Genomic DNA, 69,820 nt, shown 5'->3' with positions numbered 1-69,820 from the left:
TAGTAATAGTAGTAGTAGTATATGTAGTAGGAGTAATAGTAGTAGTAGTAGTAGTAGTAGTAATAGATGTTGTAGTTGAAGCATTATTATTATTAGAAGTAATATTAGGAGTTGGTGTAGTAGCAGCAGCAGTAGTAGGAGTAGTATTAGTAGCTTTATTATTAGTAGTAGTAGTCGTAGAAGTCGTAGTAGTAGTAATAGTAGGTGGTAGTAGTAGTTATTGTTGTTGTTGTAGAAGCATTGCAGCAGCAGTGGTATGCAGGTAAATAGTAGTAGTAGTTGTAGTAGTAGTAGTTTTTTGTAGAAGTAGTGATAATATTTTTTTTTATCAGTACATGTAGTAAATACGCTAGTAAATGTTAAAGAAGTAATAGCTGCATTAGCAGGAGTAGTAGTAGTAGTTAAATGAGTGAAACATTTTTTTTAAAGAAATAGACTTTTAATGTGATTATATGAAGTATCTAGCACGTTACGTAAACTATCGATCTAAAGACTTTGCATCTCCATGTATTTGGCAAAGGAGTAGTAACAGAAGCAGGAGCAGCCAAGTATAAGATTTATACGGCAAAATAAAATACATTTCTCTTTGGAATATAATACAAGTATTGCTTAAGTGTAAATAAGGTACAACCTTATGTCTTTATATGAATTACAAAGAAAACATGATTGCAAACGTAATAAACTTTTAATGGTTGTCACACTCATACTGATAACATCAATAATAAGAGTATGATAATAATAATAACATTGATAATAATAACAACAATGATGATGATGATAATAATACTAATACTAATGATAATCATAATCGTAATCATAATGCTGATGATAATGATAATGAACTTCTACCACTACATCTGATATGAGTAAAATGAGTATCCATTATATGTTAATGGATAAAATGTATTTTAACTTTACTTCTTCTTGTTCTTCTTTTTCCTTTCTTCTCCTTCTTCTTCTGTTTCTTCTTATCATTATCATTGCAATTATTATAAATATTCTTAATATTATCATTACTACTAATGTTCTAAATTTTATCATCATTATAATCATCATTGTTATTTTATTATCATAAGTATTGGTATTATTATTTCAATCATCATCATTATTATTATCATTATTATGATCATTATTATTATTACTATTATTATTACTATTAGTAGTAGTAGTAGTAGTAGTAGTACTTGTAGTAGTCTTAATAGAAAAACCCCATAAGAATAGGGAGGAGAAGGATACGTACAAGAAGATAAACATGATAAAGGTCACAGCAAGCGAAGAATAATCTTCTACTGCGTTTCGTCTGTCTTTGCTTATATTTTTTTTTTATTCATCTATTTTATTCATTCTTTTTTTTTTTGGGGGGGGGTATTAAATCAGAAAAGGTTATTATTCATCAAATTCTTAATTATTACAACATCATGACATTTCCGTCATGCGCATTATGTTTGGATCATTTTTACAGAATAATAGACAGGAATACGCGACAGACAATATCAAACATGAAATGATTGCCCCAATAAAAATAAAAGAAAATGGAAAGGAAGGGGATTTTACTTTAATTTGTATGATAACGTCGGCCTTATGCCAAAAGGGCCTTAACCCGATTTTAGGGGTTCTGAATATTTTACAATAAATTTAACACATTTCATGTAAAACTTAATAACTTAACACGTTTATCGAAATTGGCTTCAAAAGCAAAAAACGACCACAAACTTTTGATTATTAGAGAGGCAAAACCTTTATAAACGCCATTATCTCGGAATGGCCAAAAGCAGTTAAGGCCCTTTTGGCATAAGGCCGACGATAATGTTATCAGTCGTAATAATCCTTCGCTGGCATCATCAGCTTTCATTCGTGGTTATATCAGGCCAGACAGACAGAAATAGGATCAATAAAATCTGGGCCATAAGTAACACTCTCCAGTATACTATTATAGAATTATCTATTTGTTATTATCATTTCTTTTTGTTTATCATGAAGTCGGAAAAAATACAAACAAAGAATCATATATACCCAGTCACCTTTAGTAAAAATATTGATTTATGGGATGTGGAAAATTCATTTGAGTGCCTATATTTTGTTTTAAATCGTGTTTTGTCACGTTCAAATAAGCAACATCCAAGTTTACCTATGCAGTGCGTATATAAAAGAGTTTACACTTTGAAAAAGCCCTCGGAATTAAGAACTATACAACATGTGGGTAATTTTTTTCACACATAATCTTGGGTTTGGGTCTCATCTATCCAATGAAAATTAAAGTTTTGACAAAATGTTACTCTTGAGTAAGCACTGTCAATATTTGTAAAGGTCACAGAAATCTGTTTGCGCAGAAATGCTCCTTTTTACACAAGGGGAAATCAAACTTACCCTGCGAAACATTTCTCATACATTTCCCTTGCACTTTTAGTCAATTGAAATGTATAATTTTACAGGAGTTTTCCAAGTGAATTATTTTGATACGCACTGTATGGTTAATCTACTTATATTATCCCTAAAAACGCCGGGGAGGGGGATCAAGCCCCTCGATATTGCTCCCTACCATACCTCAACGCGATTTTTATTCGACCGCGCATTTTAATCAATTGAAATGTACAATTTTACAGGAGTTTTCCAAGGGAACTTTTTTTGATACGCACTGTATGGTTAACCTACTTAAATTACCCCTAAAAACGCCGGAGGGGGGGGGGGGGATCAAGCCCCTCGATATTGCTCCAACCATACCTCAACGCGATTTTCTTTCGACCGCGCTTCTCGTCGACTCTTTACACAAATTTGACGAAAAGGGGTAACAAAATTTACATAATATAACTCATAAAAAATAAGATTCATAAGAAAATGATTTTTACACTTTTTTCCCAAACGCAGTAATACTTAGAAATGCTACAAAGAATATTTTCAAGCAAAATGAGCACTCTTGGAGCTTTACTAAGCGAATATTAGCGAACAGTATGACCTATGCTTTAATTCGTATTATCAATTCATATCAGATGAAATGTAACTATTTCGGGTAAAAATAGCATTACAACCTTATAATAGATCACATCGCACTCTCATGCAAATTTTCGCAGCGCTTGTGCGGTCGAGATCTCAAGGGGTGGGGCGGAGGAACTTGCTTCAACCCCCACTCCCGTTGAACAACAGCCAAAATGCCTGCTTAGAATTAATTATATCGTGCAGGAGGATTTGGGAGACATTTTAAAAGTTGTGTATACAATGCAAGATAATACTTATGAAAAGTAAGATATATGGGGGGGGGGGGCGCAATAAATATATAAGCCCATCATTTTATTTTTTTCTCCAAAATTGAATGAAATCCGTAAAAGAGATTCGAATCTACTTGATTTTAATTTCTATATACGTTCTTACAATTTTCAATCAAGAGCAAGAAGAAAGAGATTTTCGAAGCTAATATCAAGATTTGGTAAATCCCCCATAGGGCATGCAAGTAATTCGATCCATTACTGGATTTTATAAATGTGCATGTCTTGTTGTTGTATGCAGATGATACAATGATTTACTGCTCAGGCAAAAGCCCAACTGAAATATGTTGTAAGATTAATGAAGACCTAGAAAACATAAGAAAATGGCTGATTAAAAGTAAACTACATTTAAACATCGATAAAACCGAGTACATCGTACTAGGTACCAAACAAAGGCTTTGCAAAATTGAAAATGCTATGTTTCAGATACATATTGATAATACTCCATTACGTAAGGTAGATGAATGTAAATATTTAGGTGTTATTCTTGATTCTAATTTAACATGGCAAAACCATATTAATTATATTCAGAAGAAAGTAAATGGTGGTTTATTCATGTTAAAGTCTATAAAGAACTTCGTCGACGAAAATGAACTGATTATTGTTTATAATTCCCTGATAATGTCACATTTTAACTATTGTGATGGTGTATGGGGTAACTGCGGGTTGATTAATCAGAAAGTTCTTCAAAAGCTTCAAAATAGGGCTGCCCGAATAATAAATCGATCTCCATGGTATTCATCTTCCAAAGAAAATTTAAACAAATTAAAATGGGTAACGCTACAAGAAAACAGAAGTGACAACATTGCTGTAATGATGTTTAAGATAATGACAGGACATGCACCGACATATTTAATTGACAAATTTTCATTTTATACACATACATATAATACACGGTCAGGTCCACTAACTTTAAATATCCCCCAAGCAAAAACCGAATCTGGTAAGAAAACATTTACGTTCAGGGGGGCTCAATGCTGGAACTCACTACCAATTCAAATGCAACAATCTAATACCATTTCCAGTTTCAAAAAGGCTTTAGCTAGTTCAAGGAAATGAATCAGAATGGGTTGGGTGGGGGGGGGGGGGGGGTATGTCGTCTTTTTTATGTTTTGCATGATGTTTACCCACTTTGCCTGTATGCATTATATCATAGGGATGAAACTTAATGATGACTGGTGTTTGGAAGGGTGTATGGGTGTGTATCTGTTTGTGTGTATGTGTGAGTGTGTAGTGTTGTTAGAGTTTTTTCTCAATAATTCAAATTAACCAATTTATAATTATGTATCTGAGTAATATTTCACCCTATGATATATTTTTTTTTCTGTATTATGTATTCATATTGAAGATATTTCTGTATATAACCAACTTATCATTTGATTACAATTCGTTGTTATTTTCATAAACTAAACTTTTTTGTATTATCAGCTGCCGGGTAATAATTAGGATTATCATGTTTTATGTATTTATTCATGTAAGTTTGAGTGCCTTTTATTTTGTACATTTTCTTAATGGCACGGCCCCAATGTAAATCAGACTTTGTATCTGTTTGGGTTTTTTACCGTGTGAAAATAAAATTTATCTATCTATCTATCTATCTGTAAATATATGTGTGTGTTTGAGTGTGTGTTCTTTAATAAATTTTGCGATTCTAAAAAGGAAAAATATTACTTGTAATTGAAAAATATGATAATATGTTTAGAGACAGTATCACTCTTATTAGTATATGAAAGGAAAGATCCAGGAGTAGTAACAACAATATCAGGAGCAATAGAATTGTGAGGATAGTAAATAAAGGAAAAAGAATAGTAGGCAGAGTCGAAGAAAAAGAAGTGGGAATGGAAGCAGTAATAGTAGAAGTAGTACTAGTAATAGTAGTATAGTGGTGGCAGTAGTAGTATTGGTAGTAGAAGTGGAAATAATGGTGGTGGCAGTAGTAGTAGTGGTAGTAGAAGAAGTAGTAGTAGTAGTAGTAGTAGTAGTAGTAGTAGTAGTAGTAATAGTAGTATTGGTGGGAGTAGTAGTGGAAATAATGGTGGTGGTAGTAGTAGTAGTAGCAATAGTAGTAGTAGTAGTAGTAGTAGCAGCAGTAGCAGTAGTAGTAGTAGTAGTATAGTGGTAGTATTAGTAGTATTGGTAGTAGTAATAGTAGTAGTAGTAGTAGTAGTAGTAGTAGTAGTAGTAGTAGTAGTAGTAGTAGTAGTAGTAGTAGCAGTAGCAGTAGCAGTATTAGTAGTATAGTGGTAGTATTAGTAGTATTGGTAGTAGTAATAGTAGTAGTAGTAGTAGTAGTAGTGGAAATAATGGTGGTTGCAGTAGAAGTATTGGTGGTCAGTGGCGGACCGTGACCCGGAGGAGACGAATCATTGGAGGGGCATAACATTGTTCACAAACAATACAGTGCCCCTGCAATGCTTGTCAGTCTCCTCCGGGTCACGTTCTGCCCCTTGTGGTGGTGGCCGTATTAGTAGAAGTGGCGGTAGTAGTAGCAGTAGTATTGGTAGAAGTAGTAGTACTAATAGTAGTAGTGGTAGTGAAAATAATGGTGGTGGTAGTAGTACTAGTAGTGGAGGTGGTGGTAGCAGTAGTAGTAGTAGTAGTAGTAGTAGTTGTTGTAGTAGTAGTAATAGTAGTAGTAGTGGAACTAATGTTGTTGTTGGTGGTGGTAGTAGTAGTAGTACAGTGGTTGTAGCAGTATTAGTATTCAGAATCATTATTAGGAGAAAAAGAAACACAAAGGTATATGTTATCCGTTCACTGGTGCCAAATATAGTCAAGACATCATTATAAAGTAGATAGCCATCATGGCGTAATTCCATTTAATGTTAAAAAAGAAAGAAAATAACACGTTTGTGCCTACAATTTCTTTTATCTCATACCTTCTGTCAATGTAAAAAAGCGCCATCGAAATAGTACATCGAGGAGGGGGGGGGGGGTATATTTATATATAAAGCCCTTTCTTTTCTCCCTTATTATAGAAAATGAATGCATCTTCAGATACGTTCGACTTCACACGTACATGTATCTGATCGTTGTTCATTGACCTTGACTTCTTTCCGGCCGCGGTTTTTAAAGTGGACAGTGGAACTTTACACTGTGGCTGATTTGGCTCTTTTTTGCTTTGTGCTTGATATCTTTTTTTTTTTTTACACACTTGCCAAGTTTGTTTTACCCGGTGTGTTTAACCATTGACCTATTCGGGTGGCTGAAGATTATAAACCTTTTACAAAGTCCTACCTACTGTCAACCTTGCAATGATTATGTTGATGCAAACCTATTTTGAACTAGAGGACATTGATCTTCATTGTTTCTGTCCGTCCATTGATTGAACGAAAAAGACATCACATTCAAAGATGCCTTTAATGCACGATCTTTAAAATCTGTATACTATTTTACGAGTCATCATGCCATCACCGTTTCAATGTCAATGTCCTCAAGTAAATGGCAACATAAGGTAAACCCCTGACATTCCTGGGTTTATCAACCTCAGTTGATTTATTCTTCTAGATCATGGTCCTGTGACCGATGTTCCTGACGAAGATAATTTATACCCCGATCACATGATTAGAGACATTATATTGGGCGAAACGTACGCGGTCGCTAAAACAGTAGAATGAGACACATTGGCATTTGAACGAGCCTCAGAGGGTTTGTGCATCTTGTGGAAACTTATCGGCTGTCGATGCCCAAAATTACATAGATGAATTACATAACAACAGATGGATGGTTAAATAAATATGGCGATGTTACTTATGTTTATTTAAGCTGTTCGGAAACTCCCCTCCACAGTACACGTGGTACATTCAAATGCAGATCATTGCAGAATCCTGACGTGGAAAAACCCCAATAATTTGGTTCCCAATTTATTGATGCTCTGTAACTTGGATAATACATGATATTCATGGATTTCGCATTAATAACTGATTAATATCATGGTTCATCGCATGATTATCTTGGTTAGTAGAGCCGATACTGCTAGAATTGACCTACAATGGCTTCCTATTGAGGATGGGGGGAGGGGGTGGCTTTCTGTTTTGCTAGAGCCAAACCTGTTGTTCTAATACTGGGGATGACTTCATATTTCTTTGATGAACATTTGTTAGCAATTTGTTAACATGGTTAATATAGGTACTTTGTTCCAAATATCGATGGAATCAGTATTTGACTTTTTAAAAATAATGTATTAAACCATGCTGTTTCTCCAAATAACTGTATACAACCTTCGCCGAACGCCAGTCGGAAAGTGCACTAAACTTTAACCTGGTACTGCATGGTTATCGGGGTTGTAGTGACAAAGTGCAATCAGCAGATCTGGTAACGAGCAGTTCGTTTCAGAAACAAATCACTGAAATTCGAAAAGAGTATGTATCTGTGGAAAGAATATGTACAGTGTTTGTGAAAGATCACAAAATAAAAATGTAAGGAGAGAAAAAGAGAAAGGTTTGTATTAATGATCTGCATTTGTATAACGTTTTGTGGCCAACGGGTAATTTGATCCCACCGGAAGATATTTCGAAGTGTCTGAACAGATCTCGTATTCCTTCATCAAAACGAAATCCTAACCAGATGCAATGAGCCGACATAAAGAAGCATTTGGATCATAACAACACACGGTTGATATTAAGTAACATAGGTTGAAGTCATAAGCACAGATTGCCTTGGACGGAATCCCTTTCATACTATATTGACTTTTGCGTCTACCCTTTCCGTGTATGACTTGAAGGGGCAGATGCTGAAGTTTAACGCGACATGCCCAACCTATCGAATGTCCAGGTCTAGACTGTCATCTTGTAGAAATCTTAGAATGGTTTTGTTAATGGTATCAATCGTGGCAATGAGACTTTCTCCATGGTTTTCCTAGTCTGGCTGGTGGCTACGAAAAAGATTACTTGCAGGGGTCTTAGAAGATTTTTTTGTAGTCGGTGAGAGCCATGTACAGGATCGGGGGTTCTTCTTTGCTGTATGGAAACTGCTATTGTTTGTGGTTTCCACAAAATCTGATTTCAGTTTGTAAAATAAAGGTGTATGTATGAAATGGGGGGGGGGGCGTTCCCATGAAGTATTATATTTTCACTGCTTCATAGCCTACACGCATTCATTAAGAATGGTAAGGGATAATTCATATTTTCGGTTTTCAAACTTTAATCAAGAAAATGTATATGGAAAGAGAAAAGATAAAACAAGTTAAATTTACTTAATGTTGATATTAGAACTGTGGCTAAAAGTGAGAGAATACCTTAAATGATGTGTTCAAAGTCACCAAAAAAGCCGAAACTTGGTTTAATATACAATTCTTCATGTCAGTTCTTTGTTCAAATCTTCAGGGAGAATAAAACATTTAGAACAAGATAGCTTGTGTGGGAACAGAATAATAAAAAAAACAGATCAACAAAAGTTTGAGAAAAATCAGACAAATAATGAGAAAGTTATGGGCATTTGAATATTGAGATCACTAATGCTATGGAGATCCTCTTAATGGCAATGTGACAAAGATGTGTGATGTCACTTGTGAACAACTCTCCCAATTACTCTAGTATATATTTCACTAAAATTGCCTTTTGTATCACATCTATCAGTAGATCATGTGTTCTTTCTATGGGAGGGCATGTAATACAGATTTCTAAAGAATACATCATGGATAAAGAGTTTGTATCACCATCGGAAAAAGCAAAAAGAGACATTTAGGGGGCATTATAGTCCATCAAAGGGAGAGTTTCTCACATATGACATCACACATCATTTTTGCCTTGCCAAAAGGAGGATCTCCATAGCATTTGTGATTGCAATATTCACATGCTCATAACTTTTTCATTGTTTGTCAGATTGTTTTCTCAAACTTTCGTTGGCTTTTTTGTTTCTTTGATTTTTCTGTTTCGACACAATATCACCCATTCCAAAGGTTTCATTCCCCTTTAATAAACCTTACTTGCCTACATTTTGTTATTTCTCACAAAACGGTTGAGTTGGATCCGAGCAATACTATTCAACCAAAGTTACCACGCAGGAAAAAAAAAATCTCGACATAACCTCCTGGCGATTTGTCTTACCGGCAAATTAAAACGTACAAAAGAACATAGAAATATCACCTAACATTGCAGCATATGAAAATGAATCCAATATAATTTTGTTACAAAAATAGGAATAATTCATATTGAAATTATGATAAATTATTTCAGGCCTGGATGATAGACTAATCTTTTTTTGTCTTTAAGTTTAACATCATACCCTACTTTCGACTACAGTCCCATTCCCAACATCGTTCAGGATATCATCAGTTCTATCATGCACCCACTCTGAGGTGTTGAAGACCTGCTGCACCCTGGCAGCCTTCTTGAACAACACCTTGAGGGCGTGCCGAAACTCTGGGTTCCTGGCTGTATATATGAAGGGATTGGCACAAGAATTAACATAGGCCAGGAGGATAAACGCCATGTAGAGACGACTGTGGAGGAAGTCCTCGTCAAGTATACCGATACTGTAAAATAGATAGCACAGCTGGTCCGGAGTCCAGCAGATTATGAACGTCATTACCACGACAAAGAGCATTTGAAGGACCCTTTCCCGCGCTTGAAGCAGATTGAGGGTTATCCTGGAGGAATCCATGCGATTGTCTTTTAGGGCACGTGCCTCGGTGTGTAACTCCCGTATTGTCCTGACGTGCGCGAAGAGCATGATGCCAATAGGTATGACGTATTCGGTGATGAACAGGAGAACACCTTGCATCATCTTACCAATATGGGTTGGAAAATGGACGACACACACGCAAGATTCTGGATGCACCATGTTGACAACGAAGCTACCTATGTTCACGATAAATGCTAGCACCCATATAGGAATGAAGACATACTTGATCCGGGAAGGGGTTATCTTTGCACGATATATGAACGGGTAGACGATGGCGAAAAATCGTTCGAGCGATATCATGCATAGAGTGTACATGGACGCTATGAATGGAATCCAAACGAGAACATTGGAGAAGACAAACTTACAATAGATGTTACCCAACCAATTGTTCGACAACCTGGATGCACTGGGGATTGGCGTGAAGAAGACGGAACATAGAAGATCAGCCACTGCCAGTCCTGCTATCAATCGGTCTGTCCCGCGCACACTCTGCGACTTACTGTGTATTATAATCACCAAAGAGTTTCCCAGGATTCCAGCAAGGGTCAGACTCAATCGCAGAATGTTGAACCAATTCCAAACAACCGGCGCCCACTTCCAAGCTTCACCAAACTCTGGACAGGAAGCATTAACCCCTCGGTTGATCACAACGGACGGACTTGTCCCACCTACATCATACACCAACACTCCTAAACCTTGATTGTCTTGGGTAGAAGTGCTTCCACCCATTAGTCTATACGTTGCATTCATGTCGAACGAGTGGACACCTGGCTCGTATTGATTGAGCGGCATTGTGCTGATATGGGATGTGTTTACCTTCAATCCAGATAACACTTCCCGTCTTACAAAGCACTGAGCTGACGATTGGAGCAGATTTCCTGCGAACGTTGGATGTTGTCGTGCACCTCCTCTTTTAAAATATATTTCCAATTGATCCGTTTTGTTAAATAAACGACTTCGAAAGCACTTCTCAACAAAAGTTATATCTTAGCTGGTAATAAGCATTCGTAATCCTTGTCACTGAACGTTAAGCATCAAAATTGCACTTGTGTCTGACAAGACGATCTAAGATGTAATTATCAAAAGCATCGCCACATGCTTCCAAAACGCGAAGATAGCTCATTGACATTCATTGAGTTTTCATTGCAAATTTGTCAAAAGACATATTTCAAAAGTAATCTTTTACAAATCTTCGAAACTCCGGAGTGATTATAGCAGCTATATTTTGCCCTTTATCATGAATACAAAATGATAAACTGATGCGTATTCCGATTTTAAGCTTAATTTGTCTCGATGAAGAAAACTGCGGCGATCAACTCAATAGAAACAAATGTAACACACCAACGCTAAGTCGAAGAAAGTAATTTGAAGCGCTATCGTAAGCTTTGGTTTTCTTTTTACTGGGAATAAACGGCAAGACATGCTGAACATCAGTCAATAGCTTTCCATATACAAATACAAGTCCGTCTGAAAGTCTTTTGGTAAATCCACAAAGTTATCACAGCCTCCAAAATGCGTCTTAGGCGTTGCCGCCGCTTGTTCGCTATCTTGCTTTTGCAGTCATTTATTAGTTGTTAAGATTTCGCTAAGTCACATTTCGCCCTTCTGCAAAATAAATACCGCGTCGTAGCGAATCGAATTAACTCCACATTTAATTGTGATCAAAGCGGAGAGAATCATTCAATTAGAGGAGACGGAGAATGAGATCAGCCTTCGCTGTTGTCATCGCAGCCGATATTTGAAGACAGACGGTACTTCTCTCATTAAAAAATCGCGCGAAAGAGCTCTGCCAATGTGGAGCCTGCAGGCATCAGAATGAATTGTGAGAGGCGAAAGATCTCTGCGATGATACGCAGTCGCGTATAGTCTTCCGGCGCGGCTACTTTTGGAAAGAGAATACTCAGACGATTACGATATCTTAGGTTCATGATCACGCCTCGATCGCATTTTCTGGGCTTTTTCAACCCCCCGATTTGTCATTTAACGTAAACAAATGTCACTCGATGGAATAATTTCGCCTGCCCCCTGCTTTCTCGACGTATACTTCTGCCCTCACATTCCTGAATGCTTGTACACCGAATCTGCAGTTTTCAAGATACACCAGCCAATCCTCTTGTCATCGATGAATCTCAAATACAAAATGATTTGTGTCCATGATATATAGAATTATATCGTCCAATTAGTGAAGGCGATCACTCGTTAATTCGTCCTTCCAGGAATAGGAATCCGGATACACTGTTAGATATTGCAAAATATTTACTGTAACTGTCCAGTTGAATTCCTCGCCATGCTTGAATGCTGTCGTTGACAAATATCTGTATCGGGTATTTAGTATTGGAAAAGAGAGAGATAAAGAAAGAAGGAAGAGAGACAGAAAGAAAGAGGGAGAGAAGGGAGAAGGGGAAAACAAAAATATGATATATAAGTTAACGTTTTTGGAAAAGACTTGGCCATTATCCAATGCTAACATCCTGCAGTCCAATGTCAATAGTACAGTCGGCATAACATTTCACTACACTTTAAATAGTTAACCATTTTGTCATTCTTCCACGAAGTATGGATTTATTTTCTTGTTGTTCGTATCCATGTGGTGAAGTATTTATTAAATGCAAACATCTATTTCTTTTCATTCCCGGGAATATATATTTAGATTTCCTCATCGTAAATTACTTTACTTGCAGACGCTCGTAAAGAAATAAGTCTGTATAAGACCCACCGCACACCTTACGACTGCTTGCGATCCGATTTTGGAACAAATCGCATTTTGCTCATTTTTCTGAAAATGTGAATGGAACATATCATTTTATTTGAGGCTTGAATTAATTGAAAGAATACTAATATAACAATTGTGAAAGATTGCAAGCCTTTATTTCGGAGTAAAGGCCAAATTAGTTTCAAATCGTAGCCAATCGTACGACTGCTATGACGTCATTACGACTAGATATTAAATTCGCTTTTATTCTAAGAAGGATAAAAGCATAGTCACAGATTTTTTACATTGGTATTCGTACGATGATTTAGAACATTACACAGTAAGATATTCCAAGTCGCAGTGTTAGCATCAAATCCTACTATATTTTATTCTAAAATCGGGTCGCAGACCAATCGTAAGGTGTGCGGTCGCCTTAAGTAGTCTTATAGTAGAAGGCTGAATTTATGAACATTGTAAGAAAATCAACTTCATAAACAATATATTTTTAGAAAGATTTTCATTCTTATAGAATTCAAAACAGTAATATTAGAAGAAAACAATTCAGCAAAGATGATTTAACGTGATGTTATCCTCAATATACATCAGTCCCATTTTGGAAAATAAAGATCGATCTGCTTTGCAAATAAATTCCTAGGACTGTTAACATTTCATCAAGAATGCACGTGAACACTTTAAAGATAACAAAACACAGATTATACATTCACATTTTTTAAAACTTTCTTTTTCATATTTCGAAAAAAAATGACTTCGTGTTGCCCAGTTACTTCCAACTTCAATCAGACAATATATCAATATGCGTGACTGGACGAGAAATTTCAAAGGAACGCTAAATACGTCAATAACATGGAACAAAACTGATCAACCATATCAATTCCTCTTCCGCGTATGCGTCAGTGATACCGTTCTCTGTATTCTGCATTTTCAGGTCGTTATTCAGGAAAATAGGGTAAGGAACAACCAGGCAACGCAACTCTCGTCTTAATCTAATGCGTCACAAACATGAAAAAAAATGTGTATTCTCGATTGAATTCTATAGTAGTATTGACGTTCTCGCGTTTCCCACGTTGTAGTTCTCCAATAAGAATTGTTTGCTCTCCGATGTACGGGAAATGCAAAGGTATTGTCAGTTGCCAGTGGTGTAGCGGTTCTGACTCTCACCTTGTAATCAGAGGGTCGTGTGTTCGAATTCCACCATGGCCCAGCGTCCTTTGGCAAGGCGTCAATCCACCATTTGCCACTCTCCATCCAGGTGTTAGATAGGCACCCGGTAGTATGCTTAGCAATTGAGTCTTGAAACCCTTTTTGGATGGCTCCCCAGGGAGTGGAGAAGAGGCATGCATTGTATGCGGGTATGCAAGGATCTGATGACCGGGGTAATATATCTGTGAAGCGCTTAGAGACGTCGTCGTTACGATGCATCGCGATGTGTTAAGCGCTATATAAATGCGGAATATCAATAATAATAATAATAATAATAATAATAATAATAATAATAATAATGATAATGATAATCATAATAATAATAATAATAATAATAATAATAATGATAATCATAATAATAATAATAATAATAATAATGATAATAATAATAATAATAATAATAATAATAATAATAATAATAATAATAATAATAATAATAATAATAATAATAATAATAATAATAGGCATTTATTTAGCGCCATCTATCTAGAAATATTCTATTCCGAGGCGCGTTGTTATTATCATTATTACCCCGGCTTCAGCTCGAGCTGCCTTTCAGCGCTCATGCATTCAAGGAATTAATCTTACCGGGTACCCATTCACCTCACCTGGGTTGAGTGCAGCACAGTATGGATAAATTTCTTGCTGAAGGAAATTTCGCAATGGCTTGGTTTCAAACCCACAACCCTCTGTTTCGAAGTCAGAAGACTTATCCAATGGGCCACAACGCTCGACGTTATTATTATTATTATTACAATAATGACAAATTAGAATTAAGCAGTTTATGTCTAAGTTGGTGAACCGGAACAGCAGTTTTGTCCTGGGCTCCGTAACACAAAGATTAGCGATCAATCGCTAAATGAACTGACCAATCAATATAAACGTTACACGCGCATTTGGTTTAAACTTCTGACCAGGAACCAATCAGTGCGCTTCTTTCATATTTGCGATTCATCGCAAACTTTTGTGTTACGGAGCCCTGGTTTCAGGGCTGATGAAGAAATTGATCGTGCGACCAGAATCAAGGACTAACTTGCTGCTTTGATTCAACAATTTTCGACAAAGTCTCTCTGAAGTCTTTGTCATTGCGGGCATTTGACAAACACTGTTCTCGAATCCCCCTTACATCGCTGAGCTAAAACCATCTTTTTACCTGACACAGACGGTGTTGCTGTCTCGCCTTTTTAAATACAGACATCAATCCACCTCTATCATGCCCACGGACGCCATTAAGACTGCTTCGATGGCCAGCAGTGAGTGCAACAGATCCTCAATGAGCCTTCACACTGAACGACGGAAAGAATACGATATCAATTCATGAGCTCGTTTTCTGGCAGATGCGTATCCTCTTATACGAGAGAATTCGTCACATTCGACAATCGATCGATTTTGTTATAGAGGTATTAGAGTTAGAATAGGATAACGAACGAATTAAAAGAGTTTTAAGAAAGAGAGAGAGAGAGAGAGAGAGCGGGATGGGGCAGCGAGGAAGAGAGAAGATGATGAGGGAGGCACAGAATGATGAAGAGCTCGAGATCATGAATATAGCGAGGTAAAAAGAGAAACGGAGAGATACAAAGGAAGAGAGAGAGAGAGAGATACAGGAGTGGGAAATAGAGAAATAGAAAACAGAAAAATGCAGTGAGGGAGGGAGGATAGAAAGTGGGAACCAAGGAAAGAAAAATCACTGAGTAATTCCTGAAATGTGGATCCCTGGAGAAATGATCGAAATCAGACAGGATTTGTCAAAGGACTCAAATTCAGGGGGAAAAACGCCTGGGCTGTCAAGATTCTGCCTGCCCTAGGTTTCATTTTAGTCACGAATTTTCGCTCATCCTGTCTTACAATTTTCATTCTGTTTCTCTGTTTCACGCGATGAATATGAGCCTCAAATCGAGTGGCTCCAGGGGCGATTCCTGATCTTTTACTTTCGTCTATTAGTTGAACTAGATCTCGCGGGAGAGAGGGGAAGGGGTAGGTGGGTGAGAACAAATAAGAAATGAAACGAGAGACAGAACTAGGCAGCATGAGAAACATGGACAAGGGGAGAGGATATGAGAGAGGGAGGGGTGGAGAAAACGAGGAATGGCAGATACTAGAGCGCACGATATCGATTTTAGAACATATCCGCAATTTTGTAATTACAACTTTATACTAATTTCTCGACCACTGTCAAGCAGTCAAAAAGTTACATTGATTATGATAGTAAAGCATCAAGAAATACATCGTTTGGATACCAATGGAAGCCAAGCGACAAATTGTACTAACGCTTTGCAAACTTTATTATAAAAAACGCTTTGGCGTTTTTTTTTTAATTTCAAATCATTCAGAACCAAAATAGACGTTCGTTGTAATTTGTGAGAGTGAGATATGACGGACGTTCCAAACATTATAAATAGAGATTTGATAGAACTTAGATGAGGGGTGATATTGATTTCAATTAACCTAAAGTAAAATTACGTAACTCTGTAGAGGCAGGGATGGAAAAAATGGCCATCCATCTTTCTGATATTGCCAACAAATCGTACGATCGCGAATGCAATGTCTTATTGTTCTTTTTTATTTCGATTCTCCTAAATCCCTGTCCCTTCAAAATCCAGTTTGGTTGTCAAAGAGAAAGTTGTTTAAGAGTTGAGACCGACCACTTCCGAGGGCCAACCGACCAGTTATTTTTGGCATAGGTTGTACCATTTTGGCCTACCAAAACCATGGTAATCACTATAATGTGCGCGTATTCGGGTGCTAAAGGTGTCAAGAACGATAAAATTCCTAGCAGTGTGACAGACATGCGTCGGGCAGAATTGCTCTCTGAAATAATAATGGAATAAATATATAAAAACAACAACATCGGAAGGGGGTATCTTTATGATATTGAGTGGTTGATGAAATCAATGTGGGATTGTATCTGATGTATAAATTGTTTCATGGATCAATTCAAATTGAAGGTGAAAGGCTATCTTTGTCCTAAATGTATCCTTTCCTACCGCGCTTAGGCTGATCGAGGCATTGGCGTGATCAAACTTCTGATAAATTGTTGAACAGTCGCCGCACGGCTCTGAGACCTTTAAAAATTGAACCCGCAATCTAAGAGGGCATCCCGACTATAGGGTATCATGACATCACTCTCTTCACTCCGTCCCCCAGAGGATTCGGCTGAAAACACAATGACCCAGCTAAATCAAAAGGGTAAAGCAAACATTTGCGATCAAATTTAAGACGTCAACGGCTCTATGAGATCACAGACACGGTATGCCCTCAAGCCATGGGCGAATCCAGGACGGCCGAATCAAGCCGGACGAGGCGTTTAGAGATACGAGATTATTGGGGGAAATAAATGAATTCCCCAATCATCTCGTTCTGCATTTAGAACTATTTCCTTTTACCCGATAATTTTCCTTACTGCACGGTTTTTATTACAACTATTTATGGAAAGCACTTTACTAGTATTGGCATTATTGAAATATCGGCCATTCGCAGTGGGATAATGAATCCAAATGGTTTCAGAGAATAGGCTATGGTCGAGAAGTGTTTCGAAGCGGAATCAAAGTGTTTTGGGCATTCTTTGGTCATCGGGTGCGACTACACTGCGAGAGTGTAAGGACGTGGGTGTATAATGCGGGTGCGGGAGGGTAAGTGTTCATGTGGGAATATATTATCTAGGAAAAAGATGATAAATACATAATAAGAAAGTATAGACTAGATCCGATGCTTAATCACTTGTAAGACGAGACACCTGCGCTCCAAAGAGCTGGCATTTAGAACTCACCAACCGTGATTGTTCGAATGCCACTACCCAGTGGTCCTTGCATTTTTTTTCCATTTTTGTTACTACACAATAGAAACGAAATGGACAGAAGAAGGAAATTCGGAAGAAATGGATTGTATTCAGGCCATGTCGATAATACTTAATATGTAGTTTTCGCACCGGGACGCAGACCGAATTGAATAATAGAGTAAAATGCATTGAAAACGTTCGTCAAATGGCAATGAACAGTTTCTTCGTCTTTGTCGAGATGTGGTGAACGGGGAACAGCAGTTCCATTCCAAATAATTATGTCGTTTGTCCAGAGTCCAGGATGATCAGCTGTTTATAAGGAACCAATTTTCGACAAAGCCTTCTTGGTTGCTCTTTGTCATAAGGGTATTTGGCAAATTCGATTTCTATGTTCTTGAAAGCATTCTGCGTTGCGGTGCAATGGCTTCCGTCAGGTTTTGCTGAGCCTTGGTCATTCATCCGTCCAAAATATTTCGATCTAATCTAAAGTAGATATGGACGTTGTTAGATGTCTCCCCCCATTCATTGATTCAAGATGAACAAGAAATCTTTGCAAATCTGGATGATTCATACACACTAAAAACAGAGAGTAAAAATGTTCCTAGTATTATGAATAAAGGTAAATGTTTGCTGGGTAAGTTTTTCACTCAATATTGGACTAAATGCATGTGTGAACGGTAAGTTTCAAAGCGATTCTTGCGTAAAATTTACAAAATATCTTTTTACCCAACAAACATGCATGTTCAAATGTTACCCAATATTGGCTAACATTTTTTAGAGTGTAACAAACAAGATACATCTAAATTCGATGATACAAATATGCTGCTTAAATCTGTATTCCTTTCCCTGCGTATGGATATGTGGGGGATGGAAGACGACTTTATCTTCGCCTAATCGCCCGAGCAGGATGACCGATGTCATCGATTAGACACGGTAAGATTAGCCGTAGCTTGGGGAGATGGGCACTCGCCATTGGGTGTTCGTTTCTTCCCTAATGCCCCACCTCTCGAGTCAAGGTGGTTGGGTTACCGGAGAGAAACGGGCATCGGGAGATCAGGGAAAGTGTCATGACGCAATCCTTTGAAGATGATGCTAGAGGGTTAGAAAGGATGCATTGACTGAAGAGAAAGGGGAAAGAAATGGAAGTGAGATTAGTAAGCGGGTGCGTGTATGGGTATGAGAGTTATTTAAGAGAACAGAGAGAGAGAGGGAGAGAGAGGGGGGGGGGGGATAGGAAGGAGCAACTGATTTGAAATACAGAAAGCGATAGGGATAGACGGTGTGTGTGTGAGAGAGAGATCGAGAGAGGTGTGCGGGATGGGTTACACTTCGTAATTCCGAAGGTTCGTAATTCCGAAACACGTAAATTGCCTATACCTCGATGTTCGTTAATCCGAAAACGTAAAAGGGTTTGTTAATCATATCGTTTTCGGACTAACGAACCTTCGGAATTACGAACCTCATTTCGTTTTCGGATTAACGAACCTTCTGAATTACGAACCTCATTTCGTTTTCGGACAAACGAACCTTCGGAATTACGAACCTCATTTCGTTTTCGGATTAACGAATCTTCGGAATTTCGAACCTTCGGATATACGAACCTTCGGAATAACGAACCTTCAAAATATCCGAACCTTCGGAATAACGAAGCTTCGGAATTACGAAGTGTAACCGCGTGCGGGATGGATCTAACGAGAGCAGAAGAAACCTAGTGGGTGTGTGTCTAGAGTGTAATTTTGTCTTCATATATAAGGGTATAAGTCCCAGTGTGAACATGGATCTATCAGTAGGTTTATGGTGTGGGTAACGTTGATTAGGATGTCTATGATTGTGCGTGGTGAGTAGTGTGTGTGTGTTTAGAGGGTGAGCGTTTAAAGGCATGTGCGCGTGGGTGGATGCTTATGTATTGGTAAGAAGCACACAGCCACACAAGCAAAAAAAACAAAAACCCCAAAACAGATGGGTGGAAGGGAGGGCTGAAATAGGCTACTTTGCAAAGATGAAAACAACGTTTCTTTAAAAAAAACATACCCCAAAATATATTTACAAATTTCGAATGATGTCCCATCTGGCTGACACTTGGAATATTACATGTAAATAAGTTGGTATACTGAATGTTTCAGCACGACACACACACACACACACACACATCAACACACAACCTAATCCACAAAAGTTGGGTAAAGTCAATAATCTACACGCTTACTATTGAGTTAATTTACTAGCTATTCAGCATTGAAACAATGGGCAAATTCTAATGAAAATGATCCCTGCGTCAACTCCCCGTCAACACCTTCACAATACATGATATCTCAATGTTCTCGTGGCGAATTGCTATATCCGTTTTTTTCAAAAGGTTATATCCCTTCGCCCACAGAAAAAAGAAGCGACGAATGTAGGACATCAAGAGTGCCGAATGGCGTCTCTTGTTGACTCACTTAAAACAAACTTGAACCATTAATCGCTTCCTCGTGGGAGAACATGCATATCTGAAGGGGGTTCGGTGTTAATATCAGTAGGTTAACTCCTCTTAGAACACGAGGTATTCCGAAAGAAAAAGGAGTTCACCCAAAGCTTACATCACGGTTTACATTCTATGTATGCGGCCGAATGTGCACAAGATGATAATTATGCAGTGGCGAATCCTGTGGGCGCGTATGGGACAGAAACCTCCTCCATATTTTTTGCCAGTTGAATTACATGCATAATCTAGATATTATATATCATGTTTAAAAATCTAAGAAAACTGTCTCCTGTGCCATATCTGTTTAAAAATTTGCTCCCCCTCCCCCTCTGTGTGAGATTCAAGGATCTGCCACTGAGATGAGCTTGTAAATTATGTGAAGTTGTTTTAATTAAAACAGATCCTCTTATCAAAATGCATGGTCTTAATAAGAGGGGTTAAGACAAGGAAACCACATTCAGTTCATGTTATGGGCGCTTTCAGAACAGCTTATTCAATCAGCTCCCCCGACAGTCAAAGCAGACCAAAACTTTAAAATCAAATAAGCAGCTAGTTTGAAAATGAGATGTAATTATCATTCTCGAAATTCCCCCGTGTTTATAGACGATGAATACGACAGCGATTCGATTCTCCATTATCATATACAGCGTCAAGCGGTATGCAAACATAACTGAAAACATTTGTTTTTAATCGATAAATTTGATTAGTCTTTCATCATCGGTTTGCCATAATTTGCCGTTACAGACGTACGCGATTGTGATTTCTTTCTAAACATCAAAACACCTCATTTTTTTAATAATGCACTGTGTCCATGGGCGGTGTGTGTGTGTGTGTGTGTGGGGGGGGGGGGGTGCATTACCCAAATTGATTGGGACTCATGGGGGTAATGTGCACAATCATCATAATCATTTCCAAGATTTCAGGGAGGAAAGAATCAAACAAAACAGTAATGATATTATCTGACTGTGTCACAACGGAGTCCATATCCATAGGGTTACTTAGGATTTTTCAGATGAACAAAAAAAATGGAATTTCGCGTCGTGCTCTAAGAAAAAAAAGTGGAAACGTCGTTGAATGTGTGCGTGGGCCTCCGTGCAAGTGTTTGATTTTGGAGGGTTGGATCGGAATGGGGCTGCTCAAGTATCGGGTGGGCGGGATAATGATGGAGGGGGTTTCATGGTCAGATCTTTGCCATTGTTTGCTGATCATCTATACCGCAGTATAAGTGAAACGATAAGAAACCGAATGTCAATGGAAATGGGCTCTCGAATATACATGTACATGTAGGTATAACCAACATATCAACATAAGACCCTGATTCTTAAGGCCCTATCTCACCAACGGAGACGTCGCCGCGACAGTCTCCAACTTATCAGTCGCTGCAGTCGCGGAGACGTCTCGGAGACAAAAATGGCTTGCGCTCTCACCAAGGAGACGTCTCAATGGAACGTTTGAAAGATCATACACCTGACTTGGAGCAGGAGGAGGGATATCAGCACGCGTTCAGTCACGTGGTTTCTGAAGTGGGTCAAACAGTGTGAAGAAGTGTCGCGGAGACGTCTCCGCAATGTATTATAATTTTTTTTTTGGTCTCCAGCAGGTCTTCGCGATGTCTCTGAGACGTCTCTGAGACATCGCGGAGACATCGCGGCGACGTCTCAGCAGTCGCGGATATCATTAGTCTCCGAGACGTCGCAGCAACTGATGGAGACTTCTCGCAGACGTCGCGGAGACTAGAAACAGTCTCCAAAAATATTAAACATGTTTAATCTTCTTGCGACTCCTCGGAGACTCTGTAATTTTCATGAGACGTCTCAGAGATGTCGCGGAGACGTCTCTGCAACTAGCAAAATTTGTAGTCGCGAACTAGTCGCGAACTAGTTTCAAGCCCAGTGAGATACCCCCTTTAAATACGCCAGTTCGTAGTTCCTTTCTGCGCATGATCAAAAGATTCTACGCATGATCAGAGAAAGGTCATTTGTACTAAAGTGACACGGTGGTTTAAAATCAAATGAGATAAGCACCAACTTGGTGTCTTGATTATTCATATATTCTCTTGAATTGTGGTTTTCATTTACATCCACAAAAAACAACAATGCGTCCACGAACGACTGGTATTTCACAGTTTGCCAAATACATTGTGCAACATGCTATGATTTGCATTCAAAGTAGGAATGCAAAAAATACCTTCATAAAGTGTTCACTGAAGTGTTATTCTAGTTACCTGGTCTGTTCAATTTCTTCAACCTGCTATGTAAGGCAAACGTACGTAATATCTTGCTTTGAAATCTGACTATCATAATGAAAGAAATTGGTCATTTGACCAAGGTTGTCCATGAAGTAACTACGTACTGGTCTATGCTAGGCCAGTCATGCGATTGGGCAAAGCACCCACTTAATCACAGCCACGACTAGGTATCCTGAGCTTACTACAGTTTTAACGATTTTTGTCTTAATACCTCTTAACGCGCAAAGCGAGTTAATGAGAGGACTGTTATCTCAGGTCAGACTAGCTGGACAACAACATATCTCGCCAGCGGTACGTAACAGGTGTTTACAAGGAAGGGGCCTGGTCAGGCGAATTCCTTTGCCCTGGTGGAGATATGTTGCGATGCCAAACATGGTATTTTTTTGGACTTCACGAGGAGGCGTGGCCCAAAAAATGTTGCATTGCGAATTTTGGTAGTTCGGACATCACAAGGAGGCGTGGCTAAAGATGCTACGTCGCGTTAGCTGACGTGGTAATTTCGGGAGGGGGCAAAATCCAATTTCTAACAAGTTAGCATTCTTCTTCGTGGAGTCGAGTGGAAAGCATCTTTTATGTCAATTCACCTGTTTTGTGCCACATACTTCCTGTATTTTTCCCTCCTCCACCCCCTTGTTACCCCCCACTAATTTTTCAACATCAAGATGTTTTGTTTCATGTTATTCATTCTAACCTGCATTCTTGCATTATATTATTTTGGCTTTATTTGATGCCACATCATTTTAGATTTCGGTATACATTATTTGGAAGATGATTTTCAGAAACAATTTATTAAACTCCACGGAAACTGCATTTACTCGCCTCTCGTGTATTTTGTCTGGGTTGAGATAAATGATATTTATTGATATCTGGTAGATGTAGCCGTGGAGAGGATTCTGTCTAAAGAGCAAACTTAGAAAAACCCTACTGGGAGAAAAATTAGGTTCATCATACATGTCGTATGGAGATTCCTTTGTAAAAGCTAGTCAAAATACGGGTAATTGCCAATGTCAGTGTGGTTTTTCTCTTTGTTGATTTGTTTCAAAGCTAAATTATTTAAAAAAAAAAATCCAACTCAAATAACGCTCAGGAAAAAATGCCAAGGAAAACATTGATATACGGCATCAAAATTGATCTCGATGGCAAAGCGCTTTAACTCATCTAAAATTCCTTCCTTTCAGCCCCATCTTCTTCTCTTTTCAGCTTCCATTACTTTTAATTTTCCTATTCCTTTATTATTGTCTTGACGCTGTGATGAAATGCTCTTGGAGCGTTTTTTCGCTCTATTAATTATCTTTATTGAATCATCATCATCACGGGGTGCCATCCCACGAGCCCTCTGTCTCTTCTTTTCGACAACCCTGTGGGTAGAAACGGTATCATCATGCTTCTTAGTACCAATACAAACTAGACAAGTCTCTATAGATCACGTCAAAATAAAGCTTGGGGAGGGAATGTAACAGCTTTCGAAATAGGAAATCAAGCTATGAATAATTTTCAGTTGAGCTTTTGTATAGATGGTTTGCAGTACCGGTGATGTGTTTTGTGATGTATGGGCACAAGAAAAATGATTGTGTTGAGGAACAATATTTAAGATTTAATTTTTGAATATGATTTTGTTACCTTTAGCATGTTTAGCGTTAAGTATCTAGATGATGCATCAAAATTCACTTTATCTGACCAATATTTTATGATACATATAACTGTGTCAATGACGTGAAAGGTTGTGTATCAGGCCTTTAATTTCAATTTCTAACTTTTTGTTGTCTTTGTCATCGTCGCTATCATCATCAAATTCATCTTCATCCCGATTATCATAATTTGTCATTCATCTCCTTTATGTGCCGGGGTCCAAGATTGAATAACAGAAAATACTTCCTTTTGCCCCCCCCCCCGACACTGAGAAAAGATATTTGCGAGAAAAGCCGGAGGAGGGGGGGGTGGATGGTTGGGGAGGTTCCTCCACCACCTGAATTCGTGCCTGTAATGGTGTGGCATGGGGCCTTCATTTCTTGTATCGGTACCCATAAGGATCTTAGAAGAATAGTTTCTCGGATTATAATGTAAAGTCTGTAATAACATTGATTTTACAAGGCTGTAAAACATACATATTTTTACCTCTCACACTTATAGATAACATAATGCTTTTATTTGGACTTGACATGGTCAATATCACATAGGTAATTGCAAACAAAAAGTATGATAAAGTAGATTTCTTTGGTATATGATTCAGTGTTTTAACTATCTAATGAAGATATGAAGTGACATCTTGTGCTGTTTCTTAGAAGTCTTCAATAGCGTATTTTAGCATCCACTCCGCATACGCCCTTTTTAACGTTGTGAATCTATCAAAATTGCCACAATCGATTCACAATGTACAGATTAGAGGTCATTGTCGACAGTTGGTTGACCGATATAGCACATGGTCTTGAAATTCGGACCTGACGAAAAATTGCAAAAAAAGTCCTTGTCCAGAGTCCAAAACGACACTGCGGTTTTGATTCACCAATATTCGACAAAAACTACCATGTTATCAAGGGCTTTTGATAAAAAGATTATCAGCGTTATAGAAAACGAATGCGAAGTGACAGCTAAAATGCCCTATTAATAACTCTACCAAAGACGAAGAAGCTGTGTACTTTATTTGTTTTATTTAGACCTACCATGTAATTTCATTTCAGACTAAAACGATAAGAAAATAGATTTACATGCACGTAAGCACGTTCATATTAATACATTCATAAATCTCTTTTTTTTCAACGAAGTGCCACCACGACTCGGCCTGGTTTTTCAGACTCGGATCATCTGTCTCTCCCGTCGACGTCCCAACAGTTGTTGCCCCGGGGAACACTCACTCCCGGTCCATCATCTTCACAATATCGGAAATCCCAATAATGGATTGGTGAGGAGTAGTTCTCTTCATTACCAACAATGCCCATTGAAATAAATTCTAAAATAGAGCACTAGATTTGGAATATCGCATTCATAGATTCACCCAGAGGATGCGCGTACTTTCCGTTTGATAGCGGACAGTGGCCTTTGGGAGCCACGGGACTTTCCCATCTTCGGATTGAGACGCAAAGTGGTGAAATAATAGGTATGGAACATGACGGAAGGGGCAGACGCCGCATACATAAGTGGGGATACAAAGGAAAAAAAAACCCCGAAGAAGTATTGGGTGGGAAGGGGGAAAGGGAGACTCTGTGATCTTGCCTCTGTTAGTGGAATAATTAAATACACAAATGGACTCTAGATAAAACTTTAAAACTTTCAATGTGTTTAGCAAAACAACTGGGGACCGTTTCATGAAAGTTGTCAAGCACTGACAAGATGTCCTTCTTCTACCGTTACCATAGTAACAATCAGAGGGCAGAGCTTCTCAGCCTATAAAAAGCAAGGATTTCACTGAAATAGTCATAGCACTGACAACTAAGATAGTGATGACAATTTTCATGAAACACCCCCTGGAGTGGCAGCATTTGTTATAAACAGATTTGCTATTGTGCGCCTTATGGGCAAGAATGTGGAAATATGAATATCTTAACCTTTAAAATGTGCTCCCCGTTGCTCACATCTACTTAAATACTTTCAATACTTTTGGGGAATGCCTTAGAAAAACTGCATTTAGCCTGTGTAAATAATTATACTCAACTATGATCTAATAGTCCAATCTTTTAAACTTGTATTAGCCGTTTTTCAACCGCCGATTCTCCTTGAAATCTGAAATATTCAAATTATAGCTTCCACTCCCGGGTATATTATGTTTTATCGTTTCCATTAAACAGCTCTGACATTCATCTCACCTATCAAACAAAATCATGGATTAGATACCATGAAGCTACTGTCATCTATATATATATATAACCCGAAGCGGGCCGGAGCTCCCTGGACTCGTCCGTGTAATACGAGGCAGACTTGGGTATTCTCCAAAAGGTAGTCCAGGGTGCGCAATAACACTTCAAATAAATTGGGCAAAAACAAACTATGCACTTACCTCGATTATATGAAGGTCTATCGTCACACAGAATCATGACATCGAGGCTCAAAAAAAAAGAGGAAATGTTAGACCTCCATTTCGCGTTCGTTCTCGGTATCGGTCGGCCATTTTGTTTACAATTTGAAAGGAGAACAAACGTGACAGAACTTTTCCTTCTTTTTGAGGGTTTGTGCCTCGATGTCAGGATTCTTCGTTACGATAGACCTTCATCCATATAATCAGGGTAAGTGCATAATTTATTTCCCCCTTTTATTTGGGGTGCTATTGCGACCCCATTCTACCCCATTTTGGATAGTACCCGCTGCCTATTACACGGACGGACCGTGGGCTCCCTGGGTTACTATACAGTGCGTATAAAAAAACGGGACAGATTTGAAAAGTCTATAAAATTTTTGTTTCAAATTATGATCTTTATATTTTGGTGTCAATACGTGCTCTGGAGTCTTAACCTTCAAATGCCACTAAAATAATTTAGCTTCGTTCATGCTTGGGCGAACACGGAATGTTTTTGTCTGGGGTAAAAAAGGAGGCTTGCACCCAAATGGCATAAAATGATAAATATGATGGTCAGACTTCTTGCTTATCAGCAGACTTCCTCTGATCCTTTTCATTATCTTTGCCATAATTTCCGAATTATGCGGTCAAATCTCCCATTTCTGCCATTTTGGCGCAAGCCTCTTTTTGAATCCCCGACAAACACGTCCCGTGTTCGCTCAAGCATGAACAATTTTTTTTTCAATGGTATTTCAAAGATAAGATCTTAGAGCATCTATTAACATCAAAATATAGATATAATATGCAGTTTGGTTGCAAAAAGGATAAGGTCCACTTTGGAAAATTCCGATAAAAATCACGTTTTTTATTCTCACTTATTGCATTATTATTATGAGAAAAAAAATTGTCATGATGCACTACCCTATCATGTGAACATAAAATCGGGTACAAAAGAAATTTAGCTGTCTTCATTTTTTTCTATTTTTTCAAAAATTTTCATTGTGGACCTAAGCCCTTGTGCAAGTAAACTGAAATGAATCCAATCTCATTTGAATAAAAAGTGATTTTTCTTTGCCACTTTTATTTACATGTTTTAATGTTAATTTTGAATTTTCTTTGGTATCATCAGAGCGACTAAAAAAACTATAGGTTTTGAGACAGGAAACAGTAAAATTTATGAAAAATGGGCCTAACCCCTTTTGACAAATGAGCTCTTCAGAAGAGTTTGATTGCAAAAGGGGTTACATGTAGGTCCACTCCCATAAAATCGTGTTTTATTCTCCCCTATTGCAATATTCTTATGCGAAACGAAATTTTCAAATTGGCAATAAAAGAAATCTACCTGTCATCATATATTTTGAAATATTATTTTCCAAAAAGCTTTTTTGTGGACCTAACACCTCTTGAAAAAAGGTGATTTTTCTTTGCCATTTTTTTCACTTTAAATGGAAATGCCAATATTCTTTTGGTATCATCTTAAAGAGCTACTAAAAATCCATACATTGAGACAAAAAAGATGATAAAAATAGACCTAACACCCTTTGCAAATGAGGTCTTCATATTATATCCTGACATTTTTAGCCCAGTCCTTGTTCTGGAATGGGTTTTATATCAAATTAGTTTTTTTATGTAAGACTGCAACATTTTTCATTCCATGTATCATGTATATCCGTCAGATCATAAATGTTTATGACATATACAAATTTGTAAAATCTAGCAATAAACTGAAATAGTGATATCCACATATTAAGGGATTTACCAAAGATGTGGATTATAATAATACGGTAATTAATTCACGTAATAATCCAATAGTTTTAATTTTAGATCGCTCACCTATGACCATTCCTTCAAGTATCAAAATGTGTTTTTCACTCCAATCCTGAATTGTACGAGGCTATTAGTTTGCAAGCAGGAAAAAGGGTATAAAAATTAGGCAATTTTTCATACTTCAGCGTATCGATCAAATTAATAAATGGAGCAATCAATCTAAATCAGAACACAGGTGGGTAAGTTTTATCTGTCATTTGGCAAATTGCATCCTTGTTGGCAACCAAAGCGATATGTTGGTTACATCGCCTAAAGAATTTTACACCCCCTCTCCCGTTTTTCCCACCTCTTTCTCTCCCCCTCTCACTCCGCCCCCTCTCTTTATTTGTTTTTTCGCATTCTATTCTGTTCTCTCGCGTCTTCTCTCTTTTTCTGTCTGTCTCTCTATTTTTTCCCGGATACTAATCAATATTGACGTGTCATGTCAAGCTGAGAGCTTTTAATTTTTAATAGTCTTCCATTCTTAATATCTCAAATTAATGATATTTTGGCTATGTTCGAGTCAATACAGTCATGAGCGAGGTCATCAATTTCAAAATCTGAATGAGCAAATTAAACCTTTTTATTCATTCAGTATTTTGTGATTAGGTTTAGAAATATCCTCTTGTATTACTTGACATTTATTATAATGAATTCGATTCGATACTAAGTCGCCTAATGGAGTCGGAGAATGGCGTTACGGTAGGACATGACAAAACTGCCCCAAGCAGTATTTTTTTTTGGTCGAGAATTGCATTTGCTATAAAAATATCCACGCTTAAAGGCATAGGCTAATATTGCTATGATATTATTTGGAAAATACTGAATTTTGATTCACGTTTCATTTTTTTGTTCATTTGGATAAAAAATACCCAGGAAGAGAAAAACAAAAACAAAATGAATTCGTGCAGACATTGAAAATATCGGTTACTGAAAAATAATCTTACTAAATCTCCTTGGGAGATTAATATAACACATGCCTGTGTATGGGACGAAATTAAGATGGTATTTCCAGTCATATTCCACTTGTATGAAGCAATGATAATGTTCTTTTCGGGCGCAATTTATTTCTGGCATCCATTTTTCACAACATATCACAAAAACAGGTCAGGTGGCATCTTGCAGTTAAAAAAAAAATCATATGACTACTAAATTTTGATCAAAGAAGAATTAGTAACCATGGTAATAGAGTGTCCTAACAGATGAAGAGAGTGAAATTATGTCCATGGTTCATAAATAAATTAAGATGCATATTTCATTCTAATATAGTAGGGTTAAATTATGATAAAAATATCGCAAAAAATAAATTAATAGTAATCCTTTCCAGCTAAGGCTTGATTGTCTATTCATTCAGCGTATTAAACACAATATTCAATGGCAAAATACGCTGCCTCAGCCACGCCAGTAAGTCTCAATGCATTCTTCTACAAAGTCCTCCTAACGTGCTTAATTCACCAAGAACACACCGCTTTCCATTATCCGTCATAGAAAATATCATATGCTTATCATTTTCTGCGCATCATAAAATGCTTTTACGAGCCTCTTTCTCATTTAGGTGATACGCGAATTTACTTTCTCCTATATGATCAATTTTCTACATTAGTGTCGGCACTACAGCATTCCCCCGAGTACGGACATATTACAAACAACAGAGAGTAGAAAAGTGATTTTGATTTATAGCCCCCCCCCCCGAAAAAAATAATAATAATGATAAGAAAAAAAATGGATATTCATGATGATGGTTTATATAAGATTGAAATAATTAGATAAGTACGTTAATCATTATGCATGCTAGGGGAAAAAGATGTAAGACAATATTGCAACCAGGGGCGACGGCATGATCTTTTCTTTTTTTTGGGGGGGGGGTCTGGGTGGGCTTGAGCCCCCCCCCCCCAATTTTTCCAAGACTTTGTAGAAAAAACTTTAAAAACATACCATCTGATAATTTCATTGTGCATGGTCATCCCCTTAGTTGGACATGGGGGGGGGGGGCTTAATGATGGCGTTATTCATATTTTCTCAATAGCATGATAGTGATATTATCCAGTTGCATGGCTTAAGCCTCTCTTTGTATGTCCTTATGTTTGAACCGAACTAACGATAAACACTTTTGTCTGGACAGTGTGGGGAAAAGAGGATGGCTTCATTGGGGGGGGGGGGAGTTTTTTACTAAAAGTTTAATATCGCAAACAACTAAGGATGCCCTGACCTCAACATGCTAAATGTCCAATACTTGCCGCGAGAGCTGTGTTTTTTCAAAGATTATGATTGCAGGGCAAGGAGTTCAAGTGAGAAAATTCATGTATGTTCTCAATTGTGTTGGAAGTAGCGATCGATCTCATAATAATGCCTTTCATTTTTATAAGGATGTAGCCGAGTAAAGCCCTTCTGAAGCATAGACTGACCACCATTAGCGTGATTTGATTCACCCTGCCTGCAACCCTCTCGACGACATTCCCTCTTGCGTTCTTAATTTTGCCTTTTAAGTACCTGTTAGACCGTTCGATATTTTGGACACATTTAGCGTTGCCGAGAATACGTGTACAATCTCGTTAACTTAAACCAACCTACATTGACTAGAAGACTTACGAACAAGGGAAAAGCTGGAGCTGTTTTTACTATGTTTACTCTTTATAAGGATCGGTTGATTGCTGGAGGGAGGGAAACGTCGAGAGCGGTCATTACTGGCCAACTTGGACACTCGATAGGCGACGTCTGTTTTTCCATTATGGTAATTAATCAATGGCATCGGTGTCTTGTATGGATAAAAGCCCGCGAGAAACACCAAACAAAGCGAGACCGTTAAAATCGTCAATATGTGCATCCCCAAAATACATAATTTCGAGCTGTATTGTCTATAAATATATATATTGGACTTCAGTAGGATTATTGAATTGTCCCTTTCTCTTTCTCGTACATTGACTCGCTATGTTTCCACTTTTTGGAATAGCCTCCTTGACATATCCGTCAGCCCACCTCTCTGGAATCCTCCCAACCTCTCCCCAAAACACATTTCGTCCTGTCCTAACTCATAAAATATCGTTAAGACTTAATTATAATCATTTGTGATCCTGATCAATTTCTATTATTGCCTTTACATGACTTATGATATTGGATTGGATTGGTATGGTTTATTGAAACAAATATCAAACAGGCAGCTCGCAGGCTAAAAATGTTCAATTTAAAGCAAAAAAAAAATCAACAGAGATACTAAAATTATAAAATGGGGAGAGATAAAACATAAATTAAATTAACATTTATAAAACGCCAAATGCAAATTATGGAAATAGCAATAAATCAACTTTCTAGTATTATGTTTGAATCAAAATACAGAAACCAACAAATAGGGCTAAACGAACAACAATGAACAAAAGCAGAAAATGAGTTGTGTAGTTGACGCAAAAGTCAAGTGATTGAAATTTAAATAAAGCAAATCTGTTGCGTTCACAAAACAGAATCAATATTTGTTCAAGCCAAAATATGAAAAGAAACAGTAAACCTCATATGAAATGCACATATTCTCAAATAGATAATGATTTTATGTTATTTATTTGTAAAACGCTTGGAAACATAAAAGCGCTATATAAATGCTACATAGCATTATTATTGTAATTATTAGTGGTATTATCAGTATTATTATCATTATTGAAAAATTAAACGCCCACAAGTCAGTTGTTCCCTGCATTCAGCGAGCATGAGAGTAATGATCCTTTATCTGTGTATGAAAACGACAAAGTCATATTTCATAACTATAAGGGAAATCCAACCGGAATTAAAACTTTTTAGAGGAAAAAGGAAAATCACACAAGCTGATAGGTAAAAGTTTGGACAATATCAGACAAACAACGAGAAAGTTAGGAATTCTTAAAAGTTTTAAATATTGTAAATCACTATACTTAAGGAAACTTCAAATTGACCGACATTGTGATGTCATAGTGATGTAAGGCAGGGACTACTCTTCCAAGTATTCCAGTACATAAAATTGCTAAAATTACATTTTTTTTTCAAAATATATATTTTTTCATGAGGACATAAATCAATGTACGATACCTAGTTTATATTTAGATAACTGCCCCAGGGGAATGGGTACTAAGAAGAAAACCACGTATCCCTGATAATTCAGTCCGTTGCCTACGTGAAAGTTGTCCTTGCCCCTTGTCATGATTTACTTACCCAGTTGCCAATTTGAAATCTACATAGTCTTAGAGATCTCAATTTTGAATTTGTTTTATTCATTTTCTCCTCCCCGAAACACCATTTTAGGACCATGGCTGGATTCCCCTTTAATGAGAAATTGATTCGTTGCTCAAATTTCAAAATGCAGCTTTGATTCGGTTTCTAGGAACAATCATAACTTCACATATTGATCTGAAAAAAATGAAATGCCAAAATAATATTCCACTACAAAAAATTTAATAATATTCCATTTTAGAGTTTGCCACAATGAAGAATGCAAGTGTTGTCAAGCTCAGTTAACTTCAATTCTAGTAAAGATCTGTATATATCTACTTATTTAGATTAAATATAAGCTAGTCCATTTTTTAAAGTTAAATGCTGTTGACAGGGCAAGCAAAGCAAGGTGAAAAGAACTTCGTGATCTTATATTTTCTATATTAAAAACAAATCATCATTCAGTTTTGTCAAAGGTGTTTAGTATGCCATCGGACTAATTATAAGTAAAAGTGAACCAAGTATTGGGTATGAAAAGATAGGGGAAATGTATTGCGTTAGTTTGGTTTAAAAAAGTGATTGATAAACGCGCGTTTAAAGGTCAAGTCCACCCCAGAAAAATGTTGATTTGAATCAATAGAGAAAAATCAGACAAACACAATTCTGAAAATTTCATCAAAATCGGATGTAAAATAAGAAAGTTATGACATTTCAAAGTTTCGCTTATTTTCAACAAAATAGTTATATGAACGAGCCAGTTACATCCAAATGAGAGAGTCGATGATGTCACTCACTCACTATTTCTTTTGTTTTTTATTGTTTGAATTATACAATATTTCGCTTTTTACGAATTTGACGATTAGGACCTCCTTGCCTGAAGCACAAAATGTTGAAATAATAGAATCCCATGTGTTCAGGGACGAATGAAACTTCATTTCACATGACAATGACGAGAAAATGAAAATATTTCATATTTCATATAATAAATTACAAAAGAAATAGTGAATGAGTGATGTCATCAACTGGCTCGTTCATATAACTATTTTGTTGAAAATAAGCAAAACTTTAAAATGCCGTAACTTTCTTATTTTACATCCGATTTTGATGAAATTTTCAGTGTTATGCTTGTTGAATTTTTCTCTTTTTATTCAAATCAAGTTTTTGTTGGCGTGGACTTGTCCTTTAATAGATAAATTCACACATTGTTGTAAACTACACATCATTTGGTGGCATGAACCTGTACACTACAATTACGCATCCCTTTTTCTTATCCAATATAAAATATTGATTTCCAAAAGTGCATTGGACTTCACTTATGTAGGCATTTACAGATACATATAAGGTGTGATACCGCAATTGTGGTGGATCGAAATGCTAGGAAAATACTTCAATGACCTCAAAGCTACGTCCGTGTGAGATGACGGAACGACACACTAAGGCATCACCCTCATTTTTTTCACTGCTAATCCAGCACATTAATCTTGCCTCCCCAATGTTTTCATGACGTGATGGCCCCCTCTTCTGATGTATGCATGGTTGATTGAGGCTCTATCCTGCCTTGACAAATTTCCACCCTCGAAAGTGCATCAACGAATCAAAGATTTGGGATGCGTTAAAATCAGAGAAGTGGCGCCTTGACAGGTCACATGCTGAATTTACGGCGCATTATTGTACACCGATGAGTTTGTTCCTGTCTTGGTCAGCCATGATAGCAAATAAGGTTAGTTTTTTGAAAAATCTGCAAAACTCAAAATTAAATTAAGTTTGAGCATGTTCTGAATAAGCTAATATTATACCCTATCCATCAATAGTTTAAGTTACAATGAGCATGAATAATGATAAACAAGTGGAATGCCTCTGGCCGTCTCACCTGCATCACGCGGTTCAATATAGCAGCAGTGCTCACTTTGAATACTACTCTAACTCGCACAAGATGTTCAGTGATACATGGTTACTCTTATGTCCACTTTTTATGAACTAGACCAATAAACTTACAGAGATATGATGGTTATTCACCAAAAAAACCCCAACATGGCCAAAGTTCATTGACCTTACATGACCTTTGACCATGATCATGTGACCTGAAACTCAAACAGGATATTCAGTGATACTTGATTACTCTTATATACAAGTTTCATGAATCAGATCCATAAACTTTCAAAGTTATGATGGTAATTCAACAGATACACCCAATTCGGCCAAAGTTCATTGACCTTTGACCTTGGTCATGTGACCTGAAACGTGCACAGGATGTTCAGTGATACTTGATTGCTCTAATGTCCAAGTTTAATGAACTAGCCCAATAAACTTCCAAAGTTATGATGGTAATTCAACAGATACCCCCGATTCGGCCAAAGTTCATTGACCCTAATGACCTTTGACCTTAATCATGAGACCTGAAACTTGCACAAAATTTTCAGTGATGCTTGATTACTATTATGTCCAAGTTTCATGAATCAGATCCATAAACTTTCAAAGTTATGATGGGGATTCAACAGATATCCCCAATTCGGCCAAAGTTCATTGACCCTAAATGACCTTTGACCTTGGTCATGTGACGTGAAACTCATGCAGGATGTTCAGTGATACTTGATTAACCTTATGTCCAAGTTTCATGAACTAGGTCCATATATTTTCTAAGTTATGATGACATTTCAAAAACTTAACCACAGGTTAAGATTTCGATGTTGATTCCTCCAACATGGTCTAAGTTCATTGACCCTAAATGACCTTTGACCTTGGTCATGTGACATGAAACTCTAATAGGATGTTCAGTAATACTTGATTAACCTTATGGCCAAGTTTCATGAACTAGGTCCATATACTTTCTAAGTTATGATGTCATTTCAAAAACTTAACCTCAGGTTAAGATTTGATGTTGACGCCGCCGCCGCCGTCGCCGCCGCCGCCGCCGCCGTCGCCGCCGCCGTCGGAAAAGCGGCGCCTATAGTCTCACTTTGCTTCGCAGGTGAGACAAAAACAGAAAAAAACAAAAACAAAACAAACAACAAACAACCCCCTCACAAAAAATGTCAGTAAAGAAGTCAATAACGTTCCTTCTGCACACAAAAAGAGTAAAGGGTAAATTTCAATTAAGTGTTTTTTTTCTTCTTGATTTTGGATCTGAGTAAAATATTGTGACTGTGAGTGTTGGGGCGCTGCAAGACAAAGGTAAGTCTTGAGACCAAACTCACATCGTCTAATCAAATGAGAGTTCTTGCTTAATTTGCGTTGAATTGCATTTATGCTTCAATTGCAATTGAACATTAGTTGCTTCCAACGCCCCATTTTTCAGTGAATACATGACATGCATGAAGAACGCTAAAGCCCATTTTACATCTTCAATGATGCAACACGGATCGTAACGGATCTCAGTCCGTGGTGATCCGGGGTGCAAAATTGATATTTTTTACCATTGCCGGAGTGAATACGGATTCAACTGGGTATTCACACGGAAATGTACGGAAAATGCAGTTTCTATACAGATAGACACAGTAGCACCAAGGATCTACTTTATAAGCTGCTGGGAGTCGACACGGAATACACGGATATTCATGGGACCTAGACGGTGGCTAACGGTCCTTGCTCTACTAACTACAGTAACTAAAGATATCTAAAAGTGGTTTAGCCGAGATTGACATTTCTTCCTTCTTGCAACGTCGGATGCGTACCCTTACAGGACAATGAACACGGACTATTGTTCATGTTCGCAAACATTAGCATAATTTCGACCTCAGATGGAGCCGGTATTAACAAGGACCTCCCGGAACCCCCTGATGCATTCAGTAGTTACACGGATGTACAATGCAGCTACAAGGATGAACACGGATGATTATCCATCCGTGTTCTCCGGGATGAAATATTGAACATATTCATTTTTTCTCTCGGATATGCCGGTACATCAAGGATGGAGCCGGATGAGTAGCCGGTATGTACACGGTAATCGCGGACTTTACTCGGTTCACGCCGGATCCGAGGATCAGTGCTGCGTCCTTGAAGAACCTTTACCCATGTGTACTTTATAGAATTATTTGAAAGGAAAGATGAGATGCGTCACTTTATCCCATAGCGCCCCCATTCATCAGTCACTCTCTAAGGTCGATGTACGAATGAATCCTCAACCGTATATAATATTATTCCTAAAAGAAAAATCCACATCTGTCCATGCTCCCCAATTTTTTTTTGTGCTTTGGATTACATTCAAGGTAATAGAAAGTTGGTCGAAATAACCCGAGGCTGTAAAAGATGACGTGAAGGGGAACGGAGATATAACTTTCACCTGGCATTGATTTACTTTGTGGTTCTATAGTTCATCAAATAATGTCCCCCCCCCTATTTAAAAAAAAAACGGGGAAAGGTAAAAACTTCAAAGTGATGTCTAAAAATATTTCTAGTATATTTCTTTTTATCCAAGTGGAAATAATTGCAGAGTGGGGATTCTAACTCACAACCTTGCGATTATGAGTCTAATGCTGTTACCACTGGACAACATGATCCGTATTTGGCCTATTCATCGACAAACATAGTTATCATAAATGAAACTGTATTAAAAAATCAGGCCATTTCGGAAAATTAATCGTAAGGAATGTTTAAAGAAATTAATAACTTGGCAAAAAGCATTCAAAATCAGTAGCATAATGCCCCCCCCAAAAAAAAACACACACGATGTTTTGAGCAGCTGAACAAAAAAATGTGAAATCTTCAATACAGAGATCAAGTTTTTGGATAGAATTTGGCCTAATATCAAGAAATAGACAAGTCATCCTTACCTCTTTCACTTTTTTTCTCTTGGTTGAGAAACATTTGGGAAACCATGGTCCCCAAGCAGCCCCTATCTGTGCGTCAGTGTTCAAAATCTTTGCTAGACGAGAACTGTTATTGGAATCCGCATTTTGGGTGAAAGTAGTGTTTTGATGAAATGAAAGATGCCCAAGAACCTACCCTTCACTTGCCTCTGACCGATGCAACCGCAGAGAAGTCCAGGAGTTCAATCAATGATCGGAGGAAGCAATATGTTCCTGACAGATGTCAATACTTCATATCCAGACTTAATGCCACCTGGAAAAAGAGAGAAAAGTCATATCAAATATTTGATCATGTCTGCATCAAATGATATTGACTTTATCATACTCGAAGTCTCGGCTCAACATGCATTAGTCAGGTTAGTAGTTGAAGATTTGTATTTCAGTGACCCCTATACATCCGAAGATTATCGTAAAATTCTGTCGTGAAAGGTTCAAGACACAACAGGGAAAGAGATAATATAGATATTTATATGGGTAAATTGCCAATTCGTTCACTCACCACATGGCCTACATTCATCAAGTCTAATGCCATTCCGTCCATCAAAATTACGTCTAACAACCATTCGGTCCAATAACCATTTGGTCAAATCATCACTTCGTCTAACCACCATTTCGTCTACCATCATTTCGTCTAATGACCAGCCAGTCTAATACCCATTCTTTCTTTCATTTTGCACAATTAACACTTAAGTCTCATTAGACCAAAGGGTATATGGACTAAATGGCTATTGCACCAACTGGTTATCAGACGGAATGGCATAAGACGAAATTAAAGTAGACCATGTGGTGAGTACAGGAACTGATGATAGACCAAATGGTAGTAGTCGAATTGGCATTAGACGAATTGGAAACATACTATGTAGATGTAGGGACAACAAATGTAAAGCAATGGAATGTTCACTCAAAAAAAATAGAGCAAGAAAACAATGTTATTTCCAAGAACATTTAAAGATGTTGTTGTAATCTAGTAGTTACGTTACGTGTAACATTACATTGTGCAATTACTATAAATTGGTTACAGAAGCAGGGGTGGATTTTAGGGCCCGTCTTCCAAAGAGTTGCAATTGATCCGATTAATCGAAACTATGGAACGCCAGCAAAGTCAACATAAAAAAATGCATATGTTTGTTCAAAAAGAACTCAAAATGCGATGTATTTTCATTAATTCAATGATTTCTTGAAAATTTGGTGTGTTCTCCTTTGTTTACAAAGGACATGTTGCAAATTTCCTTTTGAAAAAAATGTGGCACTGATGGATGTCCATAGGGTTACGATTGACTGGATCAGTCTTAACTCTTTGTAAGATGGGGTCCCGGATTTTCCAAAAGGGGAGTACATTTTCTCGATGATATATGACAAGCCCCCCCTCCTCCCCCGCCAAAAAAAGGTTTCACCTATAAAAAAGGGTCCTCATTTTCAAGGAGGGTGGGGCCACACTTCGGATCTGCCACTGATGAGAAGGAACCCCTTTTGTTAATAATAAACATTGGCGGCGGCAGCCAACAAAATTAGGAGGGGTCCACATGAAATTTTGTGATGGACACGTGTTAAAAATTTTACAAGCAAAAAAAAAAAAAAAAAAGGTAATCAACCTAAATTTTTTTTGGGGGGAACAAACACATTTTAGAGAGGTTAAGGGGGGTCAATATGAATTTAGGGGGGACGCAGGAAACAAGATTGACAAGCAAAAAAAGGGGGTTTTCAGCTAAAATTTTAGAGGGGGATCGTCCCCCACACCTCAAATTTAGGGGGATCTGTCCCCACCCCCCATCCTCCCGCTTCCGCCGCCTATGATAATAAACCGGTTCGTAGTTACTTACAATTTTGGTCTAATGACCTTTCATTTCTTTTATTATGATAGGCAGATTTCAAAACAAGATATTACGTAAGTTTGCCTTACACAGCAGGATGAAGAAATTGAATAGACCAGGTGACTAGAATAACACACCAATGAACACTTTATGAAGGTATTTGTTGACATCAAAGTTGGTGCTTATTTCATTAAATTTTAAACCACCATCATGCCACTTTAGTACAAATGACCTTCCCCTGATCATGCGTAGAATATTAGAATATTTTGATCATGCGCAGAAAGGAACTACGAACTGGCTTATTAAAGACTGCAAGGAACCAGATTTTACCGGAAGGTGATAGTGAAGTTCCTTTTTTTTAAATTTATTTATGTTTGTATATTTTCCCGGGTAAGGAAGAAAATGTCACCGATCCTCGGTCATTCTCCCTCGAATAATAATTTGATTTCCCGACTCATCCTTAACCCTGATGCAAATTATGGTATTTGTATTTTATCACATGCATCCTTTCAAATGTCAATATTCAGTCACTAACAATCACGTATTTGGCGGTTTAGACTGCTATATTTGTTTTAAAAAATGCTGTTCTCGGGGGATACATGTAACTCTAAGATAAATTAAGGATGGTAAAATCAAATGAAATAATGCTGATTTGCAATAGGTATTGGCATCCGATTCGAAATTAAAAAAAAAGCACATTATAATGTATAATCCATCATGGATTTAGTAGGATCGATATTAGACGTATTCTCATTTTTCATCTGCAGATATATACGATATTAGAAAATACGATCGAAATTTGAAAGCAGAATAACACACGTTTAGAAATATGTTCGTTGTAATAACTGTTTTCCTGTTTTTGTAAAAAATACATTTCCCATCGTCATATATAGAAACTTTTAAAAAGAAACATCTCACAATCATTCTTGCTTCGTGTGACATATGCATGAAAAGGAAGAACATAAATGTGATATCAACATTGCTGAATTTTTTTCACCGTTTCGTTTTTACATGTTCCTTATTCGATTGCTCTTTATTTGCTCGGAAATAAAACCAAATATCAATATATGAAATATTTGTTTAATTGTAAGTTGAGTGACTTGTGAAAAGTGCATTTTATTTGTCCTGTTTTTATTCCAATAATCCTATTAGACGTCCATTCTAAGAGCATTAGTCATCTCCTGTTGATGCTTTGAAAATAGATTTGCTCTTATGTTTATAGAGCCAGTATACTGAGAGTGTATCACAAATGGGCCCTTTCACATACTGAAGGAGTAAACTATCTCAGACTAATGAACTTTTTTTCTTCATTTTTACACATTAAAAAATAATAATATTCTTTTGAATTTATATTAGATTCATTTCTCTATTAATTCATCTACTTTTAATATTTTGATTTATTACCGTTACTTTTTTGTCGCTGTTATTCTTTCCTCCTTTTTTGAACATCTATGAATAAAATAAATTCTCTTTAATATATATATGTAGGCATATTATAATTATTTTTGTAATGCTTTTATCATCATCATCATCATCATCATTATAACCATCACCACCACCACCACCATCATCATCATCATCATCATCTCCATCATCAGCAACATCATCATTATCATCATTATCACTACCACCACCACCACCATCATCATCATCATCACCACCAACATCATCATCATCACCATCATCATCATCTTCTTCATCATCGGTTAGAATGAGCCAGACCAGATGTTACAATTTGACGGTACTATCTAACAGAACCGCAGATAAGTCTACGCTAACTGTTTATTTTGAAGGTAAAGAATTGGTAATGCGTTTCCTTGGTGGAATTATACAGGATTATCACTTGTCTTGGTGAGCGTGACCTTGACATTGCTTTAAAGATTATCGCTTGTTTTTCGATGCTTCATAAGACATGCAAGAGGAAGACAAGGTCGGAAGAAGATGAGAAGTAATATAAAGCACACAGAATCTTGATTAAGATCAAGCACTTTAAGCTTTTCCTTTTGAATATTAAAAAAGTCTCCAAGATGGCAAAGGGGAGAGGACGGACGTCTGATGAAACTTTGCTAGCTATTTGCATCAAGGTGTATCAACGCATTTTGGTCTCTTTGAATTTGCTATCATCATTCGAATGCAACACATTCATCATACTGTAGCTGTATTGCTCTGACGAAAGATGGAATATAGTATAAGGTTACCATGAAGTCGTTACTATTTGCGTTCCATGACTTTCTGTAAAAGCACAACATCAGTGTTAAAAATTTTATCATGTTGTCAAACTTCTTCACTCTAATGGAAACTGTTCAAAACATGAAAACCTGTTTAGTCATCAGTCAGTATAGTTTTAATCACAGTTACTGGCCAAATGTTCTGTTTATCTAGTACCTAAGAACTACTCTAATTACAATACTTTATTTAAGGAAAGTAATATCTAATCTAAGTTTATTAAAAAAACAAATACCATCAGATGAAATGGAACAAATACGTACATGACCTACTTTTTCCTTTACTTAATATTATGTAACTTAATTTACCAACAAATATTCAAGTATACTAGCAATATTTTTGTTTTTGTTATGGTGTTAGGACGGTCTCATCGAAGGTCGTTCAACTTGTGGTACTGTTTTGTAGGGCGTATTATATCGAAAATAATGTCCCCTTTATAAACTTATCTGATACATAGGCGTCCTTAATTAGCAACCGCGCAAGGAGCTTCATTACCAACATGACCAAGGGCAAAAGCCATGCCTTGAAGTAGGGCGAGCTGCTTTCATTACGGACCCACGTATTGCAACTGATGTTATCTCATAAGACCCATCACCTTTGGCCACATATGCATTCATCAGCCGATATAAGAGCGGATTTGAGCAATGCTTCCAGAGTGAGGGATCGTGTTTATCCCACGTCGGGTCAAATAGCTTTGGCAATTCTCCTCCCATCCCCTGATCATTATCTACTTGGAGATGCAAGCGTGGTGTCCATGAGCCGGGTACTTCTAAAACGCTGCTGCCCTACAAATAAAGATTAACAAAAAAAAAAACCCTTATTATCCAAGACGAACATCTCCAGCGTGTGAGATGTTGAGTAACACCCGACCCCTTAAAGATCGAAAGCCGAAATATCTTGTTTTATACTTTTCAATGGCTATGTGTTTGTAATGTTAGCTTTTGATATAGATCCCCATAAGGTTCCCGTTAAGTTGTGCACCTTAATGGCATTTTTAAAAAGACTCGAGACAATATCTTGAAAAAAAAGAAGCGCTAAGATGATGAAATCCCATTTTTAATATGAACAAGGATTCTATGTGGGTTTTATTAATGTGATAGAAAATATGCAACGCCTTCTCTTAAACCTGTTGCTTCGGGCTCGAGATTAATGTCTCACACTTCTTAGGTTACATTAACAATCATTAAAATCACTGTTATGTATTGATATTCCGATGATCCAGTTTGATAAACTCTCTCCATCCAAAACAATGATAAGTCTGGGTTCGTTAAAGCCAGACGGTAATTGGAGCATTGTCAATGTTATCTCATACAGCTCAAGGTGTCGAGAAGAAATAATGAGAAACAGGGGCTTTTTTATATATCAAGCGATGTCAATGAATGTGTTCGGGTGGAACGTTTAGTGGATTCTGTACTAACTCATTTTAAAATCGTTCCCTAAAGTGGCGTTCATCTTTTTTTACAAGTCTCAATGGGATGAGAGATGAGTAACATGCCCTAAACCTCACCTGCAGATATGACTATGTAATGAGGCGTATGCAAACACAGTTATGTACACGAGATGACATTTACTTTAGATATTGATTTGTTGTAAGGGAAGATAGGGAAAGGAGAGCGGGGAGGGGTGTAATTTGGCCTCGGGGCACCATAACCAACGACCTAATAAGTTCTATGAAGGATAAAATCTAATTAGCCTACAACCATGACAACGTCCAAGTTCAAGACGGTGATTTTGTCATGAATTAGCCTTGGAGCGTGCAAACGACTCCGATGAACGAAACACGTGATGAGCCGGTCGAATATACATGGTGGAGGATTACGGATATGAAAGTTTAAGGGTAAACTAAAAACGGAAGTTGAGGGGATAGGACGATTAAAACCATAAATAATCACAGTTTATTTGAACTGTGTTAGTCTTTTTAGGTCAACGTTACAGGAATTTGTTATTGTTCTTGTTCAAAGACCACTTTTCACGAATACAATGAAAGCAGGTTTTAAACCTCTACAGGTGGGCAGACTACAAATGTACTAACGTGCTGTGTTTGTTTCAAACAAAGATGTATTCATTTCTTTTTTTTTAGTTGTTTCATATGTTAAAAGTTGCCAAATCAGGAAATAAGACATCCTAGTATTGCTTGCTTGATTTCATCCGTGTATTGGTTGGCTTACAAAGGGACAATGTAGAAATATCCACTGTTGTTTTACGATGGGTCATTAACCCAAAAATATTCACAATATCTTTTCAAAAGACTGAAATTTTCTAGGTATTTACGGAATCCAGTAAAATCAGAATAGGAGTCGCTTGACGAAATTAAATGATTGTCTGCACTTCCAGGCTATTGTTTATTATTAAATCGAAAAAGCCGTATTTTTTCCTCAGATCATTTTCTTTTTTACTCAATCAAAGGTAGCTTTCCTAATGGTACATGTAGAACGAAATTATTCAAGGCCTGGACTTGAAGTTAAATTTCTTCTTCTATACAGATGACAAGGTAAAAAAAGAATCATTTCACGATTAAATACATTTTCCTCGAGAAAAAAACATTTTACCTTGCACTAAAATGCTAAATAATGATTTCTTTTTTAAATCAAACATAAAATGTTATTAAAAGGGACATCGTTAAGGGCCACAGAATTCAAACGTTCCATTCAAACTATGGTGGGAATAATTATGGGGCTATTTGGGCTTTCCCAAATCGAGAAACTGCGCCGCATGATAGATAGGAAATCAATTTGAGTCATGTTCTTGCTTTGCCAGGACGGTGGGAGGATAATGAAGGCTTATACTATCCTAAAGGGCACAAGGACCGTGTGAGAAATGCTAACTCTCTTTCATCCTTCCCGACCGGAAGCCATATTTGGCGCGCTACTTGAAAACGCGCGGGCTAAAGCAGACTAAAAGGTGCCGTCGGCGACCACGTGACCTCGTCTGTAATCACCAATTGTATATGTGAGGTAAAATACTAGTCTAGAGCCTTATACATAGAACAGGGCATTGAAGGCAATAGCATTGAATAAAACAGCCCTTTAAGTCTGTCTCAAGCGTAAAAACTCCTTTCAACTATCCATGAAAATGTCGTGACTTCAATCGTAATCTTAATCAATTAATCTTCCTGTAAGATTTAATTGCAAATTCATCAATGTTCATTTTGACTAACATTTGCCTTTTCATTGCCCTTCCTTCTACTATATTTGATGAGCTCAATCGCAAAAGGAGTTTTTTCATCAAGTGTGATTTGTTTGTACTGATTTTTAGCATAGCTCTATAAGATGATACCAAAGAGAAGTTGAAATTCCCATTAAAAAGTGAAAAATGGCAAAGAAAATCACCTTTTTTCAAAAGGGGTAGGATCCATTTCAGTTTGTTTGCAAATGGGGCTTGATCCACAAAGGTAATATTTCTCGGAAAAAAATTATGAATAAATATGGAAACAGTCAGATTTATTTTATCCCAAATTTTATTTTCACATGGTAGGGTATCATGACAATTTAGTTTCGCATGAGAATATTGCAATGTGGGAGAATAAAAAAAAACACATGATTTTGGGGGAAAGTGTCCATCTAACCCAATTCGCAAACAAACTGTTCATTTGCCATTGCATCAGTAATAATGTTATAAGCGCCATAAAATAAGTTGTAGCAATTTTTTGTAATAATATCTAACCGACGGAAGGGCTGGAAATGGCGTGAGCGGTAATTTCACCTAATTCTCATCCGTTATTTAGCACACTTTGACAGATCAATACTAAAGGAGAAACTCAAGCTCAACCATCGGCAATACAACGCACTGTCGTAAACTTTATTCGTTAAAGTGCTGTAAAATGCTGATACATTCACATCTTCCCTAGATAGTTTGTACCCACCTTATGCAAAACAACAGTTAAAAAAGGCAGTGATGAAGATGATGATCATGACGACAGTGTGTATGATCATGATGATCCATTTTTATGATGATGATGATGACGACGATGATAATGATGATAACAGTTTCACATCTTCAGTAGATGGCGTACGAAGTATCTGTGATACATAACAGCAATTCGCACACTAAATATAATGATGATGAGTGCAGAAGATCTGGGGTTTATATTACTTAATCAATTTACAGATAGTGTAGAAATGGGGATGGGGGTCAGTGGCGTACCTAGGATTTTTCAAGGGGGGGGGGGAATTCGTCCGCCAAAAAAATGACAAGCAAAAAAAAGTCTATGAAAATATAAGGATTGCGTACCAGAATTAAATTTGATAAGCGAAAAAAGTCATCAAGTTCAAAGGAGCAGGCCACTTGTGGCTCGTCAGGGATCATTTGTGACTCGGGGGGGGGGGGGGGGCAGAGATACGTACCTTGCATGGGTTGTGACTCGTCAGGAGGGGGGGGGGGCAGTCTGCCCCCTCTGCTCCCGTAGGTACGCTATTGGTGGGGGTGACAAAATGCAAGAGGGGCAGGGCGAGAGAGAGAAGATAATTATATTGGTCTTTGTTGTAATATGATCATGATTATGATGCCTCTCTCATTGAGAGGATATTCATTTGTTGCATCTTCAGAATATTTCTCCTTCTCCCTCTTTCAAAATACCCCGGCGCCATATTTTGTTTTGCGGTTAATGATGTAGGTTCCGGGACCCATGCCCCATTTTTTCAGTGGGGGAAGGAATAGGGTGCCAAACCTGTTCGTGTCTGCTTTCCATTCTAGAACTTCACGGTCATATAAGTAGTACGTGAACGATGTGACCCGCGAGTGCTCTAGATGGGCGTCATTACGTGACAAAACGCCACCACTGAGAGACTAAAAGGACACGTGCATAGTCCATTCCACTACATCTGATCAAAAGAAAAAAAGTGTCCTTATTATATTAAAGACCCCTAAATGCTGGCATTGACACTGCATAGGTTTTATTTACGTTTTCTTTTAGTGATTTAAGTATAATTTTGAAAAGAAAGTGCGTTTTAGAAGCGTTGTCTTAGACGGATAAGAGTATTCCATTTTATGATCGTACTGATCTCGTCTTCCGTACAATTCCATCCGAAATAGTGTTACCATATGGAACGAATGACTCTAAAGAATTACATGAAATATCGATTGCCTTTATTCCCCTTCCCCTCTCTCTCTTTAACTTATGAAATGGTCATGAACCGCGTAGATTTGAATTATGAAACATGAAATTGAAAGCCTCACAAAAAAATGACAGATTATAAATTATCATCATGATTATATTATTTTATGGATTTTGATAATTAGGCTTCATACAAACCAATGGAATTGATTGGTGTCTGGAAATCACAGAGGAGTATGCCTTCGCCACAGCCATCACAGTGAGGTAGACTATTAAATCCCATCTCTCTTTCTCATCCAATATCTTAACGTTCCAAAATGTCACAGATCGATCGAACATTGACTGATGATCAACGAGGGATAATGCTTTATAAAGGTATAATTTACCATTTAATCATCGTAGGAGAGCAATCCTGGACAGTAGATGTATCGAATAACCGATAGAATTTTGTAGATTTCATTTTAAAAACGGATGTCCTTCATGATCGGTTAAAGATTCATCAGAATTGCTTTGTTTGCAGAGCGTGCGTCTCGCAATCCTCAGCGGCAAAATAGCACGCCTTACAATCAGGTGAAAAATAACGATGACAAATGATACGTCTGCGTTCTCGAGCGATGCTCAAATATCACAATTGTTCATATGTTCAGTTAAGACTAAGTTACCAATTCCCGTGGCATTGGCCATCAAACATACTCCAAGTTGACACGGATGTTTGTTGTGAGCATTCTCTTACATCTCATGCAATTATTACACACATCAAACTCATGCAATAACGCACGCAACTACGCAACACTTAAGTACATTTCAGACTCAAGAGATTACCACATATTTTATTACACAAATAATGCTTTTGAAAAAGCTTCTAAGTGTTCTATTATCAGACCTTTTCTTATACTGATTACTGACCAGTGGTTAATGACCATCAGTCGACAAAACACATGATGAACGGTACATCAGCATTGTCTCTCACAGTTGAAATTTTTGTTCTCAACGATTCTGATTACACTCGATTTGTTGCTATCACACTGCACAAAATGTGGTGTGATTGGTTAAAATTACGTTGGTTCTAATCAGATTAAAAAAAAAGTTGTAAGTCACACTTGACTATGGACAAGTAGTTGAACACAAGAGCCATACACGCAACGCCACTATAACACATTACTCAGGTGTCCTGATACACAGCTGTATGCACGAGGTTATGTCTAGGATATTATTAATCCAATGCCACCCTTCGCAAAAATCATTTTTCTATTGATAATTACGAATTTCGTCACCACTGCCTATTAATAACTAATGTCGTTTTATACCAGCTGCATGCTATTTGAAAACTACATAAATACTGCATATACCCTCTGCGATTTGCAGGCACACGCAGGCAATGGCAATTATATTTCTACAAATAAATGAAATAATAAAGAATGATACTACTACTTCTTGGCCTACTAACACTAACAAAATAGCACTAACAAAACACTAATCTAATTTGAAAAAAAATAAGCAGGAACTACAACATTGATATCACTTTTGAGACTAGAAAGTGAAATATAACATGTCAAAACTTTTTTAGGAATATTTCATGTATGCCTATCCAAATAACATCAGAATTTGCCCATCTTAATGAACCTGACACGCTCAACGTCGACCTGTCACAAGCCACACTCGGTTGTCATTAGAAGAACAAAATCAACATTTGCTCATTTCAAACAGTGCTTTTCTTCATGTAAACAGCATCCTTTTTTGTTTTTACAGAGTGATCGATTCTTTAACACTCGAAGGACACTCCATCGTGTTCATTCTATTTGAATCTAAACACAACTAATCATGCTGACATGATGACGTAGATATTGGCTTAAAAGGAGATGGAAGAGCTAGACAGAGAGGCAGAGAAAGATAGAGAGAGAAGGAAAGGTCGAGTGGGTGTGTTTCCCACTTAAAGGAAACCAAAACCCAAGAACAGAAGCAATGTTATTGGAATTATCTTTAAAATTGCATATTGCCTCGTTCTGAGTAAACATATGACATTGGAAAATATATTTCACAACACTTTATGTCAAGGTCAGGAGGAGATAATGTGAAATAAGGGGGAAAATCTTAAAAAATTGTGTACAAAACAAATGAAGGGTTGTCAACAAAATCAGCCATTTCGAAGCATGTTTGCCAATTTGAGGATACTGAAGAAAGTACTACAAAACTTTTAAACGTCCATAACTTGGTTATTTTACAACCGATTTTGATGAAACTTGCTTTAAATTGTTCCTCCTATTTTACTCCTTCCAATAAGATTGCTTTTATCCTTTGGTTTTGGTTTCCTGTAAATAGTTTGCGGATGTATCTATGAGCAGAGGGGGGGGGGGGGGGGGGGGATGAGTCACTCTACTACCCAGTAGACTCTTGAAACAAAGTATGATCCAGGGAGGGGGGGGGGGGGTTCATCAACATTAATGTCTCCGACAAGTTGTCAGATCTGATATCATTCCTAGATTTTTATTGGCTGGGAGGCACTGTTACTATGGTAACTGTCGGATAAAACGTCCGACAGGTTTCTTCATGGAATTGCCTGTGAGTGTTGTTTCTTAATGTGCAGGAACAGATGGGTGGGGTATGTCTTAGAGGGAAGGTGGGGGGAGCGGGGGGGGGGGGTAACGGATAATTCAATGTTTATTCATTTTTTATCGGGAAGTGGTGTTTATTTATGTTGTGTTATTGAAGGTCATTTTCGGCCGCATATAGCCGAAAATAGATGAACAACACACATTTTGTAAAAATAATTTTGTAAAATAGTATACATGAGTCCTGAGAATACACACAAAATACTTTATCGTTTGCGAAAAAACGTAAATGGACACTACAGTATCATAATATGATTGGTCAGTAGACATGGTGGAGATATGGCAGTCATTCCTTCCTTATCTGTCCTGTCCTCACCTATAGACGTCGACCGAACATGCAATCATTCACTTTGTAAGCTGTGTTTACTTTAAATAAAACAGAGACGTACATTACGTCTTACCCAACATTCTAAAAACAGCTCTGAGCAGCCCACACATTCTAAAAATGAATATGTCAACAATGTTCCTATCACAGTGCTATTAATGAATAACGTAGCGGCGACCAAAAAAAACATCATCTAAAATCAGTCATATGATAGTCGAAAGCAGGATAAAACGATCTGAAAATATTCCTGAAAACAAAATACTACCAAGTGCTTGTTTTCTCAATTGGTCAAATAGTTGTCCAAACAGAATATCGGATTATGCTTTGTAATCTTCACTATTTTAGAGTGATTGAATGGTCATGGCGCTATCTATCCCTTTCACGCCAACAGGGGCGTAGATAGCGGGGGGGGGGGATGGGGGGATGCATCCCCCCAGAATTTTAGGTGGGGGGGGGGATGGTGTGTACAATCATCCCCCAGGTTTCTGTGGGGGAAGAAGCAAAACTATACAGTAATAAAGCAATGAATGCTAGTTAAAATCAATCAATAATAATAGCAGTAATAATCATAACGTACAGCAATGACAAACATGATCAAAATTGGACTTTTATTCAGAGTCAATCATCTTATATGCATTTACAACTTGCAAGTTTTAAGTAATAACAACTGTCTTGCGTCGTCATATACATTTAAGGATCGATATTCAGAGTTTCACCAAGTACATTTCCTTATAATAATTATGTATTTGCAAAGGAGATAAGTTCAAAATATTTCATTACAGATTTAAGAAAGTGTCGCTTAATCACTCCCTTTCAGAGCAATTGCTTTCATAACACATTAACACTGTTCAAACGAATTAATAAGAAATTACCGATACACATACATTGACCCTTTTCCCTGCTGGCCATGTCCTCAACCCCTACTTTGCAAAGGAAAGGTGAAAATTTTCAGTCTCTAAGGAGCGAATTAGTAAATGAATGATTTTGGAATGAAAGTGCAAATTTTGGATGGCCTCAGTGATATCCGAGGTTTTTTTTCACTCAATATTCACTCTTTCATATATATTCACTCCTTAAAGAGTGAACTATTTCACTAATTTTTTCAGAGTACTTTGCGCTTTTCAAAGAAGGTAGAATCATCCAATATATAGACATGCCTTAATTCACGAAGGCAGATTGAATCAATCCATGGATAAGATTAATTTATGGTCTAAGTTAGCGTTCATACTTTTGTACTTATACATGTACTGATTATTGAATCGTTCAAGAGAATAGGAACTTAGCAAGTATGTTCCTTTCGAGCGTGTTACCTGATACTGCCATATGAAGCATTAGTATGCCTGTTTTTCCTTCATGTTGGGCATTATAATCCTTTACTGTTAAGGACTGTTTTGCATAACTATATATTGGGTGAAAATAAACGTCTTCCAGTTTCAAGAAGAAGTAAGTCGAGGCGCAATGTATTTTGGAATTATACTTATACCAGTGATTTCTGTACGTGCGCAGTCTTCTAGGTTTGAAGGTTATAAACTGTTACATTTCCTTACCTATGTTTTTATCATAATCATCATAACAAGGTACATAATAGGAAATGAATCGAAATTATAACAAGTTACTATCTATACAGTTTACTTCCGACAACCCGGTGAGGTTTATTTCATTTCCATACTTAATTCAATCAAGCCTTTGTAATCGTGGTAATTTTAAACAGAGTGTGCTTATCATTTTAGTGTCCGCATATCTGCACGTGGATAAGAAATATAATGTTGAGCTTTTTTTATTTTACCCCTATTACTATAATTGTAATTGATATTTTTTTAATTATTTGGCTGTTTATTTGTTTATTCCTTTAGTTGTTGATTCATTCGTTTGATCATTAACAATATCGCTACTTTTAAAAGAGTATACTACTATACTAGTAAAATAAGGAATACTAGTTATTCTACATCATGTTTAGCAGGACTGTCATGACCAAGATGATAACTAGACATCCGACAAATGACATTTCTCTTATGATCATCTTTACTCATTGTCATTAATCAAATAAAAGATTACTGCCATGAAAAATGTGCAAGGAAGTTTGTTTATTACTATATGCCCTGTTTATTGCTGAAAGCAAAGTGATTAAAAGACACACGAGATAATCCATGAGGCAGATCGTATCATTTTGTTATCTTTAACTCGTCTGCTTTGGCCCATGATATTTTGTTTTATCGACTACGTTATCTCCTTCATTCTTTATATTTATTATTAATTATTATATATATATATATATATATATATATATATATATATATATATATAAAGTATGACCCAGCTAGGGATCATCCCCCAGGTCTAAGGACCTGTCTACGCCACTGCACGCCAATGCATTCACATTTCGGTTTTATGTTTATAAGCATCTTTTATTTTGATCCAAATGTCTCATGAAAATGCATACGGCCTATATTGATTCAGAAGTCATTGAAATAATTATAAATGATAATGATAATACTAACAAAAATCAACAACAACAATAATACTAAATACACTGTAAAAACTGCGGAGTTGAAACTGACACCAATTGGTGTTAATAGAGGACCACACCCTGAGGTGTTAAAATAACACCCTAGAGATTGAACATAACAAAAAAGAGTGTAAATGTAACAACCATAGGTGTTGTAATAACACCTATAGGTGTAAAGCTAACACCACAAATTAAACACCGGTGTAAAATAACTGGTGTGGTCCTCTATGTACACCAATTAACACCACAGTTTTTGCTGTCTACTACTACTACTACTACTACTAATGATATTTATAATAACAATAATAATTATAATAACAATAGTAATGATAATTATAATAACAATAGTAATGATAATAATAGTAAATCCGGTTATATATTGCGCTTAATACATCGAAACAATGTCACTAAGCGCTTTGCAGATATGTTATTACACTGATCATCCGATCATTGCATACCCAAACACAATGTGTATGCACTTTCTCCCCTCCCTGGTGAGCATTCCACCAACATTTCCAACACCCGAATGGTAGTATTATTACACAGCAAAAACTGTGGTGTTAACCGGTGTACATAGAGGACCACACCAGTTATTTTACACCGGTGTTAAATTGGTGGTGTTAGTTTTACACCTATAGGTGTTATTACAACACCTATGGTTGTTACATTTACACTCTTTGGTGTTATGTTCAATCTCTAGGGTGTTATTTTAACACCTCAGGGTGTGGTCCTCTATTAACGCCGATTGGTGTCAGTTTTAACACCACAGTTTTTACAGTGTACACACGCTTTCGCATCCTACCGGGTACCAATTTAACACATGGGTGGAGAGTGTCAAATGTGGTTTGACGCCTTGCAAAAATGACACTAAGCCATGGTGAGATTCGAACACATGACCGCGTGAGTCGGAACCTCTACACCACGATGCTTCTTAGATTATGCTAACATATACATCTTCGGTGAAGGAAAAAAATAGAAGGTTGACAAAGTTTTCAGCCTAATCTTAACCCCATAACATGCCTTAAACAACTCAACATGTTATACACGCCCTTTAAATGTATGAATATTTCTTTATTTGTCTTTCAGCGTTTCAGATGCGACGGATGGCTTGTATGACCTAAATGTTAAATGTAAGCCTAAATACCTTAAGCATTTCTAAATTTGTGTAATACACAGAGTATATTACATGACATCGATGATCCATTTTCAGATATGAAGCCACTCTCTACAATCGGATGAACAACAAATCCTATCTCAATATAGACGTGAGTAAATACGAGCAATGGGGAATCGGGATACTTCATCTTGCTCAGAAAGTACTGAAGAAAAATCCACCAACACATCAAACAATGTTCTCATTGCTTACCCTCTATGTCGTCTTTGCGGATTCTATCCAGCAAGAAAGGGGGAACTAATCAAGCAACCAAGCGGAGGAGGTAAATATCTATCCCACAGAATGTCAGAATACATCGCAAATACTCCTTATTAACTTCGGATAGAGGGACACTATGACGAAGGGTGAAACCAAAATCAACAAAATAAGCAAGAAATGCAACCCTGCTAGCCCAGATTTCCCATGCAATCCTACCCTCAATCAATGCTTTGAGAACCGGATCGGGTTTGCCTGATGCAGCGGCATCTGTATACGTTGTCAAAAAACGCTCAAGATTGATGGTTTTAGTATACGGGATATGATATCATTCTCAGATCAATACATGATAATTTATCCGGGTGTTATTGTTTTAATATCGCGAACCAGCGGGGCCGAACATAACCTGCGTCCAGCTGCTCGTCGGGGAAATTTGAGAAGAAAACACACGTGGAAAATATCAAACTGTTTTAAAGTTGTTTAAACAATCAGGTTATTTATAATCACTGTTTTGCGATTAAGTTTTTAAACACACGCACCAAAATAGAAATAATATGGTGATTTGAATTCAGCACTACCAAAACACCGATGCTGAATTGACACCAGTCCGGTATCTCTATCGGTCCAAACCAGAGAACCGTTGAACCAACACCAAATTAAGAATCAAACCGATCTTGGTTTAACACCAATTGGTGTTGCTTAAATGTCAAATTGGTGTAAGCCTAACCCCAAACCGGTGTCGTTTCAACACCTCTCTGGTGTGGATTGATAGCAGCTGGTGTTAGATTAACACCGGCGTTTTTGCATTGTTCAAATAAGCGGCCAGGAAAGCTGTCATGACACCAGGGTGTATTTGCTGTTGCGACGGGAACGGATTCTACCACATCGAAGATCTATTGTCAAAACCCTTCATGATAAAGCCGAATAAAAACTGCAGTGTTACCCTTGACTCTATAGCTGGACAAATAACGACATATTAAGAGCCTTGGTGCAGTGGTTCAGACTCTCGCCTTGTAAACAGAGGGCCGTGTGTTCGAATCCCCCGCGGTCTAGCGTCCTTTGGCAAGGCGTAAATCCACACTTTGCCACTCTCGACCAAGGTGCTAAATGGGTACCCGGTAGGATGAGAAAGATATTGTATGTTTTATTTTGCCAGCGCCATAATGAGGCTGCGATGAATGCAAGGAATGCTCCCCAGGGAGTGGAAATTGTGCACTTTTCGTGCGGGATTGAAATGAATCAAATGACCGGGTCATAATATGCTGTAACGCGCTTTCAGCCATTCTGGGAAAAGCGCTTAATGAAAATTGGCTATTATTATCATTATTGTTATTATTATTTTGTAAGATTCGTCATTTCAGAATCCTACGATGATCAGTGGTCTCGGTTTACCTATTTGCGACAAAGACGCTCCAAGCTGTCTTGTTGGGACTTGCTGTAGATTCTGTCCCGTTGAAACTGCGAAAACTCTCTACTAAATATCTCATCAGACCACATATTCCTTAAGAAGCTGCGAGAATCCCATAAAATTACAAACAAAGCCAGATAAAGATGCAACCTATTCATTAGTGATCAAAATTATCATGATAAGAGTTATATTTGCAGAAAAAAATGAGGGGATCGATAATATAAACAATAGTCAGGTAGTGAGTGTCTGGGAGTGGTCCGGAGATTTGAAAGAGTGGTCTGGGGAAAATTATATCTTCTCTCGAAAGTCTTATTTTTTTCATACTTTACATGAATCAAGAATTTTATGTGATACAATCATCAAGGAATGGTAAATAATTTGTTTGATATTAGGTTGTACTAATTCATTTCAATTTTTATATTAAATTGAAAATATGTATATGTATGTATATAAATTTACGAACAAAATTCTTGGATAAAAATAATTAATCAATTAATCTTGTTAGAAAAATATGTATAATATAAGAACAATTAGTATACGATTTAGAATTTAATAATGTTTTTTTTGTGTTATTTACGATCATTGAATAGTTAAACCAAGTTTTGTAATTACGGTGTAATTTGATTGAACACGTTTTGAATATGAAGAATGAAATTGGTATGTACCAAGTTGCGTAATTTGGAAATACCACCTGGCATTATTAATCGAAAGCATGTTTCCCTAAATTATATTTTAGCGAAAGATCAAACGATCACCATGACTGATTCACCTCAAACAATCCCTCCTTATGAGTGAAGGTATAAGTTGAATGAATAAATTAAACAAAACTAGGTAAAGAGAACATACATGTATATCGTCATCGTAACTTAAATACTGCAAATCAGCAATTGCTTTACCCTGCAGAAGTTTGCAATTGAAAATGTGACATTATCGAAGGCAACTTCCTGTGTTACAAGTTGATAAAGTTAAGGTTATCAAGCATGCGTGCCAGATACCCTTCCCACTCTTACTGAATGGCCTCGGGCAATGATTTATTCGAATGATACATTCGAAAAAAAAAAAAACAATGAAGAAGTTCATATCGCAATGGGCATGATGGGAGTAAAGGTCGACACGGGAGTTTGTGCGGACGAAGCCTTCGCCTTTTGACGATACCTCATGAATAATGCAAACTTTGATCCCGCCAAGATCTTAACTTAAGATATCGTTTCTCTAAATAATCTTCATCGTATTCCCATAATCCAAACCCATCTTAAAATGATCAAAAGAAATGCTGCAAGGCTGAAACCACGCTCCATTACCGGTCCTTATCGCTACTGTCTTGTCGGGTAAAAAGGGAGTAGTACGGAGGGGGGGGGGGGGGGGGGGTTCATTTCCTCTCTTCTACTAATTTTTCGAACACACAGCCCCATCTTTTCACTTTTGTTTGTATGTCTGAAGACACCGTCCACTTTTCACTAATGGCGCCATCCCTCCGATTTGAATAGTCTTGGGGCCGGCAACCCAAAGCTGAGCAAATCATCTTAAAATGTCTTTTTACGATTGATTGCAATGATTATAATGTACGATTTATCTTAAAAATCAAGTGTACGGTTAATCGCTAACCTTTGTGTTACAGGACCCTGAACTCGCCACGGGCCTCCATCACCAGCGCAATTACGTATGCAAAGAGACATTTTCCTCCAGTTTTCTTCTCGTTATTTGCAATCATCTTAAGCACCAGAACGTTATCTAACCAAACGAGGAATGGTGTTTAGTTCCCTGCTCTCCACATGAAAGTAATATAACAAGAAATGTCGGCATTCCCCTTGTAAATTGTTTGATCTTTGAATAAGCCATTACCATGAGTCTTCAAATGTTGAAAATCCAGTCATTTTAACATTTTGATTATCAAAGTCGGCTCTCATTAAAAGGGAATGCACTCCATCAATCCGCTTGGAATAATATGAAAAAGGCACGGACAAGAAAGATTAGTCGTTCAATATTGTGTTTCTAAATTTTTACACTCTATTTGACATGTTGGATAACCATATTCTATGTATAATCACACTTTACCTTTTATTGATGTATGCCCACACATCCAGTATACATCTCATGAAAGTCATTACAAACATGACACAATATAACTACCCCCATTTGTAAACTTCCCAACACACACATGGAATTGAAGGATTTCGATTGATGTGGTATAAATCATAGAAACTGTACAAAAGAAGAAAAAAAATGTAACAGACGTTGTTGGGGATAAAATAAAATAAATCAGTAAATATGTTCCAAACAAAAAGCGAAGGGAAAAGATGATTACCTCAGCATTTTCAATGTTTCTAATCACAGGAGATCTCCATTAAAGTGCCTTCCAGAAAACAACTTCTTAAAGTTCAAAAGATATCGGACTGCAATTTCGCAGAAACGGTGTCCCTCAAATTTTCATTTCTCACACCATCAACAGCCAGCACAGCCAATAGACAAAAAAATCCAGCTCCCTTATGCCAAACGAATAGGAAACGTTCGCCTCTTGATAGGTGTGTATACCTCTCGACGACCTTTTCTCATGGTCGTGTAACTGGTGACCCTTTTGGCCTTTAGTGACCGTAAGCATTATCTTTTGATATATTTCTACTTATCACATGGTTAGATGATGTCACTTGAAAGTTTTTGTCAAGGATACTTAAAACTATATTTAAGGCTAGCAATGTTATCGGTGCTAATTCTATACTTTTAATTAAGTTCACGTTTTTATTTTTTTATAGCACATCCTTGAGTAACCTTCACCTTAATCATATCAATAATTCACGAAGTGGCTATCTAAATTTTCATATTCGATTTAACGTCAGACATTTTTCTCACAGTTGTCTTTTTTTTACCTAAGCATGTGCTTTTTGAACGCCCTGGGGCAGACTCGAAGATAGCATGTTTTATGGAGTGTAACATAACGCTCATGTCACTGGTGTACTATGCTAACAAGTTTACATCACATAGATCATGAAGATCAAACACGATACAAGTGTCTCATCTAACATTGTCCGTCGATCAAATTATTCAATTTTCCCGAGAAATATATAGGTCAATCGAATAATAGAGGTGTTTTTATTTCAAAATGCCTGTCAGATTGCAAAAACATGTTGAACATTACCTACGGCAAACGTGGCAAAGTTACAAACAATATCTTGGCGTTCTTGACTGAAGCACAGCTATTGCACATTCGGTTCATCTTCATTTCGTATTACCACCCCACAATGGTAGCTATCAGTGTGCCGTTGTCAAGAAAGAAGCCCGCGGCAAATATCGTCTCTTTACCGAGAAAACATAATCATATTGGGATTTATCGAGCATAAAGTCAGTTCATTAATGGCCAGAGTTCTTTGCACTTTGTAGTTGCCAGTGACTGTATTACCCCAAATCCTCTCTATACTCAAGTGTCTGAACGATTTACACTTTTATAACGTCTCGACTAACGAGACTTTACCGAAAGACATGGATGAGAATAAAATCCTCACAGGGACGATGGGAGTTTTTGCTCATTACGTACAGGCACAAATGCAGGCGTACGGATTGGGGAGGGGGTGACAGGTACCCATTTGATCCATATTGCACATAAACTTACCCTGTGCCCCTCCCCCACCCCCTCCCTTGGGAGTGACTATGAAAATACTTTCCGATATTGGACTTATTAACACTTGTCTGCTCTTCTCTTTAGATAGGAAAAAACCTCGTATCCTTTGAGATAAAAGAAATACTTCTTTTAAAGTTCCCGAAAGGTTTTACTTGTACTGCTTTCAAATGAAGTTAGTTGTGGAAGTGGTAGGCCTACAAGCATGCCCCTGTCACCACGTTATTAGCCTATTTTCTCTATCACTACACAGACCCTTTCAACATCATACCAAATCACTTGAAAATGCAAGTCAAATCACAATACATAGCCGCTGCTGAGAGGTTTTTGTCGAGAGTTGGTGGACCGGGATAGCAGACCGTCCGAAGATTCCGACAGGACAACATAGTCTAGGACGACACTGCCGTTTTGATTCCTTCAGCAAGAAATTAATCCACATTGCGCTGCACTCAACCCAGGTGAGGTGAATGAGTACCTGGCAGGAATTAAGTCCTTGAAATGACGATCGCGTGAAAGCTGTTTGTGCTATACAGCCAGGTAATAATAATTATCAAAGTCCTTTGGAAGAGCATATAGACGTTATGCGCTATACAAGAACTTACTATTATTATTATTCATCGATTTTTGCCAAAGGCTGTTTTGCAAAAATGTTATCTGCGATATAAAAAGAGTCGGCGTGATGATTGCGAAAATACGATTCATTCGAATGGCAGCAAACCTGTGTTCAACGGACTATTCAATTAATGTCGAGTAAGATGAGGACGGAACACCTATTACTATTCGCTGATGAACATTTCACCACTTGTGGCAGTTACCGAGCTGCATAAGGTCTCTGAAAAAAAGATTATCCCTTTCATAAAATGTTGGAATACCTATTGTTATGAACAGACTAGTGCAGGAAATCAATATACTAACGGTAGAGAAGGGGGCTGGGTACCCTTGCTAGTACTTCGAAATCGGTGTCTCAGTATGAACTACTTCCACGTGATTTAATTGCAAATAGAACAAGCTAAGCTATAAGATTGCCTCTGGAGTTAAGAAAATGAACTCGGGAAAAAAACTTAGGGATCCGATATTCTTTCCCTTATGCTTTACAGGCCCCAGTAGCTCGTGTAGCCGTTAGACCGGGTACCCTCGAAACGCCATAATCGTGCATTTACGAGATACTCGTAATTATATGAGCTTTTTATGCCATGTTTTTATGAAGCAATAAACACGCACCTTATTCGGTCCGCATCACTCATTGAAAGAGTAAAGGTAACAGCTTTTGGCGTTATTACGCCAATATTTTGAATCGCTGCATCTTTATGGGGGCGAAGTCACTCTCAATATAAGACCTACGGTAAAAGAAGTGCAATGTTGATCGATCCCCCCCCCCCTTCCGAAGTGGAAAACCAGAGCTGAAGTGCGAAATAAAAACTTAATGTAACCATGTGCACCACTGGTGAACTGTGATCAGTGAATCTATTGTTCAAGGGGGAGGGGTGAGCTATCATTTCATCCCCCTCCCACTTAAATAGCATGACATCACGGATTTACACCGATGATATGCCGATTATAAGTAAATCGTCGAATTGTTTTATTCTTGTTATACACTGTGTACGCATTTTTTCTCTCAAACTCTAGTGCATTTCCATCGTTGAAACACCAGCAAATCTAGAAAACTTGATAATGAGATATTGGGGCAGTTTGTCATGACGTTTTGATGAGTAATTTCAGCCCTCATCCTTTTTTAACAGATGAAAGTTTTACTAATTAAATAAGAGGGTTAGAGGAATCCTGGATAAAAAAAATCGTCTTTCTTTAGTGTTTTGTAGTTCACAAATTCTTAAAATTGTTTTAATTCATTCTCACTGACTCTATCTTTAAACGTTCACAAGATCTGAATTATAAGTTCCGCTACAATAAATATGTTGCTCCTGGTGTTACAAATCAAATGAATGGTACCATTGGAAAATGTTTTGATGGTTCTACAAACCATTTCGCTTTTTGTGTGAAAAAGTAGAAACTTCGTCATTAATGATGATTTATTGGAATGACATTAAACATTCGTCTGAAAAGATGGTAATCAATGCCCCAGTTGCACTAACTAAATCGTCTCCGAACCTACCAATTGCATGCCATTGGAAATAACGTAGTAAATGATGTCGATCTTGAGAGAAGGGTGGCTCTTGTGACTGTGGCATAGAAGTGAATTTGAAGGAAGAACACCCATCCAACCGGTAACTTCGTCCCTGAGGGATGCATCTAGCTCTGCTTCATCTCGCATGAATGTCTTCAAGGAGACTGGTTGATTCGCGGTTCGAATAACACTTAAAGGTCGAAGAACGAAATATTCTCATTTAAGACACATGAGGTGAGTGAACATTTGATTATGGTCTACTGCCTTCATGGGGGGGGGGGGGTATAATGCTAAAGGTAAGCTAAATTTTCCAAGCTTGGGCTTGTCAACGCATCACTCCTCGGCATGGTAAATATGATTATGACAACTCTTACACAAAACAAGAAAGGGCAAAATGTCTCCCTGCAGCATATCAACAGAATGATATGTCAATGATCCATTTTGAAAATGATAGCATTCGATATACAAATGTGCAATGAAAAATAAAATCACACACACACCCACAAAAAACCCATACACCATAATTTTACGCATGCTCCAACCACACACATCACATATACACACGTGCAATTTTACCCCACACACTGTGAAAATGTGTAAAAACTAAAGAAACAGCAAATACGACACAAAGTCCAATCGGTAGAAGGTCTGGACCTTGAGAGGCAAATTGATATTCCTCACCACTCTATAACGAAACAAAACGGACATTTTAGGAGGGTTTAATTAATTGGAGGTTTTAATCAACATTAAAAAAATGCACACGGTAAATCATGGTGGCTTGCGAGTTTGACACATAATACCGTTTTGAGTAACTCATGACTTTTTTGTCCGCACCAAGCCTGTACAAAAATAGTCACAAGTACAAGCGTTCCGTAAATGAAGCGAATCCGTGCTGTTTACGCTAATTTTACAATGGTGCTGGTCTAGTACTAATGATAACAGAACCAAAATAGCCCTGTCTAGCGCGGGCTAAAATGGCCCGCACCATTCATAAACTCAAAGTTTAACAAATAGCCACGGCCTGGTCTGGACCAGCGAGTTACTGAAAGTGGTATTATATTCTTGCTTCATGAGCTTGTGGCGTTAAGCACGGAATGACCACACATCAGAGTTGCATGACGTTAAATTGGGAATTAAGACACGGTCAGAAAGTTGGGTGTATAAGTGATTGTGTTTGGTTAAATGAAAGATCTTAACTTAAATTGAAACAACGAAATGTATTTTTAAAGGTTATGGCGAAATGTTTTCTTTTCTTCATTTGTCTTAACATGGCGCCTAAACAGAAAATAAGAGATAGAACAAATAAATTATTGTTGCCAAACTGACGTTTGTTTATGAAGAATATAAAATAGTCACTGCAATGGGCTGAAGTGGCATTTTAAGGGAAGGTAGAATCGTATTTTCATTAATATTTAAACTCTGTCATGAATCGTAATCGACGATTTTTTTAAAATTATATAATGATAATCAAATCTTTAATTTGTCTAATTTTGAATCATATCCAATAATAATTCTTATGCGTTATTTTTGGTTTCCCCCTTTCAAGCCCTTGGGGCTCTTTGGGACACACTTTTCTCTCATTATTTCTAAAAATAAATCTCATTATCTTAAAGTATCATTATTTTATTTGTACACTTATGTTCATATGCATGACATTGTTATATTTTTACTATTATACATATTTAAGAAAGAATTAAATGACAGTGAACATTTTCACTCTCTCTCAACTCAAACCTCAAAGATGCGTTTCAAGATTCTTTTTGTATATATGATAGTTATTTTGTCCAAGAACTAAGACTGATACTTCAGAAATACAGACAAACTTTTAATTTGTCTGTATTTTGCCCCCCCCCCAAAAAAAAAAAACTTTCAACTGCTAAAACGTCAATATATACTCAAAATAATACTCGATTACTTCCTTTCCAATTAGCCAAAGTTTACATCCGTCTTGATCTTTGTAGATTGAAATTCTTGTTAAAGAGCATCTGAATATAAACTTTCAAAATTCGCCATATTTTTTTTCAATTAGGTTTGACAAAAATGTATTCCTTATAATTAGGGCATTCACAAGGACAAGAAAAATCACTGGTCGTGTAAATTAAGGTCAAGAGTAATTTACGACATGTAAGTAAGACATCCATCAGGGTTTAAAGAATTCCGAATTTCCAATCCGGTCTTTTTTTTTTTTTTTTTAAAGTAGTATGGCAAAGCTATAAGCTGCTCGTGATTGAAGCTTTTCATAATGCCCCTGGTTCTCATTCACTATTCAGCCATGACTCCGGGCGGCCGCCTGCAGCACCCTTAAGGATATCAGGTTTTACAGGCTCTTCGTGTTCCAGGTATTAATGGATGGGTATCTGATGTGCATGGTGAATGAAAAATCAAGTTCTGAATTATGAAGGTCACTCTAAAGTCGGTTAACGTCATCATTCCCTTTGTCAACTTCAAGTGTGCATAGCAGTATGCACGTCGACTTTTCAGTGGATATTTTGTAGACATTACTAAATAAGGTCTAAAATCGGTTGTGTAAATGGACAGATTACGCGTCATTCAGTTGTCCAACAAAATGGTTTATCATTTTCCCTCTCATCATTTTTTATGGGGTACCTGAAGTATCCGTCTTAGGTCCAACATTGTTTTTGATATACATGTATATTAATGATTTTACCCAAATCGTGATATTACTTTAACTTCAGTTTATTTGCTGATTATTTCAACATTTTTCACTCGTTTTCAGACTGAGCAATTGCCTCACTTAGTGTATGAGTTTTACAATTTCTTTGAAAATCCATATAGTACAACAGGTAAACAATCAGCTCTATTTTTCCAGAGGTGAGGACAAAACATGATAACTCCTCTATCTCATTCATGGGTTCACAAATCTGGAACAGCCTTCCTGAATCTATAATATCCTCCTGCAGAGCACTTAAAAACATCCTCATACAAGAATATTCATAAGTCCCTCGATCATTTGTAAATATTGCATGTTTTAATTCATTGGTATGCAATTCTTGTTTTATCCTAATGTGCTAGACCGATTCATACACTTTCATTTCTCATGTATGATTAACCCTATTACGCTGTTTGATGCAGAGCATAACCTACAGGGGCCGCCGAACGGTTTTCATAGTGGGCGGGGGGGGGGGGCGGGGGCTGAGCCGAAAGTGGGGGCTGACCATGCACAAAATCACAATCATTTGGTCATTTTTACGTTTTTTATTCACGTTTTTTTAAAACAATGGGGACTGAAGCCACCCCGCCCCCACTTCCGCGGCCCATGACCTGTAAACTTCCCTTTTTAAACGTTATTTCATGCTACATGTACCAATTATGATTATGTGTATTGTAGGACAAGTGCTCCACGTCCCACTGCCAGTACTTTCGATTTCTGTGGAGTCATTCTATCAATGAGGCATATGCGACAAATTACCTTGTATTTTGGATTTATTTGATAATAAATTCAGATCAGTTCTATTCTGTTCGACTAATCTTGTCGTAAGGGTAGTGGACAGTTGAGCTCTCTGTCATATACACTGTCCCTTGCTCCACCATCTTCTGTGATGTCAACATGCAATAAAAAAGAATGATGACACACATATAAAACACTCGAATATTGGCATTGGAAAATTTTCAAACTGTTCTTATTACAAAATTATTATTCAATCTAAAATAAATTGAACTACACATACTTTATTTTCCCGACGAAACACTCCTACAATGAGGAGACCACTGTGCCAACATTACCCATAACACTTGCAAAACAACCTCTCCAATAAGTTTTAAAGGGACATTCGAGTTCTGGTATATGTCATATCTAGAATATGCAATCTAACAATTAACAAATATCGGCATATGTAAGCTGAAGATATTACAATCAACAATAAGATCGTGAAGATTTTAAACAAACAAAAATTAATAATAAAAATAACAAATGTCAGAAGTGTTACTACTCGAAGGGCTGATACTTCTTGATCGACCTGTGACCAGATGCACTAAAGAAATACGATCAAACGTAATTCAAAACATCAAATGCACTTCGATTTTTTAACCAGTGAAACAAGCGTATGAAGGACCAGTGCTTGATCTCTTGTGTTGGCGTTTCCTCTCTCTATCTATATTACTCCGTCTAGCTCGGCTCAACTCATTTCCGGTGCTCAAAGCCATTTGAAAAATTATTCATTTCGGTACTCACTAATCTCAACTGGGTTGGGTGCAGCACATTGTGAATAAATTTCTTGCCGAACGAAATGTCGCCATGGCTGGGATTCGAACCAACGAACATCCGTTTAACAGTCCGGAGACTAATCCCTTGTGAGACAGCGCTCCACATGTACGAATATTTCCGCAGACCTACCCATAACACCATGGGATGCAAATGATGCGAGATTCTGGTTTAATATAGGCCCGTATTCTGAATTCAGGGTTAACTTTTTTTTGCTACATCTATAGGAAGCCAAAACTTCAAAAAATATGTTAATATTGTATATTTCCCAAGTTTACTACTTTGTTACCCTTTGCTTTCATAATGAAAGAAAAAAAGATAATTAAGTTATCATCCCAGACAATTATGAACAATTTGGCTGTCATATGAGTTAATGAATGTGGAGCGTTGTGGCCCAGTGGATTAGTCTCCGGACTTTGGAACAGAGGGTCGTGGGTTCAAATCCCAACCAGGGCGTAATTTCCTTCAGCAAGAAATTGATCCACAATGTGCTGCACTCAACCCAGTTGAGTTAAATGGGTACCTGGCAGGAATTTATTCCTTGAAACGCAGCGCGCGTCACAGCTGCACTGCTAAAGCCAGGGTAATTATGCTGCATATACTGTAGAGCGCTTAGAGACTTCTGACAAAGTAAGTATTAAGCAAGTATTATTATGAATTGAATATGTACCATTAAAGGGATTTGTGCTCCTATTGGCTCTCCATGGTTAAAACACAACTTTGATTTAAACCCGAGTTCAGAAAACGGGCCATACGATCGGATGACCAATGGTACATTCTGTCTTTAACGAAGGACAGGTGGCTGGGTTGAATCTCGTTGAAGCAGATCCAGGTGCTTGAAATGATCACCCGATAGCACGGCAGAATCAATCAGTGCCATGCAAAACGGCACTCCAGGATCGTGCATCGTGAATTCATAATTGATAATCTATAAAGACCTGTTCACATAATGGCTCCGAAAAATACACACATCTCTTGTCTTTACATCAATTTTGTGGAATTACAATAAGACGGACAGTAGATCTGTGATTAAAAAAGATCTCTACATTATTAGACAACATTCTGATTTACCATCTTGTCTTCTAGGCTTTGTTGAAATGGCGAAATATGATCCAGACATCATCGGGCTTCGATTGTACTCGGATCATATCTGAACGAACCTCTGGTATACGAATATTTGAGGTAAAAAGAAGGATTCGCCCTGGAGTGATGTCGTATCTGCGTGATAAAAATCTCGATGGAGTGGAAAGTACGAAAGGAAACGTTGCCTCCGAGGCATTTGGAGCATGTAGAGGTATTTCTAATGTTCATTGCACACAGGAACTATTTTGATTGCGATATTAACTGTGATAATCAAGCATGTTAACGTATTCAGCGGGTGCGTCACCACCTCAACACATTCCAATAATTTTGATGTCTCTCTTATCTCTTTGGCTTATGTTACAGCTTAAAACCTTTCCCAAGACTTCCAACCATTCATAAGATTTGTTTAACTAACAAACTTGACAAGGGTTATTCGATTTTCAATTTCCAATTGGATTAATATTATTCATAAACTCCTGTTGCATTAGCACTGGGATGCGCCATGAATTATTACCCTCGCAGATGGCATGCACGGGTACATCATTCAATGGCGTCATTCGTCCAAATCATTGTTCGTGTGAAGAGTTCAATGTTTAATGTGTGAGTGAAATCCTCCATATGGCGCATGAAGATTAAAAATGACGTATCCTTACTGGCGTAGGACTATCTTATGTAACAGACGTGAACAACAGAAAACTAAAAAGTACAAGGTTTACGGAATCGCCGCGTTCTTATACACTGTTATAGCTCCAGCTGTCACAATCCACACCACGATTGAAACGGTATTCTTACTCGTGGAGTAATCGTAGTAATCGTATCAGATCGTAACATGTCAGTCATGGAAATCGTAATGGTCGTAGAAAAAAAACAATTTTTCAAAAGTTTTCGCAATAAGTTACGAAGGGCAAATCGTAGCGTTCGTATACACGGATCGCAAGACAGTAAGAACGAGGTATTAGCTCTCGATTTCTGCACCCCAAGCACGATATCGACTTAATACCTGCGATCCTCGCGCATCCTTAGCCCATAAATACTGAACGTCTTATCCTACACAACCATCTTCTGATGTTAGATAACCCTTATCAGAAGTTTGCCTTTGTAGCATTAAGTGTTGTTTGATTTATTATTTTAAAGAATTCAGACGTAATTTTTAAATAATGTATCTCTTAGGCTTGCTACCATTTTGTTATGACTTTTCATCTGTTTCATCAATTGAATTGTTTTCTGGGGGAGAGGGGAGGGGTAAAGAAATAGTTACTCCTTTCATTGCCGATAAAGAATTACAGAACAGAAATGTGCACTCTGTCACCGTTTGTTACTTTGGGAGTTGCATTTAGCATGTTTAGGATGAAAGCCTCAACCCGTATTTTTTCGTATGATTCGCACTCAGTTGCTCTCCTTTCTAAAATTATGCCAAATATTTAGAACTTTCACGCGTAATCTGGATTTATTTTTAAATGACACGTGAGTATCCTATTACGTTTGTAAGAGATGTTTTAATGACACACAAGCGCTTTACCATATCCCACTTACACAGAAATATTTAAAGCGTTATTTCATTCACAAATTAATCGGTCTGAAGTTGGTGTATACCGTGGATACAGAAGATTACAACTTTCAAAGCAATGAGGGCGATGAAGACAAGGACGGTAAAAACGATGATGATTCGATAACAGCGCTGGAGTTCAGACGTGATGGCGTAACACTCTAAGAATTCGAATGTTAAATCAACATTTGAAAGCTTGGAGGAGTGACAACCTTTTCCAAATGTTACATCCAACCTTGTATGAAGCTGAATCCAACATTTTGAGTGTTGGGTAGAACCATTTAAAGTTGTAAGTGCAACATTTAGAAAATGTTGTCACTCCTCCAACCTTTCAAATGTTAAGTTAACATTTCTTTTTTTTTAGATTGAAGGTACCCCCCTCCCCCAAAAAAAAAAAAAATAAATAAAAAAAAATAAGTTAACAAACATTAATGATAAATAAATAATTAAACAAATAAATAAACAAATAAATGAATAATAAATAAAGAAAGAAATAACGTGAATCAATGAATAACAATCACTATTACGAAGAATAAAGGCAAAGGAAAAAAAAGAATACATGTACGATTTAGGTATAATATTATCACTTGAATATATGTAGAAATCTATCACAAAATAAGAGCTTGGTACAAATAGATATTTTTGTTTTATTTTTCTCTAAGCTTCGCTCCTCGTTGGTATTTAGAAATTTTACTCCACTTGTTATATCTGGCTCATTTATTTAATTTGGTCTCATTACGCCATTGGATAGTAATCAGGGCGGTGCTACCTATCACCCAGTTGAGATGATGAAGGATATTGCGATTGACACCTTGGTGATTACTACGTTGAAAATCATGCTCATTAAAATATTAATACAATTCCTGAATGTTTTCAGTTGAATTAAATCGACAATGATGATGTTCATGATGTTCGGGATATAGTGGCGTGGTGATGGCTCCCATATCTTTACGGATATTGGTGATTTTGGAACTTGTTGAGGTGTTTGGTAGAAGCAAAAATGGTATCCATTATTGTGAGCTAAGAGGATACTTCACTGGGAAAAATTATCATGGAAGGCCCTAGAAACCATAACCTGTGAACGCACTGAGACACGCGCGTCTGCCCATCCTCTCACCAAGACTGTAAACACTTCCTCATCGATATACTATAAAAAGAAAAACCATCATTAATCCGTCATTTTCTCCAACTTCGGTACTGTCAGGTATTGAAGTATTCAAGTAGCTTGTAAACAGCTGTTTGTTACACGACATTCGCAATTCTGTCGGTTTTTGTGCGACAAAAAATCGAAATGCAATTGATTTACCGAATCGAATTTCATCACATGCTCGAAACGGAGAAGGAATTTTGAAAAGGGATTTATCTATTCACGTCTCGTAAGAACAGGTGTATGGGCAATTTGATGGCGATATAAACGAATTGAATAGCTCCTGCCACGCGGAGAGGGGGGGGGGGTAGAGGTAGAGATATGATGATAAACAATGTTACAAACCAGGTAGAAAATATATCTAGATGGTAATGCAAGGGACATAAAATAAGAAAATGAATTGGGTATTGATAACCGAAAATACAGGGGTAAAGAAAGAACCATGAAAGGGGTAGGTGCAAGGAAAGGGAAAATGTGTAGAGGACGTACTAGGCACGCTAGGAAATAGGCAGGGACCGTATGAAGCCTGATGCATGTTTATATTTTTATCAGTAATGGCGATGATTTTGAAGCTAATATTTCATTTTGGAATGAACGCAATTTGAAGGGTAAACCACACACAGAAAACAAAATCAGGAACAAACATGAAATAAGACTTATCCACAAAACACCACAATAAAAGCAAGGAGAAATAAATCACATAAAACAATCACACACAGAAAAGCAAAAACTCCATCAAAAACACAAAGCAAATCCTGTTTGGATCTCATCAAATCAAATAAACTATTGCACCTGATACACGTACGGTTTGAGGCCGCCTCCGAAGCCGGCTTTGAAGCCGCATTCACGCCTGCAATTTGGATGGTGATACACATCCGCCAAAAACGTAGTGAGCCTGTCTCGAGATCAATTTCCCCCTGATGCACCTTCATGACGCCGATGCCCGTGAAACGAGTTGCCTGACTTTTCTTGTTAACATTTTCTATTGTCCGTAAGCAAAAATTAGTGTTCGCTATTGTAGTTTAGTGGTCAAGCCGGCCTGTATCCCCTGTATCCTATTAGGAGTAATACACATACCAATTACAGGACTGACGATCTCTTCAAGCAACATCCAAATGTGAACTCAGTCCGAGCCGGTGTTTGCTTTTCAAAACATGGGGAGGTGATAAGTCGAGATGTCTGAAATGCTGGCTTCTGTCCACTTGCGGCGTATATGTATCACCAAAAGAAGTTTCCACTTTTTATTTAGCAGAGGGGCTGTAAAGAAAATGCCACTAGGTGTTCACTATAATGGAACTACTAATTGCTTCACATGTATTCATGATCATGACGATATGCCTGACGAAAACAATAGCCCTTGGTAGCATGGATCCGAAAATATTCAGTTAGGCTCTGGAGAAAGCTGTTAAAAACTTCGTTTTTGTTTTATTCACGCACATTCACAAACTTAATATGTTAGATAGATGGTACCAATCACAACAGAGCCAGAGACAAGATGGATTAAGAATGATGTCTCCGGGGAGAGACTCGTGGTAAAGGTCACAAATTTTCCAAACGCGGAATGATCATGATGATTGCACCCCTGAGATGCTCTCTTGGATGATTAATTGATCGATAATTCAACTTAATGCTTCTTTAGGGAGAGAGAGAGAACATTTTGGGTCAAGCGCTAGCCGTGTACTATTTTTAAAAAGTATCCCAACTTGTCAATTTTATCTTTCGTTAATTTT

The 69,820-nt window shown here is 37.4% G+C and overlaps 1 protein-coding gene across 1 annotated transcript; it reads right to left on the bottom strand.

The window, feature by feature from the left end:
- Positions 1-9,136: 9,136 nt before the first annotated feature.
- On the bottom strand, positions 9,137-37,302 carry LOC121426804 (galanin receptor 2a-like). Its single transcript, XM_041623203.1, has 2 exons — positions 37,190-37,302; positions 9,137-12,199 (listed from the first exon to the last, which is right to left on the bottom strand). The coding sequence occupies exon 2, from the start codon at positions 10,674-10,676 to the stop codon at positions 9,480-9,482; it is 1,197 nt and encodes a 398-aa protein (XP_041479137.1). The 5' UTR covers positions 10,677-12,199; positions 37,190-37,302; the 3' UTR covers positions 9,137-9,479.
- Positions 37,303-69,820: the final 32,518 nt, after the last annotated feature.

This window comes from Lytechinus variegatus, chromosome 13 (genome assembly GCF_018143015.1).
Source record: "Lytechinus variegatus isolate NC3 chromosome 13, Lvar_3.0, whole genome shotgun sequence".
NCBI classification, from domain to species: domain Eukaryota; kingdom Metazoa; phylum Echinodermata; class Echinoidea; order Temnopleuroida; family Toxopneustidae; genus Lytechinus; species Lytechinus variegatus.
Note: the sequence above shows the minus strand (reverse complement) of the source record. Positions and strands in the feature narration are given on the sequence as shown.

Coding starts and splice junctions, on each gene's coding strand:
- LOC121426804 (XM_041623203.1), bottom strand. CDS start 10,676: ATGCCGCTCAATCAATACGAGCCAGGTGTCCACTCGTTCGACATGAAT.